This window comes from Mobula hypostoma, chromosome 21 (assembly GCF_963921235.1).
Source record: "Mobula hypostoma chromosome 21, sMobHyp1.1, whole genome shotgun sequence".
Classification (NCBI taxonomy): domain Eukaryota; kingdom Metazoa; phylum Chordata; class Chondrichthyes; order Myliobatiformes; family Myliobatidae; genus Mobula; species Mobula hypostoma.
The window spans coordinates 26,462,107-26,534,195 of record NC_086117.1 but is presented as its reverse complement, the minus strand read 5'-3'; the positions used below and the strand labels follow the sequence as shown (position 1 = coordinate 26,534,195).

Here is a 72,089-nt window from a genome sequence, read left to right as displayed (position 1 = left end):
TGTAAGGATTTGGATTCAAACAAACAGCAGAGTTTGTTTCTCTACCGCGTTTATCAAACTTTTCCTCAAAGCTGCGCGTCACAGAGTTCCTGCGGTTCAGGTAGAGAGTGTACCAACTCAACAGGCAGAGAGGATCGCTGAAATCAATCGTTAGGGTTGTTAGTGGCAACATTTGGAGCTCTAAGTTCTGGTGAGCTACACAAACGACCAAAGAGGAAGGGAGCAAGATAACACTACAGCTGAAGAAATTCCTGCCACACAGCATTTCAAGTCAAGCCAAGTCAAGTCACTTTTCATTGCCATTTCGACCATAACTGCTGGTACAGTACACAGTAAAAACGAGACAACGTTTTTCAGGACCATGGTGCTACATAATACAAAAACTACACTGAACTACGCAAAACAACACAAAAACTACACTAGACTACAGACCTACCCAGGACTGCATAAAGTGCACAAAACAGTGCAGGTATTACAATAAATAATAAACAAGACAATAGGCACAGTAGAGGGCAGTAGGTTGGTCTCAGTCCAGGCTCTGAGTATTGAGGAGTCTGATGCCTTGGGGGAAGAAACTGTTTTGCCAATTGCCAAACTTACGGGAGGCCTGAAAAACGTCAAGGCAACGAATGGGAAGAGAGGGGAAGGTAACGAGAGGGGAAGGTAAGAGTCTGCGTGCTGCAGAAACACCATCGGTGTGCCTGCAGTGTCCCCACTGTAAAACAACCCTGTTTACCAGCAGCATTGCTTTGTTCTGACCTGCACTCTCGCCTCACTCAGATTCACTCTTCTGGCCAGCTCCTCCCGGACAAATGCGTCAGGGTAATGCGTCCTCTCAAACACTCTCTCAAGCGCCTGTAGCTGTGAGCTGTTAAACGTGGTCCGGTTCCTCCTCTGTTTCTTCCGCTCTTTCTGGAGATCTGCGTTTAGGATGCGTCTCACCACTGCAGAGGGGGAGAGAGGAGGGAGGAGAAATTACGGACCAAATAGAATTAAATACAGGTTATCTGACAACAGTATGGACGAAAGAGGGTGAAAGGTCAGTGTGTGTGTGGGACCTGTCCCCAGTGAGGGTCAGTGTGTATGGGACCTGTCCCCAGTGAGGGTCAGTGTGTGTGGGACCCGTCTCCCAGTGAGGGTCAGTGTGTGTGGGACCTGTCCCCCAGTGAGGGTCAGTGTGTGTGGGTCCATCCTCCAGTGAGGGTCAGTGTGTTTGGGACCCGTCCCCCAGTGAGGGTCAGTGTGTGTGTGTGGGACCCGTCCCCCAGTGAGGGTCAGTGTGTGTGGGACCCGTCCCCAGTGAGGGTCAGTGTGTGTGGGACCCGTCTCCCAGTGAGGGTCAGTGTGTGTGTGTGGGACCCGTCTCCCAGTGAGGGTCAGTGTGTGTGTGGGACCCGTCTCCCAGTGAGGGTCAGTGTGTGTGGGACCCGTCTCCAGTGAGGGTCAGTGTGTGTGGGACCCCCCAGTGAGGGTCAGTGTGTGTGGGACCCGTCTCCCAGTGAGGGTCCGTGTGTGTGGGTCCATCCCCCAGTGAGGGTCAGTGTGTGTGGGACCCCCCAGTGAGGGTCAGTGTGTGTGGGACCCATCTCCCATTGAGGGTCAGTGTGTGTGGGACCCGTCCCCAGTGAGGGTCAGTGTGTGTGGGACCTGTCCCCCAGTGAGGGTCAGTGCGTGTGTGGGTCCCGTCTCCCAGTGAGGGTCAGTGTGTGTGTGACCCGTTCCCCCAGTGAGGGTCAGTGTGTGTGTGGGACCCGTCTCCCAGTGAGGGTCAGTGTGTGTGTGTGTGGGACCCATCCCCCCAGTGAGGGTCAGTGTGTGTGGGACCCGTCTCCCAGTGAGGGTCAGTGTGTGTGTGTGTGGGACCCATCCCCCCAGTGAGGGTCAGTGTGTGTGGGACCCGTCTCCCAGTGAGGGTCAGTGTGTGTGTGGGACCCGTCCCCCAGTGAGGGTCAGTGTGTGTGGGACCCGTCCCCCACTGAGGGTCAGTGTGTGTGTGTGGGACCCGTCCCCCCAGTGAGGGTCAGCGTGTGTGGGACCCGTCTCCAAGTGAGGGTCAGTGTGTGTGGGACCCCCCAGTGAGGGTCAGTGTGTGTGGGACCCATCTCCCATTGAGGGTCAGTGTGTGTGGGACCCGTCTCCCAGTGAGGGTCAGTGTGTGTGTGGGACCCGTCCCCCAGTGAGGGTCAGTGTGTGTGGGACCCGTCCCCCACTGAGGGTCAGTGTGTGTGTGTGGGACCCGTCCCCCCAGTGAGGGTCAGCGTGTGTGGGACCCGTCTCCAAGTGAGGGTCAGTGTGTGTGGGACCCCCCAGTGAGGGTCAGTGTGTGTGGGACCCATCTCCCATTGAGGGTCAGTGTGTGTGGGACCCGTCCCCAGTGAGGGTCAGTGTGTGTGGGACCTGTCCCCCAGTGAGGGTCAGTGTGTGTGTGGGTCCCGTCTCCCAGTGAGGGTCAGTGTGTGTGTGACCCGTTCCCCCAGTGAGGGTCAGTGTGTGTGTGGGACCCGTCTCCCAGTGAGGGTCAGTGTGTGTGTGGGACCCATCTCCCAGTGAGGGTCAGTGTGTGTGTGTGTGGGACCCATCCCCCCAGTGAGGGTCAGTGTGTGTGGGACCCGTCTCCCAGTGAGGGTCAGTGTGTGTGTGTGTGGGACCCGTCCCCCCAGTGAGGGTCAGCGTGTGTGGGACCCGTCTCCAAGTGAGGGTCAGTGTGTGTGGGACCCGTCCCCCAGTGAGGGTCAGTGTGTGTGGGACCCATCCCCCAGTGAGGGTCAGTGTGTGTGGGACCCATCCCCTTCTGATCGGTGTATCATCGATAAACAGGACCTGACACTCACGGACTTGGGCTATATTATATTTTTGTTTGTGACTGTAAATTTACTGCTATCCTATGTGTGCTAAAGTTGCTTTGTGCTGTGTATGAATTTTGATGCTGTGTTTTATATCTTGGCCCCTGAGGAGGACTGTTTTGTTTGGCTGTATTGATGAGTATTTATGTATGGTTGAATTACAATTAAACTTGAACTTCAGTACATATATTCCTCATGAAATCCCCACTGGATATTGACTATACTTGACAGGAAAATCCAAACTTAATGACCGTGAGCAGTGAATTCCTTTGCAGAGAGACCCTGGTCAATCCCAGGTGCTGGACGTCACTTGACATCACTGAGTCTGTGACTGGCCACCTCAGTGCAAGTTCTCCTCGCACCGTTTACCACATCAGGAGCTCAGAGGATGACACAGAGGAGCAGAATTAGGCCATTTGGCATCTGCACCACCATTCCATCATTCCATCGATCGAGGAACAACTGGGTAGGCGCCTGGATGTCAGCGAGTTAGACTGGCAGGAAGAGTCTTTTAAAAGTCTCCTGGATAGGTACATAGAAAAATAATGGGCTATGGGTAACCCTGGGTAATTTCTAAAGTAAGTACATGTTCGGCATGGCATTGTGGGCCAAAGGGCCTGTATTGTGCTGTAGGTTTTGTATGTTTCTATTTCTGATTTGTTATCCCTCTCAGCTCCATTCTCCTGCCGTCTCCCGTAACCTTTGATGGCCCGACTAATCAAGAACCAATCAACCTCCGGTTTGAATACACCCAATGACTTGACCTCCACAGCCATCAGTGGCAATGAATTTCACAGATTTACCACCCTCTAGTTAAAGAAATTGCTGCTCTTTTAAAGGGCCACCCTTGTACTCTGTGACCGTGCCCTCTGGTCTGAACTCCCACACTACTGGAAACACCATTGCTGGTTCAAAGCTCCTTTCTAAGCCCCGCAGGAGAACGCAGACCAAGTTAGCAACAATCACTGTCCGATATTTTCAAGGCAATGCTGGACTGGTTTCCTAGTCAGATGGTCCCCAGCCTTCTTTGATCCTTCTGACACCTCTACCCTGTTCACACCATCTTTCACTGACTCCATGCTAACCACTCATGTCTCCCCACCCCTTCAATTACCCACATCGCCCAGTAGATGCCCCAATCTGCCACTTAACCCATTATAACCCATGATGCAGAGACCACTTTCCAATCCTTGGCTGATGTCTCTCTTCCCTCCCTCTCCTTAAATCACAGCATTCTTTCATCCGTCCTTCTCATTGTCCTAAGCACAAGCCCCAATTCTTTTCCCACTTCTCATATTGCTGACCGTAGCCCAGACCTCAGCCCCAAAACCCTGCCTTGATCCCATTTCCAGATTAGTGAGAGGTTGCAGTGCCCAAATGGTTATGCTCAAGTTATTGGACCTTGGGTATGGCTTTAGTGCACAAGCAAGGCACACAAAGAACGACAGTCATCTGTACTCTGCTGGGATTCTGGTAGTAATTTGTCACAATTCTCCTGACGTTGGGTTTTCTTCCTGAGACTGTATGGGTTTCCTCCAGCTATTTCTGTTCCCTCTCACATCTCAAAGATCTGCAGATCATCAGGTTAATTGTGCTGTGCGGGGGTACAGGCAGGAAAGTCACAGGGTAGTTGATGGGCGTGTGCGAGAGAGAAGAGGTAACAGGGAAATGCCAGAGAATGGTACCAATGAGATTGCTTTGAGGGTTGTCTAAATAGGCTCCTTCTGTGATTTGAAAGTATAAAGAACGACTTTTCCCAGTTCAGGTAGTCACTAACAACTTCACCAGGGGAGTCAGTGAAACCTTCTTTACAACCATGCTCCTAATCTAACCAACTCCAGCATTTGAACGGAACCTGGCTGGATATTTTCTGAAAATTTTGAAAAATTCTGTTTTCATGAGGATACAACCCTTGGATTCCAAAGCTTAAGTTATGAGATTCGTTTTTAACAAACTGCAGCTACATTTCTGGGTATTTACAATGTTAAAGGAAGATCTGATTGAAGATTTTAAGATATTAAGTAGAACCACTGGGCTAGATAGTCAGTACCTATCTGCACTGCTTAGGGAATCTTGGACTGAAGCATACAAGCTGAAAATTAAAGCTAAATCCCTCAGGCTAAAGTTAGAAAACGTTCCACCAGGAAGAGGCTGCTGGATGTTTCTTATTCTTCTTAAGCCCATCTCCCCTACTGGGGCATTGGCTGCCAACAGCAACTTGCTCAAGTCTTTGGTCCTGGGCCAAAGATTGACCAGTCCCGTGGCTTCCGCTTTCACCACATGACTTCACAAGTCTTCTAGGTGAAGATCTTTCCTCTCCCAGGAATGGGGTCTTTGGCGTTTCGGTACCTCTGGAGTTTTACAGGATAGCCCCATGCCCAACCCTCCCCATTTCACAGGCGGGCTCAGGGCCGTCCATGGCTCAGGCGTGCTGGACGCATAGACATTTGCAAGTGGTAACTGATGCAAAGTTACTCAACCTCAGATCTCCTGCTGCACTTTGTCTCAATCTCAGCTTATACAAAGCCATGTCCATTTGGACTCACGCCAAGTCCCTTTCACTATTTATTGAATTGGCTCCTGGGCCTTCAGCAATCCAATTTTTTCAGACTCTCCCTGCCCCTATCCCGGCCTCTGGTAACCTCCTGCGCCCTTACAACTCTGAGCTAGGACCCTGGGACTTTTCAGTTCTGCCCCTTTTAATCGTTCGCCCTTGGCAATCTTCAGTTGCACAAGATCTGGAATTCATTCCTTAAACCTCTCCAACTCTCTCTCTCCACTTTTGAGATGCCCCTTCAGAAGTTTCTCTTTGACCAGACTTTTGACCTCCGAGAAACGTCCTTGTGTGGTGTACAATATTCAGCTTTCAGTTTTAAACCCGTTTTCAGAAGGGAGCAAGGATGCTGATTGGGACTTAGATTTTCTTGAAATAAGTATTTTTTTACCTTCTGGAGCAAATCTCTACTGAAGAGGTTTGCTGTTGTCGTAGGTGAGGCACTGACTCTCTCCGACAAGGAGAACCTTTCCTTCTTCGGCCTTACTTTCAAAAACCAAAGTGTTTTCAATTACAGATCGAGTGGTCTGCCAACATTTAATTCATCACACTTTCAGCTTTGTTTTCCAATTAAAATATCTTTGGCTGCCTTGTTCTCATTAGCTGGGTACACTTTCAATCGGGAGCTGACTACCTGGATTAACACATGTCGTGACGACTCCACCAAACTCCGCAGTTCGAGTTTGCTCTCCTACCTTGCTGGCCGTTCTCCCTGCAACCGCAGAGTTTTGATTTGAAATTAATCTTCGATTCACTTTCTTCCCTCCCTATTCCAGAAAGGGGGCAGAGATGTGTGGTACCCACCATCTCAGGGCGGAAGAAGAGTGTTGAGGGAAAGCCGTACTTACTGAGGGAGCTCGGCATTATCAGAGGGAGAGCACCAAAGCAAAGCAGCTCCGTGAGGGGCACTTAATGAGGGAGCTCTGCATTGTTACGGGAGGGGGAGAGTACTCAGCTAATGTGGTACTGTGGGCGGGGGGGGGGGACTGGCACAGCGCTGCACAGTTGGGGGTGGTAAGAAGAGGACACAATGAGTCAGTACTGATGCCAGACTCTTTTGGCAGAGGGGTCATTCCAACAGCTGGTGCAGAGGCATAGTGAGCTCACACTCCACTGGCAGAGGGGTGGTGCTGACCTCACCGTCCACTGGCAGAGGGGCGGTGCTGACCTCACCGTCCACTGGCAGAGGGGTGGTGCTGACCTCACACTCCACTGGCAGAGGGGCGGTGCTGACCTCACACTCCACTGGCAGAGGGGCGGTGCTGACCTCACACTCCACTGGCAGAGGGGTGGTGCTGAACTCACCGTCCACTGGCAGAGGGGCGGTGCTGACCTCACACTCCACTGGCAGAGGGGTGGTGCTGACCTCACCGTCCACTGGCAGAGGGGTGGTGCTGACCTCACCGTCCACTGGCAGAGGGGCGGTGCTGACCTCACCGTCCACTGGCAGAGGGGCGGTGCTTACATCACACTACACTGGCAGAGGGGCGGTGCTTACATCACACCCCACTGGCAGGGGGCGGTGCTTACATCACACTACACTGGCAGAGGGGCGGTGCTGACCTCTCACTCCACTGGCAGAGGGGCGGTGCTTACATCACACTACACTGGCAGAGGGGCGGTGCTGACCTTTCACTCCACTGGCAGAGGGGCGGTGCTTACATCACACTACACTGGCAGAGGGGCGGTGCTGACGTCACACTACACTGGCCGGCACTGGTGGTCAGTCACCACCTGGGTGGACCTCAGATACTCGTCTGTTTCAGAAAGAGTCAGGTAGGTTGGGCAGCTCTTGGCCTCGGACGCGAGGCGTTATTACCATTCAGCCAATGCTTTCAGATAATCCAGAGGTAACCACAATGTTACTTGTGGGACCCTGTTGCGGTCAAGTTAGATGCAGCAATCCCCATTTTATCAAATCACCTCTGGTCATAAACTGCATTGGAAGATCCAAAGGCGGGACAGGCGCTATAAATGCATAAACAAATATCAGAATTTTACCTCTATCCAAAACATTCTAAGAAGCGTGATAGGATTAAGACACCAGTAACCGCGTCCCGGCAGCCGAGCTGCGAGCGGGGTGGACGGGAGCAGCGCCGCGACCATCAGCTTTTGGAGCGAATCAGCGGGAACGGGCGGCGTCCCTCGCACACTTGGAGCTCCTCGGTGCCGGCGCCTGCCTCTCCCGCAGCTCCGGCAGCACCTCCCAGAGACTCCTCCACAGTCAGGGCGCCGCGCTCCGCTCACCCAACTCCCGCTGGCAGGCGACCCCGACCCTCTCTTTGCAGAGATAGCCCGCACCTCTGCGGCTGGTTCGGTGAAGCGGCGCCGGAGTAGTGTGATCCCCAGTAGCAATCACCGTCACCTCCAACGGAACGCGTTCTGCCCTGCGCTCGAAGCATTGCCGTGCTTCCACCAAACATTCCCGTGAACTATTAATCTTCTATCCTCAACATTCCTGAGCATCCTCCTAAATAACGCCCCCCAGTGAAGGCGAGACCCTTGGGGGGGGGGGGGGTTCACATCCCCCAGTGAAGGCGAGAACCTCACGTGTTCAGATCCCCCAGTGAAGGCGAGAACCTCACGTGTTCAGATCCCCCCAGTGAAGGCGAGACCCTGGGGGGGGGGGTTCACATCCCCCAGTGAAGGTGAGACCCTGGGGGGGAGGTTCACATCCCCCAGTGAAGGTGAGACCCTCACGTTTTTAGATCGCTCTCGCCTTCCTTCTGTAAAATGTTATCATGAATAGTTTGCATCTGTACAGGCAAATAACGAAGTAAAATCCTGAGCCATATTCACCAAGCTGGATCAATGGCACAAATTCAGATCAAGCCACCACTGACTTACTGAAGGGCAGAATGGCTCCTCCCAATGTGCTGAAAGTACTTAACTCGTTTGATGGGTCACTTCCCAGAGACAGTTGATAATCAAACACAAGGGTGCTAGATCCAAAGAGTAAGGGGCAGTTTTCTTTCCCTGAAGGAATTATTGTGTTTTTTAAACAGTGACGTGCAAGAGGACAGGTTTGGTATGAATGTGCTGTCGTTCTTTCTGTCAACAGAAAAGAAGGAACTGGGGGTCACTGAGGTTCAGTGAAAGCCATGCTGAGAGAACCTGGTCATCACCTTCCCTCCCATTCTCAACAATATCCTTTCACTGTCAGAATAAAGGAAGCAGCAACTACAAACCTTGGAATGCAATGTTTCCTCTGCTAATTATCAGTAGCATCTTCTCCTTCTGAGGCAATCTCTCAGGATGAATGATGATTTGCAGGTTCTGAGGGGGCTAATGAGGGGAATTTGGGAACTGGGAGGGTCCAGGTCTGAAATGTCAACTGTCCAATTCCCTCCACAGATGCTGCCTGGCTCACTGCCTTCCTCCTTCCATTCGATTTTTCACTTTTGCTCCAGATTCTAGCATCCTCACTCTCTGGCACACAATGAGGCCCAGTGTCCAGATAATGGTGATGGCCAAAGGATTAGGACACCAGGTACCATCCCTCTAAGCAGTTTTATAGATGCTGGACAGGGCAGACAGAGCCTCTGTCACATACTGCATCGAAAATCCAACAGTGTGTTAGTCCCTCGATACTACAGGAAATTAAATCAAACGCCAGGGGGATGAGGTAGTTTAGCATCCCATTTGGCATTTATATATTCAAAAAAATCTTTGGTTACATTAGATTTAAATGAGTTGGTGTTTCTGAAATGGCTTACATTCCTCAGAAACTTAATGACTCCTTTAATTTGGGGCCACGATGTTTCCATTACTGGATTATAAATGTGGGGAATGTGTTTTCTACTCCCACATTGCTACATTATGAGGATCTGAATTTAGCTTTTAAGAACCTGGAGTAAAGAAGTTGGATTGATGAACATAAAGAAAAAGATGTGTTAGTGTTAAAAACTCAATAATCAATACTCATCTGCCCTTCTTACCCTGCTTGGGTCTAAATACCTCTCCACCCACATGGTTCATTATCAGCTGAAGTCACCCACCAAACCAGTTTGTTAAGTACCCTCGGCACATAGCGAAAGGATTTGGTCTTCAAGGACAGTTCTACCATTTAGTTAGATCCTGCTTCCATTTAAAACAAAATTCTATCAAACTAAAGGAGTTTGGACTCTGAAGAAGGGCCTCGGCCTGAAACGTCAACTCATAGGTCAATTGGTGCATTTTTCCTCCAGCATTTTGTGCATGATGATTTTGGATTCCCAGCATCTGCAGACTGTCTTGTGTTTACCATCTAAGTCTGGAAATTTTCAACAAGACCCAAGTCTCAAAAGTTCATGAAGGAGAATGGTATTTCCAATTGTCACTTCCCGTTGCACGAAGAAATCCCTCCCAAGATCAGTAGTGACAAGCCCAATTCTAATTTGAGGATCATGGCCCCTTGTTATAAAGTGCCCCAACAGAGGAAATAGATCCCTTCTATTCTCTTCACAACAACAAACACCACATTAGATCACTTCTGAACTTCTATATTCAAATTAGACGGTGCAACCTGCTTTCTAACTTAATCCCTTATTCTTGCTCTGCTTGTCTGCGAGTGCAATATTTTGTCCTGAGATGCAGAGCCCAGAACTGACTGCAGGAACTCTAGAAGAAGCCCAAGCAGAGCTTTATATAACTGGATCCCAGCTTCTGCCTCTTCTGTATTCCAGCCCTCTGGAGATAAAGGCCAAACATTCCACGAGCCTTGAAATTATTTTTAATACCATCTATCAGCCCTCATCTCTCCGCTCACAGAAGTCTCATGGAGTTTTTGGTATTTGTAACACAGCGAGCTTTACATGTACGGATTTAATCGGAACAGTCTGCCAAAAGCAGACTAAAGTTTATTTCCACTCTGCAGTTTTGAAGTAAGCCCTTGGCTGAAAAAATTTCTTTGAGTAAAGTAATGAACTTATTCAATGCAATGATAGATTCGATCTATAGAGTAAGTTAAGTTGTCTCTCAAATGCTTTGATGATCTGATGTTCCCCCCGCCACCCACCTTTGTGTTACATTCAATCTGTGATTCCATGTGAACACTGTAACTAGCTGAAGAACAAGAAAGCAATCTCCTCAGTATTACTATCAGTGTTTGCCACTACAGTCAAAGTAAAAAGGCTGCGTAGAGAAGGAAAGGAGAAATAAGGAGACGGGCTGGGAAGAGAGAGAGAGAGAGAGAGAGAGAGACATTCAGAGAAGGACAAGGAAATGCAGGTGCAAACATCAGAAAGGAAAATAAAGCAGAGATTGAGAGATACAGACAAGGGAATGAGTCCAATGTGGATCGAGCAGGAGGTGAAGGAACAACCATCCAAGGAAGAATAGGGTACTAAAGGCCATCAGTAACAGAAATGGGTGAGGGTAGCAGGACAGACAGGGAGATCTTGATGGCCAGGAAGAATATCTGAGATGTTGGGGGACGACAAATTGGGACAGTGTGCTTAGTGACAGGTGGTGAGAGTGACAGACTTGGGCAGGCGGTGACAGAGGGGGGAATTTGGCGAGGGTGACAGGTTTGGGAGGAGTGACAGACATAGGGTTGAGGTGACAGACTGAAGTGTTACTGGGGGAGAGGAACAGTGTCAGACATGGGGGAGGTGGAGTGGTTTTGAGTAACAGACTGGAGGATGGGTGAAGAGATATAGAGTGGGGTACAGAGTGACAGACTAGTGCGGGGGAGAGCAATGTAATCATTATCCCATTTCTGTTTTGTGGAAGTTTAAAAGATTTTATGTTATTTTAAAAGTTTTAATAACTTTTAAAATCCAGTTTTGAAAATATTCCATTTGTTGACAAGTTCAAGTATCTGGGGTCAACTGTTTAGCAGGATGTAGACTTGGATGAGGAACTGATTCATCAAATAACATCAGTTGTGGGTTATGTGGAATTTGGCAGCAGAAATATTTTGCATTTGGACAGGATCAGTGAAACTCAAAAGAAAGCCTAAAACATATGTGCATCAAGCAACTTTGTGCAGAGATGCTGGATAAGGTATGAAAGAGAACGCTTCACTACAGAGTGTCAAGGAGTCATGGAACTATACAACGTGGAAAACAGGCCCTTTGGCCCATCTGTCCATGCTGACAAAGATGCCCCTTTCAATTAAGTCCCCTTTGCCAGCATTTCCCCAATATCATTCTCAACCTTTCCAATCTAAGTTCCTGTCCAGCTAACATAAAAATTGGTATTGTATTTGTCTCTGGTAGTTTGTTCCACACAGAAACCATCTTTTGTGTAAAAAAAAATTGTCTCTCAAATTTCTATTACATCTCCCCCTCTCACCTTAAACTATGTCCTGTTGTTCTTGGTTCCTCAACCCTGAGAAAAAGTCACCCCGTCTATTCCCCGCATGATTTTTTATACTTCTTGAAGATCACTTCTCAGCCTTCTACACTTCAAGGAATAAAATGCTACTCTGTCCAATCCCTCCTGATAACTCATTCCCTTAAATCCCATGCAAATTAAGGGAATGACATATTAAAGGTATCTTCAGAAAATACTTGAGTAAAGGCCAGCTTGTTATAGACAGTATGGGGGAACCAGAAACCTGTGCAAAAAGAAATAACCAAAATGGTACTCACAGGTAGAAGGAGAAGAAAAAAAGTGAAGAGAAGAAGATGTGGTGGTAAGAGACTCAAAAGAGGAATTGGAAGAAAATACACAAAGCTGAAGGCGGAACAGCAAACTTACAAGAGAGGGAAAAGTTTTAACATTTTAATGATGTGACTCTTCCAGAAACATTCCTGTCAATTATTGAAACTCTACCCTGTGTGTCAGGGCACAGACATTCCGTGAACTAGAATCTGTCCAAGTTTTGGCAATTTTAATCTTCAGACCACACAACCCAACATTTAGAATAACGAGAGTTGGAAATCATGGGTTAACATCATTGAATTATTCCAGCAAGTTAAATGTGTCTAACCAACTCCTTGTGTTTATCTTGCACCATTATTCACACCTTAATCCTAGTTTTATGAATGAAAAGGCTCTAAATGCCTCTGAATTATGTGATTTTCTGGTTTATTTCAAGGGACATAGTGTAGGTCTTGAGATTAGGGAAGGAAATTGTCAGAATTGCCCAAAGGCAACTGAGAACCAGATGGGGTTTCTAACCACAATTTGATAGGTTCACGACCACTTTCACTGAACCCAGCTTTAATGATAATCCGCCCGGTCTCTCAGCCTGTTCTACCACTTGATTATAGTGTGGCTGATCACACCGCATTCCTGTTTACCCACAGCCACCAACTCCCATATTAACTTTTAACTGCAGATTTTCTGAAGTTATTTAAAATTAAACACACAAATACAAATCCAAGTTTTGTGGCGTTGAGCCCGCATTCTTGTCTCTGAACCATGAACACTACCTCGCTATTCCTCTTCTGCATGAATTATTTATTATTTGTTGTAACTGAAGGTAATTTGTTTACAAATTTCATGAGATATGTCAGTGATGATAAACCTGATTCTGATTCTCCTCCATTACTAGTCAAGTGAAACAGCTACAATGCTACTGGATCCTTGGGGGGCAGGTACACGACAGGGGAACAGGGGAGGAAAAGGGCAAAGGAAAAGTCCTAATTCACGAATCTTCCCCAGTAATAAACAAATCAAAAATATTAAAATTACGAACGTGTCTGGACAGGGAAACCAATCAGAGAGAATACTGTATATTGGCCCGGCCAGATTACAGAGATTAGGTTGTATACTTATTTTAGGTTGTATTACTTTTGACTCTAAACATAATAACACGTGTAGCTGGAATTTGGATGCAGAAGAAGACCATTCGGCCCCTCAACTGCTCGCCCTTTGATAAGGTCACGGCTCATGAACTGCCACCTCTACTTCCCGTTCTCGTCTCCCCCGGTAACTCTACACCTCTGAATTTATTCCCCTACCTCTGATTTTAAACATTCAAAGACTCTGCTTCTCTTGGAGAGAGAGAGAGAGAGAGAGAGAGAGAGAGAGAGAGAGAGTTCCGAAGATGGATTTAGACGGAAGACTCGGATTCGTTTTCCCGGGGTAGAAATGTCAAACCCGAGAGAGCACAGTGTTGAGGGGAGAGGGGGCAAGTGTGAAGGAGATGCGTTGGATAAGTTTCATTTTGTTTTCTACGCAGAATGGTAGGTGTCTGATACGCACTTCTAGAGGGGAGTGATGGAAGCAGATACGATAGTGGCGCGTTAAGAGGCTTTTGAACAGATGGACGAACATGCTGGGGATAGAGAGAAATGGATCATGTGCAGGAAGATGGGATCAGTTTAATTTGGCACCACGTTCGTCTAAAACATAAAAGGCCGAAGGGTCTACTCCTGTCCATTTTCTATGCAACCCTCTGTATCAGATCTTTCCTGAAAGGGCAACCCCTTATCATTGAGAGTGACTCCTGCATCCCACTAGAGAAAACATACTCTCCACATCCACCCTCATCTTAGCAGCCCACAATATTTTTCCAGTGCAGACCTACAGTGGTGACTTTCAATTGCAATTGTGTTTATAGTAAGATTCCTTCACACGCCCCTCTAAAATATTGCAATCGTCCTACGACTTGTATGAGTGTGGAAATATAATTGTTACTGGACGGAGTAATTGATGGTGGTGGGTTTGGCGCCGACCGGTTCGGATCACCCCGAGCTCCCCCAGTACCATCACTCACCATCCTGCCGAGCAGTCTCCCCTCCTTCGCTGTCGCCGAGACCGGCCTGATCCTTCCCTCTCCTGCTGGCCTCTCTCGCTCCTCTGGCCGGCTCCATCTCACCGTTCATGTCGGCTGCCTCCTCCAGGTCGAGCAGATGACTGACGGAGAAACTCTTTCTGTTCTGAACGGCGTCCGGCGTGTCCAGCGCAGCCGAACGCGGAATGCGAGCCTTTTCCATGAGTTTAACAGTCCACTCTCCTCACCCCAACCATTCTCCCCCTCCTCCAGTCCCGTGGGCACCAGGGATCACCCCCACCCTCAAAACTTTTCACAACTTCTCACAACTTTTGTCTTGCTGTAAAACACACGCCGCTTCTTGCTGACGAATAGGAAAAGAAGCCTTTCAAGGTTTTGCCAGTTCCTGCCTCCCAGCCCACTCACTCCCCCCCCCCACCCCCCGGGACTCTTACACAACTCACAGAGAGAAAAAAAACGCATCGGGACAGCCGCCCACTTTAACCTCTGCCGTGACTCAGCCCGGGTCTAACCGTACAATCTCCACCTCCTCCCCCTCTCCAACACACCACCGCACTCCCTCTTGACTTTCAAATTCCGCCCAAAAGGCTCAAAAACATCATCTGAAAACATCCTAAAGCTGGGCGTCATCAAACCTCGAAAACAGCCTCCCCACCCCTACAGTGACCCGATGTGATGTGTCAGGGATTCGCTGGCCGCTGGCAGCTTCTTCCTCAGCGTCAATTTCAGCCTTTCCGACTGGCTCCCGAGATTTTGGTTTCGGTGGTTTATAAATAAAATAACGGACTGATCCGTGTAATTTTACAGAGGCTACGTCCGATGTATGTATCGAGCCCACATTAATAACCGTTAACCTAGCCAGTACTGAGAAGCACGATAAATTCAAATCGGGCGTTTTGGGTGCTTAAGAACCGGAATAACACGTACCTTGAATGAATTACTGGTTGGAATTTGTGTGGTCTGGAAATTAAAATAGTGAAAACTTTGGAGTGTGTTACAGGCTGAATCTATTCGGGGGATTAGAATGTTTACTTTACCAATAACAGAACAAAGTCAATTAAAGCGATTTACATTTTCAATAATAGATAATCGGCTGTGAGATATTGACTGGATTCTAACTAAGCGAGACTAACAAATGTTGGAATCCAGAGCGGCACAAAAGCCTGGAAGAACTCAGCCAGTCGGGCAGCATCTGTGGAAGGGCTGTCCATTCACCCCGTTGTTGCTGTCTGACCAGTTGACTACCTCCAGTTTTTTTTTTGTGTGTTGCTCTAAGCTGGGAAAGTTGGCCTGGGATGGAAGAGCTCAGGATTGGAAAAGACTACAGAAAGTGATGGATACCACCCAGCCCATCACAGGAAAAGCCCTCCCCACCAGTGAGCACATTTTACATGGAGTGCAGCCACAAGAAAGCAGCGTCTGTCCTCAGAGACCCCCCCCCCTCCCCCAATCCAGGCCAGGGTCTCTTCTCACTACTACCATCCAGCAGGCGGTACAGGGGCTTTAGGTCCCAGACCTCCAGCTTCAGGATCAGTTATTACCCTTCAACCATCAGTGTGGATAACTTCACACAACTCTGAACTGATTCTATGACTACAGACTCACTTTCAATGACTCTTAAATAACTCCAGTTCTTAGTGTCGTTGTGTTTTTATATGCACTGTTTGTCTTCTTGTGCACTCTGATTGTTTGTCAGACTTTATGTACAGATTTTCGTACATTCTATTGCATTTCTTTATTTTCTTGTAAACGCCTGCAAGAAAATGAATCTGGAGGTCGTGTGTGGTAACATACACAGACTTTGATAATACATTTACGTTGAACTTTGAAGTAATGCAGCATTTTGGGACAAAGGGTTGGCCTTTGTCTGAACTCCTCTAACCTGGGGAAGGGAACCCAAGATCCAGCAAGTGAACAATATTCCAGTCGTTTCGCACCGACATGGCCCACGCTTCTGAAACGTCCTGCTTGCTGGGCCCTCTCAAGCATAGCCAAGCAATGCTCAGCAACATATATTTCAGAATCAGAGATCATTTGCAGTACAGCAGACCTTTCAGCCCATCTAACCTTTTGCAAGAAGATTCCTTTAAGTCCCAACAACCAGTTAGAATAACTGTAGATTCCTTTTGTCCATGAATCTGCTTCCACACTCCTTACAGTGATTTCCAGATCACGACTAATTGGGTGGGGGGGGGGGATCATGGCTAATTGCTCTGAGTTGTATTTCTTCATTCCTCATCTATTAGCCACTGTAAACTATCACTTTATAACATTAAAATACAGCATGTCTTCTGCGTTATTTTTAAATTTTTTTACAGATACATCGCAGAACAGGTCCTTCCCGCCAACGTTGCGCCACCCAGCAACCCAACTATTTAACACTAGCTTAATCACAGGACAGTTTACAATGACCAATTAACTTACTAATCGATACACCTTTGAACTGTAGAAGGAAACCAGAGCATCTGGACGAAACCTACGTGGGTCACGGAATGAATCTACACACTGCTTATTGACGGCACTGGAACTGGACGCCGACGTCCCGAGCAGTAATGGCGTCTCGCTGACCTCGTTACCATGTTGGTGGCCGGCGGTAGTCCTTAACACTTCTTACAATGGGAGGAGTTCTCTTCTATCTATTGTGGTCCCGAGCCTTCAAGATTTTCAATGCTTCTATCAAATTACCTTTGACAGCAATCCAAATTTTCCCAAATTCTAATCATGATGAGCCTCATTTCCAGATGCAGTCCACTATTTTTTTTTCTCTCTGTAACCTCCCCTGTGACAAGAACTGGATGAGGCACTGTTTACAAAGAGAAGTTTTATAGAGGTTCCACAGAGTAACTCTTTGTTTTGCACTGTATGTCTCAAGCTTTTGAATCCCAGCAGAATTAATACTGTTTTACTTTTTCAACATTTCCATCATCAAGGCCTGTATACCAGGTTTCTCTTTGGAATTGCACACTTTTTATCATATTACCTTTCTTTGTTTATCACTTTGGAGGGCATCTTTGCCTTAACTTTCATTTGTCTGCTCATCCCAATAGCCCGTCTATTTCCACGTGAGGTCCATCACTGGTTTCTTCATTGTTTACTACTTTTCCAAGTTGAGTCATCTGCTGATTTTGAAACAGGGCCCAATGCATCAAAGTCCAAGTCATTAATAAGTATCAAAATAAAACAATGGCCCTGTTATCAGCCGGTGGGGAATAGCCTGAGAAACAACTCTTCACCACAACTCTCTCTTTCCAGTCCCCAAGACAGTTCTGCAGCAGACACTTTATGAAGGACTGAATTTGCTTACTAGTGTATAATGGAGCACTTTATCAAGCACCCTTTGAAGTCCATTTACACAAATTAAAATCTAATTTCTAACCATAACCCTAACCCTTCTATTACCTCTTTAAAAATTCACTTCAATTACTTGAGCAAATTTTGTTCTTTTAACAAGGCAAGCCCTGAAATTGAGGCTTTATTCATGTATTTCAAACTTGTTCACTACACCCCCAACTCCTGCCACTCTACTCTGATGGGGAACCTCATATTGTATATTTCAACTAGATTGAAACCCCGAAACTCCAAATCATATGTCTACTAAATGTCTCCTATAGGTACATATATATTTCCTAAGGTATGGAAACTGCACATACATTTTAGACATCTATACTTAACTAAGCCTGCAAAGTTGCTACCGTTAACCTTCACCCCCTGACATAAGAGGCCAACACACCACATGTTTCCCTAATTGCTTGCTTCTGGTTATCAATTTATTGTGATTTATTTACAAGAACATCCAAACCAATATTTAAGTTTCTTGACAAATAAAAACATTCTGCTTCCCTCTCTTCTACATTTCCCACCCCTTTTCTCTGTCTGATACCATTTTGCTAAGTTATTTGATCCCTTTGAAAGCACCTTGTGCATACCTCATTGTTACTCTTCTATCGGCTTTTCCCTCAATCAAATTATTAACATAACTTGTAATTACTTGAGGACCATGTCCTGTTCTTTTTGGCCTGTCACTAATAAAAATAGGCTATTCTGAAAATGATGCATTTACTCTTGGTCCCTGTTTCCTGTTCTTTAATTAATTATCTATCCATTTTTATATCTTGTTGCTAACATTGAGAGCCCTTAATTTGTGGAACAACTATTCACATGCCGCCTTATCAAATGGTTTAGGACAAATATTGGTCCAATACCAACCTCCCCCCGCCCACCTTACTGCTGGTTACATGGCCAAATACTCCTGGACGTATGCCAAACACAATTTCCCTTTCATAAAACATGTTGACTCTGCTTATTATATTATGATTTTCTAAATGCCTTACAATTTCCTTAATAGTGGATTCTAGTATTTTGCCAACAACTAAAATCAGGCTAACTGGCTTGTAACTCCTTAGAGAAACCTTCCCCCTGTAATGCTAAATTTGCCACTTTTAGTCCATTCCAGAATGCCTGAATTTTTTCAAGCTGTTGTGGATGCAGGGTAGTCACTCCCAATACATCCACCAACTTTGCAGCCAGCTCGTTAAAACACCAAGATGCAGGTTGTCAGATCCACAGTATTTGCTGGCTTTTGATCTCGTTCTCCAGCTTTTGAAAAACATAATTACTTTAAGATCCTTACTTCTCCACTGATTTGTATGTTACTTGTTGCTCCTACTGTGAAGATGTAAAACGAATTGCCGAGCAGACTGGATGAGCTGAACGGCTTAACTCTGTCAAATGGTCTAAATATTCATTAATGTTTATAATATCCATATTATAATTTCTCCAGTCTCTCATTTGTCACATTCACTACTCTCCTAGTTTTTTAAATATTTGTAATCTGTTTTAATATTAATTGCCAATTTATAATCTTAATATATTATCATTATTGTCAGTTTGTGGCCATCATACAGTATGTGGTTTCAAAATTTCTCCCAATCCTCAGATTTAATGTTTTTATTTTTCAGAATCTTGAGCCATTACTTAAAATGAAATAATCTCCTGTTCCTCTTTCATTAACTACAAATGGATGATTTTATTATTTTTCCATGGGATTTTGTTTCTTAATGGACTGTATATTCATCGAGAACTGTCACAGAATCAGAACCAAATATTTATTTTCTGTGTTTACTGTTTCCCATCTGGCATCAAAATACAGTTTCTTGATGAATCTTAGCAAACTTGGGCTTTTATATATACATATATATTTACTGGGTTTGTTTAATTCTTTGTTCTTAAGTAGATTACTTTTGATTAATGTAAAATTCTATTGTACTGTTGTCACTCTCAGGACATCTAGTTCTATCAGGTTACAAGTTTACACTGTGTTATTACATGACGAGATCTCAAATAACCTACAATGTATTGCTCTAGAAATTAATTATCTTAAATGCATTCAATGAATTGTTTTCCAAACTGCTTTTGCCAATTGATTTGTCATATCCACATGAAAATTAAAGTCTCTTTTAAGTTTTACAGGACGTTGATTACAGGCTCCTCTAATTTCCTGAATATTGTCCAACTGTATGACTATTGCCTAGAGACCTATAAACTAGATTCTTTTGTGCTTTGTTATTAAATTCTGTCAGAGGTTTGGTTAAAACAAGGACAGGACTGGCAATTCAACATTCCAGGTTAATGGATCTTCAAGTGTGTGTGTGTGTGTGTGTGTGCGCACGCGCTCGTGTGTGTGTGTGCATGCGTGTGTTTAATGTAAAAGTAGAGGTAGCATTATGATATTGACCAAGAGATCTACTACTGTGACAAAGGAGGATATCCTGAAGCTTCCTCAAATGAGAACGTATGGGTAGAGTCCTGATGAAGGCTCTTGACCTGAAGTATCCACTGTTTATCCCTCTCCATAGATGCTGCCTGACCTGCTGAGTTCCTCCAGCATTTTGTGTGTGTGTTACACGTGGGTAGAGGTTAGCTACAAAAAGGGGGTAATCATTTTACTGAAAGTAGATTATAGGCCTTATAAAAGGAAGCAATAGAGCAGCTACATTGTAGAGAGATGTAAAAGTAAAGGGGTTATAGTGCAGGGGATTTCTATTGCCCCAATATACAGTGGCATGCAAAAGTTTGGGCATCCCGGTCAAAATTTCTGTTACTTGTGAATAGCTAAGCAAGTAAAAGATGAACTGATCTCCAAAAGGCATAAAGTTAAAGATGACACATTTCTTTAATATTTTAAGCAAGAAAACTTTTTTATTTCCATCTTTTACAGTTTCAAAATAACAAAAAAAAGAAAAAGGGCCTGAAGCAAAAGTTTGGGCACCCTGCATGGTCAGTACTTAGTAACACCCCCTTTGGCAAGTATCACAGCTTGTAAACACTTTCTGTAGCCAGCTAAGAGTCTTTCAATTCTTGTTTGGGGGATTTTCGCCCATTCTTCCTTGGAAAAGGCTTCTAGTTCTGTGAGATTCTTGGGCCATCTTGCATGCATTGCTCTTTTGAGGTCTATCCACAGATACTCGTTGATGTTCAGGTCAGGGGACTGTGAGGGCCATGGCAAAACCTTCAGCTTGCGCCTCTTGAGGTAGTCCATTATGGATTTTGAGGTGTGTTTAGGATCATTATCCTGTTGTAAAAGCCATCCTCTTTTCATCTTCAGCTTTTTTACAGACGGTGTGATGTTTGCTTCCAGAATTTGCTGGTATTTAATTGAATTCTTTCTTCCCTCTACCAGTGAAATGTTCCCCATGGCACTGGCTGCAACACAAGCCCAAAGCATGATCGATCCACCCCCGTGCTTAACAGTTGGAGAGGTGTCCTTTTCATGAAATTCTGCACCCTTTTTTCTCCAAACATACCTTTGCTCATTGCGGCCAAAATGTTCTATTCAAAAGATTCAAAGGAACATCTAAACAAGCCTGATGCATCTTGGAAACAAGTCCTGTGGACTGATGAAGTTAAAATGGAACTTACCTCTTTTTCTCCAATTCATCTTTTTTTCTCCAGTCCTGCTGAAGGGTCTGGGCCCAAAACTTGGACTGTATTTTTTTCCATAGATGCTGCCTGGCCTGCAGAGTTACTCCAGCATTTTGTGTGTATTGCTTGGATTTCCAGCATCTGCAGAGTCTCTCTTCTTTGTGAAGTGTCAGTGGAGATCATTTAGGAGAAAGTGACTGTAAGTGTGTAAGTTCTTTTTACAGAAAGGGATAAGAAATGATTTTAATTTAAAGTTCAGAGCTGGGGAAAAGCCAGTTTCACATCATAAGACAGGACTTGGCAAAAGGAGACTGCCAGCAGTTACTCAGAGGTAGGTCTTCATAGCCAAATGGGAGTCAGGAGTCATTCAAAAGGGAAATAATTAGAGTTCAGGGCCACCATGTTCTCATAAAAGAGAAAGGTGTGGACAGCAAGTCCAAATAATCCTGGCTGTTAAATGATATCAAGGGAAGTATAAATCAAAACAAAAAGAAATATATGGCAAGTATAGAGAACCAAGGAGGAAGGCTCTTGAGGAGTACGGAAAAAACTAAATAAAAAAAACTCGGGAGGCAAAGCTGGGTACAAATATCACTGGCATTCAAAATGAAGGGAAATTCCAAAAGATGTTATGAATATTAAGAGCAAGAGGTAATCAGGGAGTGAGTGCATCCTTTTGTGGACTAAAGGGGAAATCTGGGCATGGAGAAAGAGGAGGTGGGTGAGATCTTAAAAGAATGCTTCTCACCTGTATTCAATAAAGACGAGGACACTGTAGCTGGAGAATTCAAAGAGGGCAGTGGGACGTTAGGACAATTACAAAGAAAGTAGTATTAGAGTCTTTAATGGGCTTTAATGTAGATTAATCTCCAAGGCCCAAAGGGATGTAACCCAGGTTACTATGGGAAGCAACGGAGAAGATTGCTGGGGCACTGAAAGAGATTTTTAAATTTTTGCTGGCCACACATTAGGTACAAAATGACAGGGGGCAGCAGATATGATATCCTCTTCAAGAAGGGCAGCAAGGGGATAAGCCAACTAATTGCAGACCTTTGAGTCTAACATCAGTGGTAGGGAAGTTACAATGAGACCATAAGACTTAAGAGCAAAATTAAGCCATTCGGCCCATCATGTCTGTTCTGCCATTCAATTATGGCTGATTTATTATCCCTCTCAACCCCATTCTCCTACCTACTCTCTATAAGCTTTGATGCCTTTACTAATCAAGAACCTATCAGCCTCCGCTTTGAAAATACCCAATGACTTGGCCTCCACAGCTATCTGTGGCAATGAATTCCACAGATTCACCACTGTTAGGCTAAAGAAAACCTTCCTCATCTCTGTTCTAAAAAGATATTCTTCTATTTTGACGCTGTGCCTGCTGATCCCAGACTCTCTCACTATTGGAAACAGCTCCACAATAGGGCAACAAAGCAAGGTTAGGGAGGGGAAAGTTACACAGAACCATAGAAACAATACAGCACAGGAACAGACCCTTTAGCACAAACCAAGATGACAGTTTAACTTAATCCCTTCTGCTTGCACATAGCCCAAATCCCAAACAGTTCACATGTCTGTCTGTCTAAATGCATCTTGAACATTGCTATCTTAACTTCCTCTACTGTGCAGTGACACACCATGGTAACAGACCCAGTGATACACCATGGTAACAGGCCCTATGGGTCAGTGATACACCATGGTAACAGGCCCTATGGGCCAGTGATACACCATGGTAACAGGCCCTATGGGCCAGTGATACACCATGGTAACAGGCCCTACGGCCCAGTGATACACCATGATAACAGGCCCTATGGCCCAGTGATACACCATGGTAACAGGCCGTATGGACCAGTGATACACCATGGTAACAGGCCCTATGGGCCAGTGATACACCATGGTAACAGGCCCTATGGGCCAACTCATCTTGTTGACCAGGATGCCCACTGACATTACTCCCATTTGCCTACCTTTTCCTCATTGGCTCAGGGGCAGAAAACAGTAAATAATTGAATTTCAGACCAGAGGGAAGTATACAAAGGCCTTTTCCAGAGGTCAGCGTTAGGACCACCGGTTTTTTGATGTATATTAATGGCCTAGACCTGGATATTCAGAACTTAATATCAAAGTTTACAGGTGACATTAAATCAGAAATGTGGCAGGCTATGCAGAGAATAGTAATAAAGTTAAAGGACGAAGATGGACTGGTGAAATGGGCAGGCACGTGGTCAATCCCTCTCAATATTTCCTATGCATACACTTATCCAAATGTTCTTAAAATACTGTTACTGTACCTGCTTCAGTTAAATTCTCTGGCAGCTCATTGCATATTTGTTTCACTCTCTACGTGAGGTGCCGCCCTGCAGGTTCCTTATAAATCTTTCCCTTCTCACCCCTGTCCTGCAGTTTTTGGTTCTTTACCTGGGAGGAAGATGGAGCATATTCACTCTATCTATACCCCTCATGATTTTATGCATCTTTACATTATAAATTCACGCCTCAATCTCCTATGTTCCAAAGAAGCAGTGGGAACTGCTCGCAGTTTCAAGCTCCTGGGAGCGCACATCTCACACAGCCTCTCGTGGTCCGTGAACACATTCAGCACGATCAGGAAATCTCACCAACACCTCTGCTTTCTGGACATCCATTCTCACATCATTGTACAGATGTGCAGCAGACAGCATCACTGTTTGATATGGAAACTACTCTGTGGCAGACAGGAGGGCTCTGCACCGGGTCATCAAAACAGCCTACCTGCTAATCAAGGACAACTCTACAAAAAGGTACCGGAAAAGGGCCAGTAACATCACAAAGGATCCCACCCACCCTGGTCACGGACTGTTTGTCCCACTCCCGTCAGGGGGGAGGCTATGCCACCAGACTGAAAGACAGTTATTTTCCCCAAGCAGTAAGGCTGACCAATATCTCCACTAACTCCACCAATACTTTATCATTTCCTGTCAGTCTCCTTACGTACAGACACTCCTGTGCCTAGCGACACTTACAATAACAATCTCTGTATGTAAGCTATCTTGCGTGTTATATTTATTGTGTTGTGTTCTTAATCTAATTGTATTTTCTTGTGCTGGGTTGGATCTGGAGTTACAATGATTTCGTTCTCCTTTACACTTGTGTACTGGAAATGACGCTAAGTGATCTTGAGTCTTGGGTACAGTCCTGGCTTGTCGAACCTCTCCCTAAAACTGAACATAACGTACAGCTCAGCCGGAGTACTACACGTAGTCTGGACTATCGTGCCAAAGGAAGGCAATGATTGCGATGAAGAGGTAATTCACCAGGATGTTCCCTGGGATGGAGAGTTTCATTCTGGAGGAAAGACGGGACAGGCCTTGCAGCAGAGGAGGCTGGGCAGCAAATCAATAGAAATTCTGGAACATGAAGGCATTTTATTTACGTCTACCTGGACTGGAAAGCTCCAACAAAGATTAATGCAATCTTGTCCAGATCATTGGTTTAGCTACTGTGCATTGGTTAACTTTGAAACATTTCCAACTTTAGATTCCATCCCCCCCTCCCCCCACCCCGAGAGGGGGACCTGGCAGATCTTTACAACATTATGAGAGGCAAAGATGGGGAAGATAGGAGGAAGTTTATGAAATAGATTCGGAGCAAGGGGTTAAGAAGTCGGGGTGGGTTCTCAGGAGGTTGGAATCTGAAACGTGCTACCTTAACGGGTGGTGGGTGTCCCAGTAGTCGAACAGTGTCCAGGTCAGTACCTGACCTGTCCATAGATGGAAGCCAGGGACCGTGCACTGGTAAATGGACGAGTCCAGGCAGGTGCCTCACGGTCAGCCGAAGAGCTTGTCCCCATTTTCTCTGACTCTGTGCTCCATCCTCTGATCCAAGATTATTTACTGCTGCTTTAATGTCACCTTTTACCATTAGACGTTACTCTGCTCCTTCTCGATTGAGTCTGTGGTGTCAAAATATTAAATATCCTAGAATATTCAGCTCGCAAGCAAAGTCATCATACAATCATATTACTATAATGGCTATTGTATTGAACTAATTCATCTCTGTTTCCACCATTATGAAGTGTCAGAGATGCTTGATAGGAGTAGATTAATATTTTACACAAGTATTTATTTCATAGGGACATGAAACAGTATTAGATGCCACTTTATTAGGTACAGGAGTGGAGTCTGGTGTGGTTTTCTCCAGCTGTGGCCCACCATTTCGAGGTTCAACGTGTTGTGCATTCAGAGATGTCCTTTCTCATACCGCTGTAACGCATGGTTACTTGAGGTACTGTTGCCTTCCCGTCAGCTTGAACCTGCCTGGCCATTCTCCTCTGACCTCTCTCACTAAAAATCTGCTGCTCACTGGATATTTTCGTACCATTCTCTGTACAGTCTTGAGACCATTGTGTGTGAAAATCCCAGGAGTTCAGCAGTTTCTGAGATACTCAAACCACCTCATCTGGCACCAACAATCGTTCCACAGCCAAAGTTACTTAGATCACATTTCTTCCCCCATTTTGATGTTTGGTCTGAACAACAACTGAACCCCTTGACCATGTCTGCATGCTTTTATGCATTGAGTTGCTGCCACATGATTGGCTGATTTTATATTTAAAATTAACAGGCAGGTGCATCTAATGAGTGTAGGTACAGAGAAATGAAAGCCATTTAAAGAGAGAATGACAAGATGGATACAAAATTGGCTCAGGGGCAGAAAACAGTAAACAATTGAATTTCAGACCAGAGGGAAGTATACAAAGGCCTTTTCTAGAGGTCAGCGTTAGGACCACTGGTTTTTTGATGTATATTAATGGCCTAGACCTGGATATTCAGAACTTAATATCAAAGTTTACAGGTGACATTAAATCAGAAATGTGGCAGGCTACGCAGAGAATAGTAATAAAGTTAAAGGACAAAGATGGACTGGTGAAACGGGCAGACACGTGGTCAATGACATTTAAAGCACAGGAGTGTAAAGTGATGCATTTTGTTAGGAATGTGGCGGCGGAGGGCGGGGGGGTGCAGGGAGGTAAAATAGATTAAATGTTACAGGTTTAAGAAGGGGTGGGGAAATCCAGTGCTGAAACCAGCATGTCTGTGTGTGCAGCCTGGAGATGGCTGGACGTGTTGGGCAGTGCAGGTAAAACCAGCAATCAGGGCTTTGCGAATTCGTTACTGGAGGCTCAGATCTCAGCTGGAGCAGAGTGGGATGAAAAGCTGTCAAGCCTTAGAGAGGAGCGATAGTAGAACGATACTGGAGAGAGAGGTGTTAAACCTCATGTTAAATAGGCTTAATAAGGAGATTTTCTGGTGGGAGAAAATTGATACCAGAAGACATCAGTTTAAGGCCATGGACCAATACCATTAAGCAAGGGGTTTGGACTCCAGGTTGGGAACATCTGTTTAAGTTTGTTGATGAAAGAATCAGAACGATACGAGGATTTTTGCCCTTTAAATTCGTGATTTGTTATGATTTAGAATGTACCCCCTTAAGTGGAAGCAAATTTGCTAATACCCTCCAAAGGAATTAGGTAAAAACTGGAAGGGAATAAAATGGTAAGATTATAACAGGAGGAGGAGATGTGAAACTGATTGAAGAGCTCATTCATTTCGCCAGCTTTGGGCCCACTATCTAAGAAAGGATGTGCTGGCATTGGAGAGAGTCCAGAGGAGGTTCATGGGAAAGAAAGGAGCATATTATGAAATGATGATCCTAGGCCTGTACTCGCTGGAGTTTAGAAGAATGGCGGTGGGGGGGGGAATCTCATTGAAATCTGTCAATTACTGAAAGGCCTGAAAGAGTGGACGTGCAGAGGATGTTTCCTACAGTGGGGGAGTCTAGGACCAGAGGGCACAGCCTCAGAATAGAGGGAAGTCCATTTCGAACACAGATGAGGTATCATTTCTTTAGCCAGAGGGTGGTGAATCTGTGGATTTCATTGTTACAGATGGTGTGGAAGCCAAGTCATTAGGAATATTTAAAGCGGTTGATAGGTTCTTAATTAATCAGTGTCAAAGGTTACAGGGAGAAGGCAGGAGAATGGGGATGAGAGGGATAATAAATCAGCCATGATGGAATGGCATGGCTGCTGACGGGCCGAATAGCCTCATTCTGCTCCTGTGTCTTATGGTCTGTATATACCTTCTGGATAAAATAACTATTTTCTTTCTACTGTATCATTCTACATTCGATAACTGATACTCAGGAGTAAGTTACAGAGCTGTCTAGTTCAGGGATTTGGATGCAGGGTATCAACTATAGAAAAATAGACATCAGGATGGGTTAGAGCCTGATATATAATTGAGGGACTGACTGTGGGTCCGAAATAGAGAACAACCGATCATCAGTAGGGAACATGTTGAACTCAGCACTGATCTTAGATACGAAAGTTACCAATCACAGTTTAGCATGCATTTTGCCTGCTCCTACACCAGAGAAATCTGCAGGAACTAACAAAACCAAACTCTCTGTGGAGGTATTAATTTAAATACTACCCATTGTTTGCAGTTGACATCTTGCTGACTGAAATTTTAGATCCCACTTATGAAAATGTGGATGGGACAGATATGGAATCAATTAATTCGCAGGGTAACTCTAATTAAGGAAATATTTTTGATTCTCTCCAGTACCTGGACCACAGAGATCTGAACAAAATTAATCAGTGACAATGCTGTAATTATAGAAATTGATTCCTAAGAATCCAATGCCCTTTCCTCCTCTCCTGTATCACATATCTCAGTGCCTTTGAATACAGACATTCTGGTGAAATATAACCTTCTAAATGATCAAAGCAATCAGGGATACTGGAGTTGGAAACAAAATACACAATTTGCTCTACAAATGCACTTCCCAAACGAGAATGCCCCACAAAACACATGCTGAGGGCAGCACAGAGACCTGGTCGCTTTGCTTATTCATCTCGCAATCAACAAGCATTCTTGGTTATTAAACCAGCAATCAACAATCTCTGTTCAACAGGATGCAAATATAAACAAGACCCTCAAGCACTGTAGCTCGGCAGTGCTGCAGTCTGAACACCATCAAGGCCTTTGCTGTCCAAAGGGGCTTTAAAAACTTAATCTTAAAAACTCCCTGTGTATTACAGAACCAGTGTCCTGACTTCTGGATCATCTGATATGGTCACGTGGGTTTGAATCACAGCAGTCAGACTTTAAATTCAACCACATGCTTTAGTAATTAAAAGCTTCATATTTAGCTGCACTGCACTATTTCAGCATATTTATACTTTATTCAGCATTTATATTGTTTTTCCTTATTCTAGCTCAATGCTCTATGTAAAGATTTGATCTGTATGAATAATATGCAAGACAAGTCTTTCACCATGTCTTGGTACATATAACAATAATGAAGTTCAAAAGTTTAAAGTAAATTTATTATCCAGGTATGTATACGTCATCATATATAGTCATACTGTATTGATCCCGAGGGAAATTGGGTTTCGTTACAGTTGCACCAACCAACCAACCCTGAGATTAATTTTCTTGCAGGTCTTCACAGTACAACAAAGAAATACAACAGAATCAGTGAAAAGCTAAACAAACACTGACAACCGACGTGCAAAAGACGACAAGTTGTGCAAATATAATTGTAATAATAAATAAATAAACAATATTGAGAACATGAGTTGTAGAGTCCTTGACAGTCAGTCTATATGTTGTGGAATCAGTTCAGTGTTGAGGAGGGTGAGGTTATCCGTGCTGATGGTTGAAGGGTAATAACTGTGTCCGAATCTGGTGGTGTGGAGGCTCTTCTACCTGTCTCCCGGTGGCAGCAGTGAGAAGAGAGCATGGCCTGGACAGAGAGGTCCTCGATGATGGATGCTTTCCTGTGGTGGTGCTCCTTGCAGATGAGCTCAATAGCGGGGAGGGCTTTGCCTGTGAGGGACCGGGCCACACCCACTACTTTTTGTGGGCTTCCCCATCTCAGTCACTGGTTGACTCACAGCCTGGTGTGGAAACACCAGTCAGAAAACTCTCCACTGCGCATTTACAGAAGTTTGTCAAAGTTTTAGATAATATACCGAATCTGCGTAAATTTCTAAGAAAGTAGAGGCACTGCAACGCCTTCTTTGTAATGGCCTTTACGTAAACCAGTAACAATAACAGGAGTCCTGAAATTACTGGATTGTTGTATGATCCCCCCTGATTCCCAGATGTCCTCTGGAGAAAGGAAACCCCACCTTCTTCACCCGCTTGTCACTCCACATCCTCCAGGGTGCTTGGCTCTCAGGACCCTCAGTTCAGGGACAATCACAAACAGGCAACAAAATGCCAAAGGCTCACGTTGTAGAAAGCAGACTGTTTTTCATTCACACACAGTCCTGTCTGCAACACCCTTCTGATGGAGGAAGATAAACAAGTATATGGATAACACATACCCTCCCTCATAAATGTGTGCATTTATTTGCATGCAATCCTACACCCATGCAATACGTTGTTATTTATCATGTTGGAACACATCATCATCACACACCCCACCACTTCCTAGTCTCATGCTCCTTGTCTCAGTAGTTTTGTGGCAGATCAAAGCAATCTTTTATAGTCTGTACCTATTGCTGGAGATGTGCGTGCCTGTGAACCCGCTTGCAGCCGGGTGATACAGGGAGATGGATTGCAGCTAACAACTAGTTAAATGGGGAAGAAATTCCGAGGCCTAAATGAACTAAATATACTGAAGGGCCACAGCTCCCAAATGCCATGAGATAGGAAAGAGGGAAGGCATCAAAGTCACACATATTGAAGCCATGTGTGTGTGTGCTCTACCAGTACGGCACAAATTTAATTAAATCTCCCAGACAGCCAGGAACTTTCTTGAAATATAATGATCACATTTCGCTGGCTCACACTCTATCCCTGCCCTTGTTCCTGTTGTATATTCACTGACATCCTTCCAACAGTTGCACTGCTCAGAATTTAAAGGAAAACTTCAGAAAACTGTTTAGTTCTGGTCTTAAAACACACATGGCTGGAGAGGCGCTAGTGAAGACACGGGTTCACAATGATGTCACAACTTCCAGGACAGATTTTAAAAAATGCTTGGGCTCCATTCTGTAGTGGAGAGGATAAATGGTGGCCCAAAGGACATTTTTAGAAAACATTTGGTAGAATGAACATAGAGAAGTGGTTTCCATTCCAGGAGGAATCTAGAAGCACACAACAACAGCATAGTCCTGTTGCCAGGTGCGCGGCCATCTCACAGCTCTGGTGACCCCAGTCTGACTGAGATTTCCAGGGCAGTCTGTGTGGAGTTTACATGTTCTTCCAATGCCTCTGGGTGCTCTGGTTTCCTCCCACAACCTAAAGAAACACTGTTCTAGACTACCAAACTACTTCAAATTTCCCCGAGCATCAGTGGCTGGTTGGAGAGTTGGGGCTTGCTGCGGGTGGGTGTGGTTCGAAGGGAATGTGGGAGGGAACGGTTTACCCGGGAAATTAGTTGGGAAATAGGATTAATAGAACTGCTCCAAGAGCTGACAGAGACTGAGTGGCCCAAATGGCTTCCTTCTACATCGCAGAGAACATAACAGTATCAACAATAAATCCAGCAGGGGACTGGGGGGCATTTCTTTAATGTAAAGAACGGTGAGAATCTGCAAATTTCTTGGTCAGAGAGTGATTAAAGCAAATAGTATGGATGGGTCTGACAATATGGTCAGAGGAAAGAATGAAAGGATAGCAAGATGAAGGGGGATGGGAGGAGAGGTGCAAGGATCAAAAGCCCAGTGCTGTCAACAGACTATTCTGAAAGCTAAAATTCTGTACAATTCATAGTTCCATCCTCTTAATTAATTCTTTTGTGTCGAAGAGCTGAATAAACTCATAATGCAATCTTTCTTTTCTACCCCTCACTTTTGATATAAAACATTCAAAATCCATTAAACTAAAACTAATTCAAATCACTTATGAAAATCCTGACAGTTTTGCCTTCACAGTTCTTGTCTTTAATGGGTGATTAATGAATAGGTACAGCAATTCACATTTGCTCCTTTTTACCATGCGCGTTAACAGACCATTGAAGAATCAGTTCATATGCCATATTAGCACATACATTTTTCAAGCAGGCAATGGAGAATCTATTCAGTTCCCACTGCCAACATCTTACCAACTCATAAGTGCTAAGGCAAATTGCAGCAACCCATCTTCTCATTTCTGGAATCGGTTAACTCAGCACAGATTGAGATTGGATCTACCAGTCTCTCCCTGTACCGGGGAACCGTGCTCTGAAAAGTAAAAGGAGGATATACCACGGTCACAAGGAGACCCCTATGAAGTCTCAGTAGTTATCGGAAGACCATTAACAGAAGAGGTGGAAAAATATTGGCATAGGGATCACTACCACAACTGACTTGTGTCAGCAGTTTACCGGTTTAAGATCTATTCCTTAATCTATGTGATGATTCCCATGCTGTACTGAGGGAGTGCTGTTGTGTCAGAAGTGTCAACTTTGCATTAAGTAGCTGTATGAACTCTAGTCCCCAGATATAGAAACTAGCAGTTCTAATAAGCATTCAGAGAGGCACGTTTACCCAGAGAGCAGAGAATGTGCAACTTGCTTTCAAGTGGTACTGTTGAGGAGAACAGAGGAAGCATTGACACAAATGATGCATTTTGGTGCATGTTTCAATGTTCTGATCTAGATGTCACAAATAAAGCTAGTCTTTAAAAGAAGCATTTCAGATCAAGCTACATAGAATGAGAGAAGGGGGAGACTTACATTGTGCATGATCACCAGTGTAGACATTACCTGTCTCTATGAGGTGCTTTTTGTACGATGATCAGCCTGGAATATGATCCCTTACAAGGTGGAAGGAGTCTGCTGACACTGCTTTGGCTTTGTCCATCAGGAAGGGCAACAGAGGGCATTTTGCATCCTCTTATTCTCTCACATTTCATTCAGGGTTCTGGGTCAGAATAGCAATCAGTGCAGGAATAAAACCGGTAATCAGCAGCAGACTCCCACTGGAACCTCTCAGTGGCTGAACACAAGCAGAAGCAAGGACCACAGAGGCACCTTGATTTACCGAGCAGGCAGGGAGATTGGAGCAGTGATTAGTAAAAGCACATTTACTTTACACAGATGCCTGAGACACACTGTGTGAAGGAACAGTAGAAACAAACAGTAGAAATTAGACATTAGATACCTTGCATCTAGTAATCACAAAATGCCATTAGTTTCAAGGTAATTATGGGAAAAGGATAGGTCTGATCCTGAGGCTGAGATTCCAAATGGGAGAAAGTCCAACTTGGATGGTATCTGGCAAGTTTGGATTGGGACAGGCTGGTTCTGGCAAAAGGATGTTTGGTAAGTGGGAGGCCTACACAAAATGAAAATTGGAGAATACAGAATCTGTATGTTCCTATTAGAAGAAAAGGCCTACTGGTATAGTCAGCAAGGAACAAATGAGGCACTCGAGAGGTAGAAGAAATGCAAGAAAACACTTGAGGGAAATCAGAGAGCTAAAAGGCATATGAATGCTCTGGCAGACAAGGTGAAGGAGTATCCCAAGGGCTTCTACAGATATATTAAGAGCAAAATGATAACAAATAACAAAATTCTCCTCTTGAAGATCATCGACGCATGAAGCCAAAATAGCTGGAGATGTTAAATGGATTTTTTTACATCTGTATTTACTCAAAATCTATAGAACTGAGACAAAACAGTGGTGAGGTCATTAACCGTATACAGATTACAGAAGAAAAATGCTTGCTATCCTGAAGCACATCAGGGAGGACAAGTCCCCAGGGGCTGACAAAGTGTCCCCTCCCACCTGGTGGGAGGCTAGTGCTGAAATTGTAGGGGCACTGGCAGAGGTAAGTAAAATATCCTTAACCACGGATGAGGTGCCAGAGGACAGGCATTGTTGTTCTGTTGTTTAAGAAAGGTTCTAAGAATAAGCCTGGAAATTATAGGCTGGTGAGCCTGACGTCAGTGGTGGGTAAATTATTGGAAAGTATTCTAAGGGACCATTACAAACAAGAAAATTTGCAGATGCTGGAAATCCATGCAACACACACACACAATGCTGGAGGAACTCAGCAGGCCAGGCAGCATCTATGGAAAAAAAAACAGTCGACGTTTCGGGCCGAGACCCTTCAGCAGGACATATACATTACATACTTAGATAGGCAGGGTCTGATTGGTAAGTCATATGTAATCAATGTTATGGAGCTTTTTGAGGACCTTACCAGGAAAGCTCAGGAAGAAAAGGCAGTGGACATTGTCTGCGTGGACTTTAGAAAGGCTTTTGACAAAGTCCAGTAGGTTCAATTGTTTGGCATTCAGAATGATGTAGTAATTGGGTTCACCATGGCCCTTGTGGGAGAGCCAGAGAGCGGTAGTAAATACTTGCCTCTCTGACTGGAGGCCTGTGACTAGTGGTGTGCCACAGCGATCGTTGCCCAGTCCCTCGTTTGTCAGTGACATCAACAGTGTGGTAAACTTCATCAGGAAGTCTTGGCTCAAAATGTCCACTGTTTATTCTCTTCCATACATGCAGCCTGACCTGCTGAGTTCTTCCAGCACTGTCTGTGTTGCTCTGGATTTCCAACTTCTGCAGAATTCCATTTCATTTTTAAAATTTACAAGAATGTTGTCCGGACTTAAGGACTAGAGTTGCAGGGAAAGGTTGAATAGGTTAGAACATTTTTCCTCATGAGGGGACATTTGATAGGAGGTACACAAAATTACAAGAGGCATTGTCAGGGTAAATGAAAGCAGGCTTTCTCCATTGAAGTTGGGCAAGACTAGAACTCATAGGTTGAAGGTGAAAGGTGAAATATTTCAGGGGAACTTCCTCACGCAGGTGGTGAGAGTGTGGAACAAGCCAGTGGAAGTGGTGGATGCGAAAATTCAATTGCCACATTTAAGAGAAGTTTGGCTAAGTACGTGAATGGGAGGGGTATGAAGAGCTATGGTCCAGGTGTGGGTCAATGGGACCAAGCAGAATTACAGCTCAGCATGGATGAGATGGGCCAAAGAGTCTGGTTCCGTGTTGTAGTGCTCCATACGTGCTTAAAGTGAGAGAAATCGAAGCCTCTGGGGAAGAGCAAACAGGATAAATTCAATATCCCTTCAATGCTGATTCAATGACCTTCAGAAAAATGCAGTGTGATGCTTCAGGGCTGGTCGTGATAAAGACATCACTCAAAACTAAAGCCGGAGATCGAAAGAGATCCAAGCTCTTCCTCTGTCCCAGTGTGGGTCTCACCTCTTCCCTCTGCTGTACAGTAGAGCTGAGCTCTTTACCCGGAGTCGCCAAGTGGACTTTGAAGCTTTAACTGCACAGAGCAGTATCGTAATTCAGTTCTTCATGAACACTTTGACCTACGACAACTGATGGTACGCCCAGATTGCTCCCAGGCTTGAGGGGAGTGAATAAAGAGATGGCTTACATTGTGGCTGTGAAAGGGTTAAGTGCAAAAGGCTGAGATCTCTTCACCCATCCCCCAACCCATTCCCATCAAGTTTTATTGGCACCGACAGTCAAACCATATCTAGTACCTGCAAAACATTAAGACCTTGAGCACAGAGACTAGGAAACAGTCCAAATGCCCTGAGGTGCGGATATTGATAGTCTGATGCAGCCACCAGTCCCTACCACATGAAAGACCTTCAGCCTTGGATTAACTGAGGCAGCTATTAAATCCAACTGAAGCCCCCAAATCATTGTTCATTGAGAGGAGACAGGAATTTGGCAACTGATAGACTTCAGTTTCCCCTGATCTTTCCACAATTTTCTCTCAAGGATGGGAGAAAGTGGGAGTTGAGGAATAGTCTGCACAGCTGATGGGATCCAAATCTTCAAGCAGATCCAAACATTTCACCAGTTGGATCATCATACATTTTAAATGTTCCACTCACTTCCACGATTCTGATCTCAACATAATGCAGTGATGTCAGAGATCTGTTGGGGTGGCCCCTCATATTCAATACAGTTCCTTGGGGCAGAGGTTGGGTGCAAACAAAGTGCAGGAGGAACTCAGTACGTCAATAAGCATCTGCGGAGGCAAGAAGGACAGTAGGTGTTTTGAGGTTGAGACCCTGCATGAGTGTAGAGAGCTGAAAGCCGGAATAAAGAGGCAAGAGGGAGGGCTGAGACGGGGCTGGTAGATGAAAGGTGGAACCAGTGAGGATATGATAATGAGCAAGCAGATCCAGGTGGGGAGAGGCGAGATTTGAGACAGAAGCTGATGGATGATAGGTGGAAATCTCTGGTTCTTGTCTTGCATCTCAAACTGCTTTTCTGGTGGCCTTTGCCCTGATGGTGGTGAGTCACCATCCTGAACTGTTTGGGTAGTGAGAGGGTTCTGGTGATGATGAAAGTCATGCTTACAGCAGAATCTTGTCTGCCTGGTCTGGAAGATATAAACATACTCTTCAGATATGCTTTGTTGATAAACGGCGGAAATGTTGATACTAGCCAACTGACCTCTACATTACTTTTGCTTATTTATCGATAAGTCTTCTTTGCTGCTGACATAGCCACATAGTCAGTGTTAGAGTGATTTTTTTGGGTAGATGATTCATTTACACTTAAATGACTCTGGCCACCATTCTTCTGTTTGACAAAGTACCGTGCCAGGCCTGACCAAATGTTGAGGCGTGGATGAAATCACCAGAGAGACAGAGTTACCGATAGATACAAAGCAGCTTAACATCACACCTTCTGACTTCGTCCTTTCCTCCCGACGCCAGCGTGTCTGAGTTGGTACTCACAGCCTTTAGGAGTGCAAGTCAAATCCACAATATCTGTTGAATTTCAACCATTTCCTCGAGCTTGTGTGTAGCCCACACTGCTGGGAACTGCTGACAAGGTAACCCAGACACACCCTAAAGATATTGTGGATTTGACTTGCACTCCTAAAGGCTGTGGATACCAACCCAGAAATGTTGGCGTCGGGAGGAAAGGATGAAGTCAGGTGTGATGTTTTGTACGTAGCTTCAAAAGGAAGCATTGACTATAACTTTGTAAGTAGCGATTGCCTTTGTGTTTAGCATATAAATATCAAGCCCACATTGGGCTAGCAGACCTTTCCACCGAAAGCGTCTCCATCCGTATGATGCCTGCTGTACCTGGTTGTGTCAAATAAAGAAGCTGCTTTGTATCTACCAGTGACTCTGTCTGTCCGGTGATATCATCCACGTTACATTTGGTGTCAGGAATGGGATACTTCGTGACCCATCGTGTGGCCAGTGTTCCTCGCAGTCTAAGTTGGTGAGTATTTTTCTAAAATAACACTCACACTTGGATCTGTTCGGTCGGTGGTACACAGAAACACGAGGTTATCACGAACGCAGAGAGCTGAACTGGTAGACATAAAAGTAGTGTGTGCCTGTGCATGTGTGTTTAAGTAAGTGAGGAAACTTTGCATGTTAACTTGGTGAGCTTGGTGAGACGAAGCCACCAGTTGCAAAAGATGGTAACCAACGGTACGGTTCGCGACGCCAGAGTAGGGGCGTGTATACTCGTTCGGTCCTTCAACACTTTAAGTTGGTTACAAAGGTCTTTCACAGTCAGGACCAAGGAATAGCATTCTTTCACTATAAATTGGAAGGTTATAGAACTGCAACACTCTCTAGAAACCTATAATCCAGACTGACGTTCCAAATGTAGTGCCACATAGGTAGAGGTGCCATGCTTGAAATTAGGTTTTAAACTCAAGTTCTGCTAATCCCATAAATTTTAAACAACAAGAGAAATCTTCTTGGCAAGTCATATATCTATCTCTCTCTCTCTCTCTCTCTCTAATGATCAATAACAAGCAGGTTATTTAGTCATTGTAATCTGCGGGATGCTGCTGTGAGAAAAACAATACTTCCTATATTCCAACTGTGCCTCCATTTCAAACAGTACCACATTAGCACTTTCGGAAGTCCTGAGGTGGTGAATTATACTTTGCAACAGAAAGACTCTTTCTCATACACCCTATTTTTAGTCAAGATCTACTCCTGTAAGTTTGCAACACACACAAAATGCTGGTGGAACGCAGCAGACCAGGCAGCATCTATAGGAAGAAGTATAGTCGACGTTTCAGGCCGAGACCCTTCGTCAGGACTAACTGAAAGAAGAGATAGTAAGAGATTTGAAAGTGGGAGGGGGAGGGGGAGATCCGAAATGATAGGAGAAGACAGGAGGGGTAGGGATGGATCCAAGAGCTGGACAGGTGATTGGCAAAAGGGATATGAGAGGATCATGGGACAGGAGGCCCAGGGAGCAAGAAAGGGGGAGGGGAGCCCAGAGGAAGATGGAGAGCAAGAAGGGATTGATTGTGAGAGGGACAGAGAGAGGGGAAAAAAAGGGGGGGGGGGATAAAAATAAGTAAGGGATAGGGTAAGAAGGGGAGAAGGGGCATTAATGGATGTTAGAGAAATCAATGTTCATGCCATCAGGTTGGAGGCTACCCAGATGGAATATAAGGTGTTGTTCCTCCAACCTGAGTGTGGCTTCACCTTGACAGTAGAGGAGGCCAAGAATTGACATATGCGCCTGTAAGTTTGCAACCCGTTTTTAATGTTACCTCCAAGCCCACTCCAACAGCGATCCTCCTTACTTTCAATTACAGTGTGTTGTCCCTGTCAGCTAAGGCTATTAGTCACTCTGAACGTGCACACTAGAAATTCCTTTGCTATTCTTCTCACCTGAAAGTCCCCTCCTCAATGAGCTTTCTGATGGAATGCTCAGCCACACTCTCATCCCTGCTCTCTCTATACCATACTCTAAAACGGAGTGGAACAACACACTGCCGTCTTTATGCATTTCTCAATTAGAATGAGACAGATCAGACAACTTACCGGTCAATCTTGTTTGAAAACTTCTCAGCTTTAAGTGACAAGGGTTGACTTCACACACACGATTTGTTAACATTCAATGATATAAATGTTCTGCTGGAAAAATTTAACGAAACATTCAATTTGAATAGAAAAAGCCTCACCTGAGCAGAAGAGATACAGCACAGAAACAGGCCCTTTGGCCCATTGAATTGATGCTGTACATTAAGAACATTTTATTTAAATTCTATTCTATCCCATTTAATTCTCCTTACCACCCCATATTCTACCTTTCACCCACACAATAGGGGAGTAGTTTATAGCAACAAATTAGCCTATCATCCCACATCTTTGGCATGCGAGATGAAAGCAGACCCATACAGTCAGAAAGAATGTCCGAACTCCAATGGAGGTCAGAAATGAGCTGCACCCGCCTGCTGCCTAGAAAGTTGGATAAGTGAGCAGAACATTTATTATAGTTGTGCTGGTTGAGAATTCCCCTGCTCCTGTTACATAATACCATAGAAACTTCCACATCACTTGAGAAAATAGGTAACACACATCAAAGTTGCTGGTGAACGCAGCAGGCCAGGCAGCATCTCTAGGAAGAGGTACAGTTGACGTTTCGGGCTGAGACCCTTCGTCAGGTGATGCTTTTGTTTAATATTTTATCTGAGAAACACTGCTAACCTACAGTGCAGCATTTTGTCAGTACCATTACGTTACTTCAGCAGTGCATGGGAAGTGTCAAGCTGGATGAAAGCTCTCAAATCCCTGGCAACGCATTTGTCCCATAACCTTCTGACTCAGGGAAGAATATTAGTCTCTGAATGAGGTTCAACGCCACTGCATGTGTGAAATGAGTGGTTAAATCTGGAAGGATTCAAACACACTGGTTTAACAGTTATTTTGTGTTAGGGATTCTTGACGTATCCGTAAAGAATGAGTTGAAATCAGATAGCTTGAGGGCTGTAATGGGTTCAGCATGTGGCACAAGTGGAGCCAGAGACGAGAGACTCAGTCCGGGTGGCTTAAGCTAATCACAGAACAAGCAGTTAAATTGTTTTAAAGATTCAAATTCACTTCCAGTTCATAAGGGGCACTAATACAAGAAACACTTTCCACTAGCAGGTAGATCAATAAAACTAATTTAAGGGAAAACATCAGTCAGAACTTTAGGAAAAGGTCTTACTGATGTCAGAAATTTTGAAGTGATGGTGATGGCAGCGGTGGGGTGATTGGTGGAGTATGGAGCTATTCCCCCCCCCCCGCCATATTAAGTTATATTCTAGAATACATTGCTGGAGTGGGTGGTAAAAGCTGATCCAATACTGATTGAAAGAATAATAAAGCAGAAGGCCAAAAGACAAAAGGATGTAGACTAATTGGTTCTTTCAAAGAAATGCCACAGAAATGATATACTGAAAAGCTTCTTTCTCTGCCATTTGATGTTTTGATCCTATTTAGTACACTTCAAGATTAAACTATCCCAGTCACAGACTCTGATTAATTAGTGTGAGCAAATCCTTAATCTGTGAATTTGAAAAACCAGAAACTGCTCACTTCACGGGTTCAATGTTAAATGTATCTTAAGAAGAACCTATATTGTCTGGACTGTCATTTGAAGTAGCTCAGTAAGTTAAGCAGCTAAATGAAACAGAGAACATCATTTACTGTAATTGACCTAACGGGTTGTAAGAAAAAGTCTCACACACAGTTACATATAAACAAGTCCGCACACTCATTCACTTTCCTGGTAGCACTTTAGCCTTTGAACTAGAAGGTCTAGTACTGGACCCATACGATGCATACACTCAATGCAATACCGATGTTCCATTGTTATTCACATGAGCTATGGCATCTTCTACTTCTCACTTATCCCATGCCATCATTTCAGAGTAGAGAAACTTACCTTGAGGTTCTGACCAAAGTTTATCACTAAATCAGCATTACTGGCAGATTATCTGGTTGTTGCTGTTTGTGGGAATTTGTTGCACGTAAAGTGACGGCCATATTCCCAATTACTTCAGAAGTACCTGACCACAAAGCCTAAAATCACAAAAGATGCTCAAATTTCAATCTTCCTTAAATCATGCATGTTGCATTCTTTTTAATTTTGAGGGAAGCTTTGAATAAATATTTGTACCTGTCACTGCAATCTAATAGTAGAACATCCATGTGCAAGGGAGAAAGAACAATAAGCATTATCACAGAGGAAGAGTACCAGTGAACTAATGAAACTAAATTATTTGCCAAGTTCTCTGAACTAGATGATCTGTATCCTAGGATCTAACATGAAATGGCTGCATCGATTATTTCAAAACTTCTCAGAATCTGGAAAGGTTTAGATAATTGGAAAACTGCAAAGAAAAACAGCCCAATTCTAGGGTGGGAGGTAAGAGTGCAGAAGCTGTAGGCCAGTTAATCTGACATCTGTCATTGGGAAAACAGGGGGAAATCTGAGAATCAATTCTAAAAAAAGAATTTAGAAAATCATAATTTAATCGAGTCTGTTGCTTTTGGGAAGGGAAAATATATTTGACAACTTTCTTATAGCACATTGAGTTTATAAAGAGTAGATAAACAGGAACCAATGGGAATTCCAGGATTTAATTTTTAAAAGACCTCATTAAATAGGATTAATATATCAGTGTAGTTAGTGGGTTGGCTAACGAACGTGGAGTTGGCCTTAGTGGTTCATTTTCAGGTTGGTAATATCTAACTAGTCTCAGGTCAGGGCTGGGACTTCATCTATTTATAATCTAGACTATTGACTAACATAAAAAGATAAAGTGTATTACAATCAAACTGATATGTGGAAAACAAATTTTTTCAGGAAGAGGCAAAGGGAAGTACAATGTACACACACAAAAAATTGCTGGTGAACGCAGCTGGCCGGGCAGCATCTCTATGAAGAAGTACAGTCGACGTTTCAGGCTGAGACCCTTCGTCAGGACTAACTGAAAGAAGAGATAGTAAGAGATTTGAAAGTGGGAGGGGGAGGGGGAGATCCGAAATGATAGAAGACAGGAGAGGGAGGGATGGAGCCAAGAGCTGGACAGTTGATTGGCAAAAGGGATATGAGAGGATCATGGGACAGGAGGCCAAGGGAGAAAGAAAGGGGGGAGGGAACCTAGAGGATGGGCAAGGAGTTATAGTGAGAGGGACAGAGGGAGAAAAAAGAGAGAGAATAAATAAATAAGGGATGGGGTATGAAGGGGAGGAGGGGCATTAACAGAAGTTAGAAAAGTCAATGTTCATGCCATCAGGTTGGAGGCTACCCAGACGGAATATAAGGTATTGTTCCTCCAACCTGAGTGTGGCTTCATCTTGACAGTAGATGCGGCCTTCTATATATTGGCGAGACCCGACGCAGGCTGGGAGACCATTTCACTGAACACCTATGCTCAGTCCGCCAGAGAAAGCAGGACCTCCCAGTGGCCACACATTTTAATTCTACTTCCCATTCCCATTCTGATATGCCTATCCACAGCCTCCTCTGCTGTCAAGATGAAGTCACACTCAGGTTGGAGGAACAACACCTTATATTCCGTCTGGGTAGCCTCCAACCTGATGGCATGAACATTGACTTCTCTAACTTCCGTTAATGCCCCACCTCCCCTTCGTACCCCATTCCTTATTTATTTATTTTCTCCCTCTCTTCCTCTCACTATACCCCTTGTCCATCCTCTGGGCTTCCCCCCGCCGCCTTTCTTTCTCCCTAGGCCTCCTGTCCCATGGTCTTCTCCCTCCTCCAGCCTCATATCCCTTTTGCCAATCAGCTTTCTAGCTCTTGGCTCCATCCCTCCCCCTCCTGTCTTCTCCTATCATTTCGGATCTCCCCCTCCCACTCCCAAATCTCTTACTATCTTTTCTTTCAGTTAGTCCTGACGAAGGGTCTCGGCCCGAAATGTTAACTGTACCTCTTCCTATAGATGCTGCCTGACCTGCTGAGTTCACCAGCATTTTTTGTGTGTGTTGCTTGAATTTCCAGCATCTGCACATTTTTGTGTTTGCAGAAGTACAATGTAAGTGGGCAAAAACTTGGCAAATATAGTACAATGTGACAAAATATGAAGTTATCCACTTTGTTGGAAGATTAGAAAATCAGATTATTATTTAATGGTGAGAGGTGCTATGATACAGATCAACATATAAAAGCAGTCATGCTACAACTGGAAATAAAAGCATTGGCAAGACTACGTCTACAATCTGACCTCCTTATTTAAGGAGGGAGAGATTTGCACTGGAGGCAGTTCAGAGAAGGGTTACTGGGTTAACTCTGGGGTGAAGGAGTTGCCATGAGGAAAGTTTGAGAAGGTTGGGCCTATACACATTGGAATTTAGAAGAATGAGAGGCGTTGCTATGAAAACATCTACAATTCTGAGGGAGCTTGCCAAGGTAAATGATGAAAGGATGTATTCCTTCATGGACAAATCTAGAAATGGCAAATTTAAAAACAAATAAAGATTTTGCTCAATTAAGGTAAAATGATGAGGAGTTTCTTCTTTTTGTATTTCATAAATCTTTCAATTCTCCACCACAAGAAGAGGTGGAGGCTTATTCATTAAATAAAATGAAGTCTAAATTGAACTGAAGTTTTTGGTCTACAGGAGATCAAGGCTATGACAAACATGCAGGGTAGTAGAGAACTGAGACAAGCAATTATGTTAATGAATTGCATAGCAGTCTTAAGGGGACTCATAGCCTATCCGTGCTTCCCTTGCTTATGTTACTGCTGTGTAAAGGGCCTCCCGCGGAGTCAGAACTATTTGACCAGCTCACCTTGAGAACTGGTTCAGGGACACTGAGGTGATTACTGCCCTCTTGTGGTAACACAAGTGGGCTGCTGGAATTATGCGAATGATGCAGCAGAATTAGACACTGGTTGGAATCAGATTATACATGCAGAATTTCAGTCAGGTTGAGGAACAGAATAATCTGTTTATTTGGAGGGTTAAGAAGTGGGCCCTGGGATTTCATGTGATGAGATCTCTGATTATGCATCATACTACAAGTATGCTCATATTATGCATACAGCTGCTTATAACAGGTTGGAGGATGTCACCTCAGATATTCAGGAATAGGAGAAAAGATTAGCTTTGTTACATGTACATTGAAAAATATAGTAAAATGCATAATTTGCATCAAATCAAATCAGCAAGGATTGTGCTGGTCAGCTTGCAAATTTCACCACGCTCCCAGAACCAAAGTAGCATGCTGACAACTCACAAATCCTAACTGCAAGCCTTTAGGAAGTGAGAGAAAAATCAGAGTACCCAGAGGAAAACCACGTGGCCATGAAAGGCCCAGATAGCTCCAACAACTGGACCATAGCTGATACAGACCTCAATTCTATTGAGCTGCCTTAGCTTTATACCTTAGGTTGCTCTACAAGCCTATCAAGTCTTGATGTTAATTTTCCTTCAAAACTAATTTTGCAGGGGAAGGGACAGGGACATGGACATGGTGGTTAGCAGAAAGAATCCAAATTGTCACTATCCTTTGTTTAGAAATATTATGTGTTTTCATGCCACAAAACCCATCTACAGCTAAGGGTAAAGCCCTGCCCACCATTGAGCACATCTACACAGAGCAATGTCACAGGAAAGCAGCATCCATGATCAGGGACCCCCATGCTCTCTTCTCACTGCTCCTATTGGGACAGTGGTACAGAAGCCTCAGGGCTCACACCACCAGGTTCAGGAACAGTTATTACCCCCTCAGCCATCACTCTTGAACCAGCGGGGATAACTTCACTCACTCCATCACTGTTCCCACAACCAATGGACTCACTTTCAAGACTCATTTAATCTTCTTGATATTTATTGTTTATTTATTATTTTTTTTTCCTTTTGTATATCAGTTGTCTTTTGCACATTAGTTGTTGGTCTGCCCTATTGGGTGTGATCTTTCATTGATTCTTTTATGGCTCTTAGATTTATTGAGCATGCCCTCAAGAAAACGTATCTCACGGTGTCGTGGTGAAATATTTACTTTGAACAGGTCAAGATTATGCCATCTGGACCCACAATCTCAGGTGGTGCTAAACTGCTTCATATTAGTTTCAATTACTGCAAAGTTAGAAATACGCCAGCCAATTTGGTTTCATGATATTGCAGCTATTTTACATGACAGCACAATGTTGATTGGAATAAAAATATGAGATCATTCATAAAGTCTATCCAGTCATTCTGCAAAGTCATTCAAATGTTTGGATTGAATTTTTTAAAAAATCAAATTTTGATTTTTTTATATTGGTAGCATTTACTCATAGCCACTGATGTTGAGCTGTCTTAACCGCTAGTGCCCAAACTACAAATGTGATCCTACACAGCCATCAGATATGGGAGGTGGGTATTTCCATAATTCTGACCTAGCCATAATGAAGGACTGGCAAGAATAGATCCTATTCAGGATAACTTACACAAGTTGGAGAGGAGCCAAGGAGTGATGGTGGTTGAAATCTGCATGAACAAACTTCCAATTCTAGATTCAGCTCACCAGGCTTTTACACTGGTATTTGTCTTATTCGAATAGAGTCACTAGTTACAGCCAAATGCAAAGAACGCACTACACAATGCCAAATTGAGATGGCATTGTGTAATACATGCTATGCAGCTGTTTCCAACTAGAATTGTGCCCGTTCCCATTCTCCATAAACCTAGGACCTCTCCCTCAACACCAGGAGTTTCCAACCTGAAGCCTGCAGACCCCTTGCTTAATGGCATTAAAAAAAAACTTGGGAATGCCTGCCCAAGTTCTTTTTCCAAGTCTCCAACATGAGCAGCTGATTAAAATCCCTTTACACCTACAGAGAAAATGACTTTTAACCACTTTCTCAATAATCTGGATGGCATTAGGGAAAATCAGATGAAACTGTAGAGATGATTCACTTTAATTGCTTCAACTTCAACAAAAACAAAATCCAAATATGTACTGTTGTTCTTAATATAAACTTTGGTACAGATCTGTCTTGATCCTCAAAACTATTGACAGTGCAAGATCTTAATTGAAAAAGATTTTAAGACAAACCTCAAGCTTTTAAAACTAGGCTTTTCTTCAATCAACTTGTAATTGAAAGAAAGACACAACCAGTGAAATATGTTTTCTGCTTTCCTCAGACTTCAAAATTTTCAGAAAGACAAATATAAAACTGAGCCTGGTTACACAAGTGATGGAAATCCAGAGCAACATACAAAATGCTTGAGGACCTGATGGTCTCAACCCAAAACATTACCCATATGTTTCCATCCACAGATGCTGCATGACCCACTTGAGTTCCTCCAATATTTTGGTCTCTGGAGCCTGGCTATATACTCTGAAGGAGCTACCAATTATGGGGCGGGAGCATCAAAGCAGTTAATTTCCATGATGCTTCTGAACAATAACTTTTTTCAAGGTGTTCCATAGGAGCATTGTCTTGCAATATTTGAAAAGACACAAAGAAGTTAGATCAGGTACCACTGAGTCAAAACATGAATGCCATACATGTAGAAGGGGTTAGGAATGGGATTCTAGAGTTGCCAGCAAGAGTCACCACCAAAATGTAAGAAACATACAAGAACCCAGCAGAAGAGAACTATTTGTGATTATATAGATAGGAAAGGGTGTGTTAACAGGGGTATTTAAACACATAGGTATGACTATTGAATATATTTCAAGAGCATGAGCCTGTTTAAGTCAGTCAGTACATTAGGAGTTCTGGATGAGCTTATTTTTTGTTCTTTACCCTTTTTTATTGTGACTTCAATCACAAAGAATCATTCCTCCAGTTACCCTGTTGCCAAACTGGTGGAGCAATGGTGTGAAACTAACATTAATCCTAAGTCACACACTGACCTGATTTAGACATACCTTCAACACTGGGCCAATACTGCTGAATTTCTAGGCAGAATATGCTGAGAGTACCGGCACAATGGAAGATAATCATATATAGGAACAAATAGAGCATTCATCCATTCAAGTTTCTTCAGTTAATTTATTAGCTCATGATTGAATTTGTACCTCAGCTTTTGTTGCTCCATATTTCTTGATGCAGCTTTGCCAACATCGCTGCACCAGTTTAGCAGCGGTGTCAGAGTGGGAGATGTCATTTTGGTGATTGAAAAAAAATTGTAAAATTCAGGATGCGGCATAATCAGATTTATTATCAATTTCTTCTGTGAAATTTATTTCTGTACAGTGCAAGACATTACATTACTGTAAGTTACAAAAATAAGTAGTGCAAAATACAAATAATGAGGTAAAGAACAAGATTAAGCTCATCCAAAAATCCTAATACACCAACTGACTTAAACTAGCTCATAGGGGTGAATAGTATTACTTGTATGTTTCCAGCACAGTTTGGGGTACTCTTTGACCAGGGTGTCTCTAGAGTTGATGTGGCAATTCTTCTATGTTTTAAGATGGTCTTTGAAACATTCTCAGACACAGCATTGAAGGCATTTTTATAACAGATTAATTTGCTTAAGTACATTATGCATATCTGAGAGTGGAGATTACCTCACCATGGTAAACTATGATTTTCATGGTGGGTTTGCAGTTTTGATCTTCAGACACTTTTTCTAAGGACTCTGCGAGGGTGTTAGAAGCAATGGCTGACTTCACCATAAGTGGGTGCCCTCAAAAATATGGGAAGTGTTCCATGACTGACTGGAGCTGTCTACTGTCACTTGGGAGCTTCATTTCTACATATCCTGTAATTTTAACTGAGTTACCACTTCAAAATGCTGTTTCTTACTTCAACACTGTCAGATAAAGAGTTCTCAAATTCATCAACTGCTTAAAATGGATTTCTAGGACTTTCAACACTCCATAATAGACATTCTACAATGAGAACCCGATTAACTTACCTGAATCACCCAATATGAAGAATTAAATATTAGCCAGCCAATATTTAACCAAGACCTTAGTTAGACCCCACTTGGAGTGCCACGTTCAGTTCTGCTCACCTCACCTCCTTACAGGAAGGATGTGGATGCTAGAGAGAGTGCAGGGATGTTGCCTGGATTGGATAGCATGCCTTATGAGAATTGGTTCAGTGAACTTGGCCTTTTCTGTTTGGAGCGACGGAGGATGAGCAGTGACCTGATAGAGGTGCATAAGATGGTGAGAAGCATTGATCATATTGTTAGCCAGCAGCTTTTTCCCAGGGCTGAAATGGCTAAAACAAGGGGGCATAGTCTTAAGGTGCTTGGAAGCAGGAACAAGGGGGGATGTCAAAGGTATGTTTTTCCGCCAGAGTGTGGTGGGTGTGTGGAATGTACTGCCAGCAAGGGTGGTAGAGGGGAATACAATAGGGTCCTTTAAGAGACTCTTAGATAGCGACATGGAGCTTAGAAAAATAGAGGGCTACATTCTAGAGTAGGTTACATGGTTGGCACAACATTGTGGGCCGAAGAGCCTGTAACATGCTGTAGATTTTTTAACGTTCTAATTACTGCAGGATTTTTGTGCTTCAGTTTAAAATCACCTGTTTCATTTTAGTCTGAGAGTAGATGTGTGAGAAAGGGGGCTCAATGTTGACTCCATAGAAAGAGATGTAAGGAATGAGATAAATCTCTAGTCCAAGTATGTGGGTAGTATATACACAGCTTACAACAAAAGAGGCAAAGCTTGAATGGCCAAATTGTAGTCTCAGCTAAATGTGTAAATAGGCATAGACAACAGTTACAGTGGCATGCAAAAGTTTGGGCAGCCCTGGTCAAAATTTCTGTTACTGTGAATAGCTGAGTAAGTAAAAGATGACCTGATTTCCAAAAGACAAAGTTAAAGATGACACATTTCTTTAATATTTTAAGCAAGAAAACTTTTTTAATATTCATCTTCTACACTTTCAAAATAACAAAAAAGGAAAAGGGCTCGAAGCAAAAGTTTGGGCACCCTGCATGGCAGTACTTAGTAACACCCCCTTTGGCAAGTATCACAGCTTGTAAACGCTTTTTGTAGCCAGCTAAGAGTCTTTCAATTCTTATTTGGGGGATTTTCGCCCATTTTTCCTTGCAAAGTTCTATTCAAAAGGTTCAAAGGAACATCTAAACAAGCTGGATGCATTTTGGAAACAAGTCCTGTGGACTGATGAAGTTAAAATAAAACTTTTTGGCCGCAATGAGCAAAGGTATGTTTGGAGAAAAAAGGGTGCAGAATTTCATGAAAAGAACCCCCCTCCAACTGTTAAGCATGGGGGTGGATCGATCATGCTTTGGACTTGTGTTGCAGCCAGTGGCATGGGGAACATTTACTGGTAGAGGGAAGAATGAATTCAATTAAATACCAGCAAATTCTGGAAGCAAACACCATACCGTCTGTAAAAAAGCTGAAGATGAAAACAGGATGGCTTTTACAACAGGATATTGAACCTAAACACACCTCAAAATCTACAATGGACTACCTCAAGAGGCGCAAGCTGAAGGTTTTGCCATGGCCCTCAGTCCCCTGACCTAAACATCATCGAGAATCTGTGGATAGAACTCAAAAGAGCAGTGCATGCAAGACGGCCCAAGAATCTCACAGAACTAGAAGCCTTTTGCAAGGAAGAATGGGTGAAAATCCCCCAAACAAGAATTGAAAGACTCTTAGCTGGCTATAAAAAGTGTTTACAAGCTGTGATACTTGCCAAAGGAGGTGTTACTAAGTACTGTCATGCAGGGTGCCCAAAGTTTTGCTTCAGGCCCTTTTCCTTTTTTGTTATTTTGAAACTGTAAAAGATGGAAATAAAAAAGCTTTCTTGCTTAAAATATTAAAGAAATGTGTCACCTTTAACTTTATAACTTTTGAAAATCAGTTCATCTTTTACTTGCTTAGCTATTCACAGTAACAGAAATTTTGACCAGGGGTGCCCAAACATTTGCATGCCACTGTATATTTTGTCTCCTTTAATTTAGCTTACTTTGCAGGTTAGAACAGCGTGACCAAACAGAAGTCTTGGAGATGGCTCACTCTGACTTGTTATTCCAAAAGCAAAAAAATGTTCAAAGGTATTTGGAATCAAGGAGTGAATTATTATGTGTATTCATATAATTGACATTTAAATGACTCACTAATAAATCTTACTATAAAATTACATCTGTGAATCATATTTAGAGTTTTTGTTGCCAGACTAAAAGACCATTAATGTGTCAGTAATCACCAAGGAATCCTCTAACAGTGCCCAAATGACAGGACAAACAGACCCTTGGAAACAATATATGCCTAACAAAGCAATAAACCATTAGCATTGCTTTGGCAGTGTCATCCTTAATTAAAGCTTCAAGCCTCTGGCTCAGATCCTCCTCAGCCTCTGGCCAGAGATGAGACAAATAGTTTATGTTTAATACTTAGTGACTTACTGAGGAGACTAAAAACAAACAAGATGTGTATTGGAGAAAATGAAACATGTGACTGAAGGAGGATTCCTGTAATACTGTCACTAACAGCCCTGTATCAAAGAAACAGCTCTTCTGAATGACAAAATACACACAGTTCACACAAAAATAATTTATTTCATAAATTATGAGATCTGATGAATTGCATTTATGAAAATGAAAGGTGGTTTCTTGCATCTCAGAATGAGGTTAGTATGCCTTTCCTAACATGAAATACCACAGTCAAATGCAGAGGGCAGAAAAAGGCAAAAAAAAAGGGCCAGTTAGGGGCAATGAAAGGAGTAAGTGAGAGCAGGTGAGAAAGAATTAATTACTTTGAGGGTTAGCCTCAGTTATATGGGCAAATGCAGAAGCCCAATTATAGGCTCTAGACCTGGAGTAGACTGTTCTAACCTCAGAAAAAGCAGACAAGGTTTTCCTGCTGATTCCCACTCTTACTAGGTGCCAAACTGAATTCAAATATTTAAAACATACTCATTCTTTCAGTTCTGGAAACTATTCTGAAAAAACATCATCTTTCATTAGCTGCAGCTAATCAGATTCTAGCTAAGGTAATTAATCTTCCAAAGCTGCGACTCAGCATCCTGCAGTTAAGTACTTGCTCCAAGTTTATTGATCATCAGATTCATTCACTTGGATGATGGTGGAGGCTGCCTTTCAGGAATAAAGTCAAATTCAGTTTGCTGTATCCTCACTGTGCTTTATTTCAATTAAACCCAAAACCCCAGAGCTGTACCACCTTGATTTTTTTTTTCAGTTCCCTCCTCTGAGATACGGTACCCCTTCACCAACCCATCCCTGCGCCCGTGGATAGGGTCACTTCACCTCAAAGCCAGACTGTACACCTGATAAATTTCATCAGGGAAGTTATCCTGCTTCTCCTCTGCCAACACCTGGAGTCCTGCCAGTTGCACAATGGTGTGCAGGGAGTCCAAGTCTCGGCAGACACTACTGTCCACTTCGTCCTCAATCACACCCTCCTGGCTCACGTTATCCTTCACACAGATGATTCCATTTGGCCGAAGACCTTTCTGACACCTTTTCAGGAACTGGATGAGGTGGTCATCAGTCAGGTGCCCTGCAACAAGCCCGAGAGAGACTGGAAGTTACAAAAAATTGTCAAAATGGTTCATATGCTGACTGAAATTCATACAATTGTAATCACAGCACAAAAGGAGGCCATTTTCCCCTTCCTCATGCTCTTCACTGTTAAGATGGCAGTACTGAAGAAGGATGACAGCTTACTGATGGATCATAAAGAAATACAACTAAATATTTTATTAACACTTTTTCAGTGAAAAATTGTGGTAAACTATCACTGCAAACAATGAAGAGGCGAGTGAAGGTGAGGTTGGCTTGAGAGTTGAGGAGTACGGGTGCGAAGCAAATTTAGAGCGAGGTTGAAGCACGTTCGAGACAGTTGGAGCAAGCAAAGTGGAGTAGATTCAGAGTCTTGTCAATCTAAACTGAGAGCAAGGCTGAATCGATCTAAGGGCTGGGCTGATTTGGAAAAGTCGGATACGGGCCAGAATGTGGCAGCGGGGGTGACCCGGTGTTTGGACAACTTACACACTGGCACAGATGGACTTAAAAGGTAGAGTGTCGGGACCGGAGGCAGAGCAGAGGTCAGGGCACTCATTACTCTGTGATGTTTACTCCACTGTCCACAAACCATGGCTCTGAAGCCGAGGCCTAGGCTGTGGGCCTGCTCTGTCTGCTCCAGGCTTCCAGGCTATGGCCTCACTTTCGTTCTGAATGCGGTTGCTTTTATTATTTGCAATATTGTGCCCCCCACCCCCCCTCCCCATTGGCTGTTGGTCTTTTTTAAAAAATGCAGTTATTTCAGGTTTCTTGTTTTGTGGCTGCCTGTAGCAGACGAGTCTCAGGGTTGTATAATTTAAACATATTTTGATAACAAATGTACTTTGAACTTTTTCCACAGGCCTGTAATATTTACACCACATTAAATATATTCAATTCTATTTTCAAAGTTACTAAATCTGTTTATTCAGACACTGCGTCCATAAAAAAGCAGCTTGCTGTGTAGAAGCTGTTACTTTGTGGCCCATTAAGATGTTCTAGTTTAAGATGGCGCTACCGAAGATGTGTAACAGCTTGCTGGTAGCTTGAAAGCAAAGGAATTTGATTAAAACCATTAAGAATAACACTTTCTTTGAAGTAAATTGTGGTAAACTATCACTGTAAGCAATGAAGAAGTGAGCAAGGTCAAAATGAATTAACGGGACGTGCCTGCTGGTGCGCTACAAAATCAACACACTTGGGGTTGGAACCATGCTGGTTGGAGTGGACAATATGGAGGGGAGAAGTCAGGACAGAGGAGTTCTGATGCCCATCCAACTCACCTGAGTATGAGGGTGGATCACTCTAAACGCCGAGCTGAATTGGAGAGGTTGAGAATAGCTTGTTCAGCAGTAAAATCCAGGCCCAAAGCAAATCAATAGACAGTGTGTGCAAGGCCAGGAGTGACTCACCACGGTGAGGCCCAGGTCCCGATGCAAAGTACAATCTGCTGTTTGGACAATCTAAATGCTGGCCCATGTAAACAGGAAAGGCAGGGTGTTGGAGTCAGACGAGGTTGGTTGGCTGGCTCTGGACGCTGAGCCAATTTGGAGAGGTTGAGAATGGCTCTTTTGGCAGTGAAACCTAGGCCTGGAACAACTCACTGGCAGCCAAGCCCGGGTTCTAACGAGAGGTTCGGATTATTTAAACGCTGGCCAAGATAGTCTGGGGGCTTCTCTCCCTGCAACAGTAAGGCTGTGAGGCTGCCCCTGGCTGATGTGTTTCATGTCTGTGAACTTTGCGGTAACATGTTCCACTAATATGATGAACTGAAATCCGAGGATTTGAGCCTACTCTGTGGATTTGAATCTAAGGACTTAATTTGGTTCAGAATACTGTTGTTGTTCACTTGTATTGTTGTTCCCCCCACCTTTCTCTGAGGGCACTGAGGGGTTGGTCTTACTTTTTTTAAAAAAATTAGGTTCTTTTGGATTCCTTGTTTTGCGACTGGTTGTAGGTGAACAAGTCTGAAGGATGTATAATTTATACATTCTTTGATAATAAATGCACTTTGAAACTTTGATTACAGACACTGCTGTGACAGAATCCTCTTAAATTTTGCAAATTTACCTTTTAAATCTCATCTTATCCTTTGCCAACCATGGAAAAGTCATACAAATTAAACTGTTTGTTCCTGATGTCATTTCAGCAAACCTTTTCCCCTCCCCTCTTCTATTCTCCCCTCTGGCCTCTTACCTCTTCTCACCTATCAACTGCCCTGGAGCCCCTCCTCCTTCCCTTTCTCCCGTGATCCACTATCCCCTCGTCAGATTTCTTCCTCTCCTGCCCTTTACCTTTCCCACGCAACTGGCTTGACCTATCACCTCTTCTACACCCCCCCCCCCGCTTTTCATTCTGGCATCTTCCCCATTCCTTTCCATTCCTGGTCTTGGACCAAAACATCAACCTATTTTACATCTCCATAGAAGATGCCTGACCTGCTGAGCTCCTCCAGCATTTTGTGTGTTGCTTTGGGTGTTTCATTGCTGGATTTGCACCAGGCTCCTGGCACAGCAGAAGACATTCAAAGATTTGCATCAGGTTCCTAACATAACAGCATTTATAATCCCATCATGACCCTGTTAAGCACTGATTCCATTAACACTTTGTTCTTGGTAAAGGAGTCCAAATCCTAAGCAAGATACCAGTGTACTCAAGGTCTACTTAATGCTTTATTTGTAAAGATTTGACATTATCTAATTGCAATCTCTAGTTTTTTTTTAAAAACACAAGCTATTGCCTGATTGAACTAACAGTTGAAAGATTAGAAGCAGCCTGTTGTTTCCATACTGTCTAGACTGAGTACATCAATTGATCTTTTTTTCCCCAACATGTTACTGAGGTAGAAACATTAATATCATCCCAGTTTTGAGTTCAGTTAGCCAAACTCAGCTTGGGAGGGGCAATAAGGATTAACAACCGCCCCCCCCCCCAACTCGCCTTCACTAAATCTTGCCATGTCTCCATTCAAAATAACTTTTTTGCCATCTAGTGATCTTTACAGGGAGACACCAAGCACCAAGTGGGAAGAGAAGTGAGTCTGGACAATAAAATGGTACACTCAGTGTTCAGGGTCATGGCTGGGAGGTTGCTCATATCAAGCACTATTCTATAATACTGAAAATAAGGTTGGGTGTAGCAGTATTATTTATTTCTGCAGTCTGCACCATTCATTCGAGGCATGATTTACCAATTTACTTCTACAAATATAACCCCAAACTGAAGAGACCAGAAAAAATTAAGGTTATTGGTTCTTAATGGTGCTATTATGATTGTCCTTACTGAGCTGCACTTTAACTGCAAGCTAGTTAGTAAATACAGCATATCCTGGTAATATGAAATAAAAGCAAACTGCTGCAAATACAGTTTCTGCATGAAATAAAGCACAAATTTCAAATTGTTTACAGAAACATCTAACAGCATTCAATGTTCGGATATTATAAATGACCTGTTGTTTTAAATATGGATGCTTTAAATGCCAAGAACACTACAACACTGAGCTCAGACAATAAACATCCAGGGTAGTGATGCAGCAGTACCCAGGAACTATGTAGTGAAAGCTGCTGCCTTGTGCCCAGCTCTTAAACCTCTGGCTCAGAGGCAGGAGTGCTGCAGTCCATGATGCCATATTCATAAGAGAAAAGTAGCTTGCCATGCTGAACATGTTTCATAGCTGTTAGCTCAATTTATATTGCACATATTCTCCTATTACAACCATTTATCTGCTTCCCAAACTGCCCTCTGTGGGACATGCTTTCATTAATGAAGATGTCATTATCACAACTGACAGGAAAGCATAATTATAGCATAACAGCTTTACAAGTAGTTTCCAATCTTAATGTGGATATGGAATGTTAAAAAAAAAGCCAAGTTAAAAATATGGCTTTCTAACTAGACTAGAAGACCAGATAAAGGAAAGGAAAACAAAACTTTGGAAACATTCAATCGGTAGTAAGCTCAGAAAAATTTCAGAATTTCTCTGCAATATGATTAAGGACCTTTTAGCCACAAGCTCAAAGAGCCCATTGGTCTACATCTGCTTTTGCTTTCAAAGTCTCCACGTTTGTTTAAAGTGGGGTTTGTTGTCCAGGTTCAATTTTCCTCCCTTGTGTAACCCCACCCCTAACAGTTTTGGTCAATGACATACCAATCACCCACTGGATCCAGATGACATCGTATCGCTGGGGTTGGGGGATGAAGTCTTGCAGGCCACAGCAGAAGTAGTTGCCCACGCGGCTGCCCTCTTCCCCCAGGTGGGTCTTGGCCTTGGCCAGGAAACCCTCTGTTACATCCACCATGTCAACAACTTTAAACAAGGGTAGCAGCAATCGCTTTGTAATTCTGCCAATTCCAGCACCGCAGTCCAGCGCACAGTTTGACCCTGCCTTTCCAGTTCCTTCCTGTCGAGAATGGAAAACAGCTTGAACACCTTGCGTTCCAGTAGCGTGATAGACGATAATTCACTACCTGCTTTGGGGTTGTATCAAACATCATTTGTGGTAGGAAAACAGAAAATGCTGGAAGCACACAACAGAACAAGCAAGGCATGCATGTTCCATATAATTAAATTTCTAAAGTAAGTTCCTGCTGCAATTCAGCAAACCAGGCAACATTTATGCAAATAACAAATTTACCAAATGGATTACCTTTCTTTAAAAAGAATTGGTTAAAGGACAATAATTGGAAGTTGACAATGCTGTCTCCTCTACATTGGAGAAAGCAAATATGTACTGGGTGATCATCTACACTCAGTTCGCAGGATTGGTCCCAAGCTTACTGTTAACATGCCACTTTAATTCCCAATCACACTCCAATTCTCATTCCAACCCGCCTATCTACAGGCTCCTCCACTATTGTAGAGAGGATCAAAGTAAACTAGTAAAACATTTTATCTTCAGTCCGGGGATTTTGCAGCTGTCTGGAATAAACACTGATATTTCCAAATTCAGGTAAACTGCTCTTATCTTTTCCCATTATTATACTTACTCCTTTTTTTCTCAGTTTCTTTTAAATGTCTTGCTAATGGTCAGTACTCATGCTCTATCTTATCTATCCTAATCTATCTTAACCTATCACATATAGGCTTTTATTTTAAATTTCACTCCTCGCCACCGGACTGTTTATAATCTGTAGACCTGTCATTCTCCTCCACTGCCTCCCCCCCACCCCCCCAACCAATATCCCCATTTATGAGGAAGCATCGCAGACCCGAAAAATTGACTGGATTTTCTTTCCACAGATGCTGCTTGACTGGCTGAGTTCTTCCAGTATTTCTGTTTTTAATAATGATATTAGGGGATAAATACACTGATTCATAGAGGATACTACAGTATAACTGAGCATAGGAATTATCACAAAATTGGGAAGTAGCCTAAGCAGCAGGACTGCAAATTCTGAGGCTCTTTCTTGTTCCATATCCAAAGTGAAAGCTCTATTCATTTCCAATTACCTGACTCTCATTATATCTTATTTGACCAGGGGCAATTTAAATCTATCATTAAGTTAGCCTTCCCTCCGTGGACACTCTACACATGGTGACGTGCAGCCAGCAAGTCAAAGACCCCACTCACCCCGGACATTCTCTCTTCTCCTCGCCTCGTCAGGCAGGAGATAGAAAAGCTTGAAAGCACTTCCCACCAGACTGAAGGAAAGCTTCTAACTTGCTGGTATAAGACTACTCAATGGTTCCCTGGTATGATACGTTGGATTCCTGACATCACAATCTACCTTGTCACGATCTTGCACCTTATAATCTACCTCCACTACACTTCCTGCGTAGCTGTTGCACTCTATTCTGCATACTATTGTTTACCTTGCGCTACCTCAGTGCACTATGCAACAATTTAATATATATGAACTTACAAGTCAAACTTTGCACTTTACCTCAGTACATGTGACAATAATAAACCAATTCCAAATGAGACAAAGGCTTGTTTGCAGACATGAAAGTCAAAAGGTTCACACAACTTTTGTTTGTGCGTGGGGAGGGGTAGTAGTGGAATAGGGGGAAGGGTGGGAGAAAGTGGTCAATAGACTCATAGACTTTCAAGAACATGCAAAACCCATTAACACAGATGATCATGAAGACTCACCCCAATGAACCGCTGCAGAAATTTCTTGGAGGAATTGATGTCAATGCTAGAGATGTGTCCATAACCTCCCAACATACCATCCACTGTTGGAGGTATATTCTTCCAGTATTTCTCAGCTCTGGAGTAGAATCTGTCCTCATCGCCAATGACCTCAGCAGTCATAATGCAGACTTCAAATTCAATCAGGTGAAAATGGATGTAAAACTAGAAGGCTGATAATTGGGAAGAGGGGAGGTAAAACAGAAATGAAAATTAAAAAAGAGAAAACATTAACAGTACAGCACAGGAACATGCTCTCTGGTCCATAATACCTGTGATGACCATTATATATTATCTATATACTACTAAAACTCTCACGCTCTGTCTGTCTGTTTGTGACCTCCAATTAGCGCAAATGGTGCATTACAGCGGCACTTTTTTTTTGGCTAAATCGAATTAAAATGCGCTAACTTACAGAATGCAGGCAAAGTGCAGGGTTATATGTTTGTATAAAATTGCTCATTCAAAAAGTTCACACAACTTTTGTTTGTGCGTGGGGAGGGGCTGTAGTGGAATAGGGGGAAATCAACAGGCTGCCTTTCAACCAAGACCCGATCGGCCATCATGGAAATTGCGATGCCACAGCCCGACACCTGCGCACGGCCAGCTTCAGCAGCTCCTTACGATGCTCACACAGCCGCTTCAACCTTCCATGGAGACTGCGATGCCACACCATGACGCATGCGCACAGCCAGCCTCAGCAGTTTGGAGGCTTTGCTGTTACTGCTTCCTATCTTCTATCAAGCATTAGGACAAAAATATATGGATAGCCTAATTATGCTGCGTGGAAAGAGAAGGAGGTCATTATGGTCAAGAGATGATGCCAAATGTCATCGGGAAGCGGCAAGGAGAAGGAGAGAACAACAATCGGATGAGGCCAGGGCCGCACGACTCCAGGATCACAGAGTCAGGACAAAAAAGATGAGAGAAGATGAGGCATGCACGTCTCCAAAATGACAACAATAGGCACAGACGGAGGACAGAACAAGAATCCGATCAGGCCAGGGCTGCACGACTCTAGGATGAGAGAGAATAAATGGTAGAAGGGATGAAGGATGAAAGGGCTGTGCATCTCCGGAATGACAAAAACAGGCAGAGAAGGAGGAGAGAGGAAGAGACAGAGGAGAAAAGGAAAGATCAACTCGAGAATATGCGGCACAGAGTAATTATTGCGAGAGTTGCTGAAGACGACAATGGTCGCTTTCGACGACAATACCTCGACAGAGAAAGAGCAAGGCAAAATGCACAACTGGCATGCCGTCACATTTCTGCTTATGTTGGTTCGATGACAAGAGTATGCCCTCACTGTCGTGCCTTCCTATTCACTGGAGAAACCGCACAGTTCTGCTGTATGAAGGGAAAGGTCAGGATAGGCAACCTGCAGCCTCTACCTAATGAACTCCTCAATTTGTACAGCAATGATGAACCTATTGCAAACGAGTTCAGGAAGAACATCAGACAATACAATTGCCTCTTCCAAATAACATCCATTGGTGCCACAGAAGTCATTCCAACCAGGAATCGATGGAATCCTTCTGTGATTATTCAAGGCCAAACCCATCATTACATCGGACATTTAATTCCGGACCCAACCCAGCAAGCCCGATTCCTTCAAATTTACTTTATTTTGTCTTGCTATGCGTCTTTCTTCTTTAATAAGCTGAGTTTTTCTTCTTTAATTTCCAAATCAAAGAGATAGCAATAGCATTCAGGAAAATTTAATGTTCATTTTGGTCACATCAGACTGCACTACCCTTCTCTCAAAGGGTGCCCCAACGGGTCACCCTGTTGTCTAGTTAATTGTATAAATACAAGCTATAATAACACAGATTTAAAGTGTAGGATTCCTTTACTGAGAAACTCAAAACGACTCAGTTCAGTATAATAAGCAGAAAAAACAGGATAATTGTGCAACACACACTACTGCCAGTACATTGAGAAATAAATCAAAGGATACAGGAATAGGACAGCAAAGTTACATCGATATAGAAGATCAGCCACAACAACCTTACTCAATGACAACACAATTCAAGAGGGCATGAATGACTTAAGGCAAATCAACAAAACTAAAACAGTGGATAAAATTGCAAAAGATAGTTCAGATTTTGACAATTCATAAAGAACATCAAAAAATTACAACAGACTGCATGAGTTACAAAAATGAAACATAAAAATTGCACAAATCAACAATTAAAAAAGCCACCAAGTGTTATGTGCTTCTATTAAAAACTGATATTTATAATAAAAAACAGACAAGAGATTTTGCAGATGCTGTAAATCTAGAGCAATACACACAAAATTCTGGAGGAACTGAGCAGGTTAGGCTGCATCTATGGAGGGAAATGAAGAGTTGATATTTCAGGCCAAGATCAGTCCTAATAAAGGGTCCTGGCCTGAAATGTTGACTGTTCATTTATTTCCCTCCATAGGTCATGCCTGACCTGCAGAGTTCCTCCAGCATTGTGTGTGTTACTTATAAGGAAATATTAACACGATGAATAATTGCCAGAATTTGCAACAGAGAATTGCAGGCATGCTAACTCACCAATGTTATTCGAAGCAAAACAGAATAGAAGAAATTAAATGCACAAAAGATAACTGATTTCGGAGACCAGATGATTTCTTTTACAGAATTTTCAGAGTAGACAGGAATAATTGGAAGTTATGGTGAGGGAACCAGCAAAGTTCTCTCAAACATTCTTAAATTTAAAAAGAAACACAGACCACTATGCATTTTAAAAATGTTGAGAGTTAAGACACTAGGCATTGACCAAACATCTTTCAGAAAATTTCAAGAGTCCAGAGTTAAGGACAGAGTTAAAATTTCAAGATAAACTTACCAAAAATGTACAATTGCAAGAAAAAGCTTGTGAACCCATTGCAATTACCTGGTTTTCTGCACTAATTTCTCAAAATGTAGCATGATCTTCATCTACGTCACAATAACAGACAAACACAATATGCCTAAACTAATAACACACAAGAGAAAATCTGCAGGTGCTGGAAATCCAAGCAACACTCAAAATGCTGGAGGAACTCAGCAGGCCAGGCAGCATCTATGGAAAAGAGCAAACAATCAACACTTAGAGCCGAGACCCTCAGCAGGTCCTGATAAAGGGTCTTGGCCCGAAACATTTTGACTGCACTCTTTTCCATAGATGCTGCCTGACCTGCTGAGTTCCTCCAGCATCTTTCTGTGTGTTGCACAAACAATTATACTACTTCTCATCACTACTGAATACACCATTTAAACAATCACAGTCTAGGTTCAAAAGTATGTAAACTTCTGGGGTAATGCCTTCTACAAAAGCTATTTGGAGTCAGGTGATCCAATCAATGAGATGAGATTAGAGGCATGGGTTGTAAAGGTGCCCTGCCCTATAAAAAGGCACACAAAGTGAGGTTACTGACAGAGCCTGCTCTTCTCAAGAAAGACCTGCTTATGTGCACACCTTGATTAAAACAACTTTCAAAGGACCTTAGAACAAGAACTGTAGAGATGTATGAAATTGGAAAAGGCAGCAAAAGCATTTTTAAAGAGCTGAGTGCTCATAAGTACACAATACGAGAAAAGCCTGCAGAAATCTCTAGAACTTGCTAAAGTCTCTGTTCATGTGCCCACTAAGAAAAACACCAAACAAGAATGGTGTTCACGGAAGGACAATACAGAAAAAAACTTTGCTGCATGACTCAAGTTTGCAGAAGACCACCTGGATGTTCCAGAACCCTTCTGGGACAATGTTCTATGGACTTAAGAGACAACAGTTGAACTTTTTGGCAGAAATGCACACCACTGTTTGGAGGAAAAAGGGCACTGCACACCAACACCAAAACCTCATCCCAACTGTGAAGCATGGTGGAAGGAGCATCACCATGATGATATAACCATATAACAATTACAGCACGGAAACAGGCTATTTCGGTCCTTCTAGTTCGTGCCGAACTCTTACCCTATCCTAGTCCCACCGACCTGCACTCAGCCCATAACCCTCCACTAGCTTCCTCTGCATTCTCGCGACAAAAGGGGCAGGAGGGGCCAAGGTGACCATCTGGTACCACAACATGGAGGCCACCAGCTGGTTTATGACCCTGGGAGTGTGTGATGGGATGGTGTAGAGGGAGTTTCACTCTGTGTCTGACCCCGGGAGTGTGTGATGGGATGGTGTAGAGGGAGTTTCACTCTGTGTCTGACCCTGGGAGTGTGTGATGGGACGATGTAGAGGGAGCTTCACTCTGCGTCTGACCCCAGGAGTGTGTGATGGGATAGTGTAGAGGGAGCTTCACTCTGTGTCTGACCACGGGAGTGTGTGATGGGATGGTGTGGAGGGAATTTCACTCTGTGTCTGACCACGGGAGTGTGTGATGGGACAGTGTAGACAGACTGAGCACATCTCCAAACGACCCGCGTACCTTTTGTGTTGGTCTAACAGGTCCTTGTCAGTGATGAGCACTTTCAGATCCTTGAGGTCCTTCAGGAATTCCCTATCCAGGTCCACATCCATGTCATCAACATTGGAGTCTACGGCCCCCAGGGGCTGATTTACTGCCTCAGGGCCTGGACAGCTTACAATAGTTGAGGAAACAATTAATTCAAAATTGTATCAAGACATTTTACAGAAGAATGTCAGAGTAGCAGTCCTTCACCTGAAACTTAATAGAAATTAGATGATGCAACAAGACATTGATCCACAATGTGAGAGTAAATCAACAAAAGAATGGTTTAAAAAGAAGAAAATTTGTGTCTCAGAATGGCCAAGTCACAGTCCAGACCTTAACCCAATTGAGATGCTGTGGCATGACCTGAAGAGGGCTGTTCACGCAAGGTATCCCAGAAATATTGATAAACTAAAACAGTTTTATATGGAGGAATGGTCTAAAATTCCTCTTTGTCATTGTGTAAGTCTGATCAGCAGCTACAGGAAACATCTGGTGGTGGTGACTGCTGCTAAGTGAGGTTCTACCAGTTATTAAATCCAAGGGTTCATATACTTTTTCCAGTCTGGACTGTTAATGATTAAACAATAGGTAGATACTTTATTGATCCTGAAGGAAATTAGTGTTACAGTAGCATTACAAGTGAACAGATATAAATAATAGAGAAATAGAAAGAATAAAAAAGTTACCTTAAAAATAAGATGTACAAGTTCACATTGATAAGATGGTAATGCAAGGATTACCGCAATGGGTGCACATCCACACCATCCAGATATCAAGTGATGGAAGTATTGCACAGGGTGTCCATGATAGCAGGGTGTGGTAAACAGAGCTAAAACAGAGCTCTGCCAACAATTTTGGGCCCCATATCTCAGAAAGAATGTGTTGTCATTGGAGGGAGTCCAGAGGATGTTCACAAAGATGATTCTCAGAATGAAAGGGTTAACTTACGAGGAGCATTTGGCAGCTTTGGGCCTGTACTCACTGGAATTTAGAAGAATACAAGGGGATCTCATTGAAACCAATCAGATGTTGAAAGGACTAGATAGGGTGGATGTGGAGAGGATGTTTCCTATGGTGGGGGTATCCAGAACTAGAGGGCACAGCCTCAACATTGAGGGTTGACCTTTCAGAACGGAGCAAGGAGAAATTTTTTTGGCCAGACAGCAGTGAATCTATGGAATGCTCTGCCACAGACTGTGGTGGAGGTCAAGTCCGTGGGTATATTTAAGGTGGAAGTTGATCATTTCCTGATTGGTCAGGGCATCAAAGGATATGGCAAGAAGGCAGGTGTATGGGGTTGAGTGGGATCTGGGATCAGCCATGATGGAGTGGCTGAACTCGATGGGATGAATGGCCTAATTCTGCTCCTATATCATGGTAAATAGAGATTAATAACAGAACAAAGTGTTCAATAAAGACATGAAAAGTACATTGTGCGTTAATAGTTTAGGCAGATTGTGTTTGTCTATTGTTGTAACTTAGATGAAGATCAGACCACATTTTATGAGTAATTAATGCAGAAAACCAGGTAACTGCAAAGGGTTCACAAACTTTTTCTTGGAACTGTACATGCTAATATGCAGTGCTACAAGTTCATTGATCTTATTCCATATACTGTGCACATTCAAATATAACACCTTCGGTCCTGTATTCATCATTTTCAACTTTGTCAGCTCACCGTTGACTGCAATTTTGCCCTATTAACAGCCTCTCCTCACTACACATTGCCTCTGTATGTAAACCAGCTACTTAATCTTCAGCATTCACCCACCTTTCCTTGCGTTGAAATACACACAGCTCAGGACACCAGTCACACCATGCCCACTTTTTGATTCCTAACTTTGTCTTATAAGACCATAAGACACAGGAACAGAATTAGGCCATTTGGTCCATTGAGACTGCTCTGTCATTTTGTCAATGCTGATCCATTTCCCCCCATTCCAATCTCCTGCCTTCTCCCCATAACCATTCATGCCCAAACAAATTAAGAATCCACCTACCTCTGCCTTAAATAAACCCATAGCCACCTGTGGCAACAAATTCCACAGATTCGCCAGCCTCTAGCTAAAGAAATTACTCATCTCCGTCCTAAATGGATGTCCCGTTCCCCCCCCCCCCGGCCTTTTGAAGCCTTGCCCTCAGGTTCTACACTCATAGGAAACATCCTCTCCAAATCCAGTCTATCAAGGGCTTTAAACATTTAAGAGGTTTCAATGAGATACACCCCCCACCCCACCATTCTTCTGAATTCCAATAACAGGCCCAGAGCCATCAATTAGTCCTCATATGGTAACTCTTTCATTCCCAGAACTCCTCTTAGCCCTCTCCAATGTCATCACATCCTTTCTTAGGCAAGGGGCCCAAAACTACTCTCAATGCTCCAGCGAGGCCTTACTGGTGCCTTATAAAGCATCAACATTACATCCCTGCCTTTATATTCTAATTCTCTCAGAATAAACGCTTACATTGTATTTGCGTTCCTCACCTTCAACTCCACCTGCAAATTAACATTCAGAGAATTCTGTATGAGGATTCCCTTTGCACCTTGGATTCTTGAATTTTCTCTCCATTTAAAAAATAATCTACATTTTATTTTTTTCTACCCAAAGTGCATGGCAATACAATTCGCAACACTGTATTCCATCTTAATAATTACGAGTTATTTTAATTGTGTCTCAACCTCCAGCATCATTTTAAAATTTGTGCTGGCACTGAAGTCCAAAGGATTATGATACAAAGTTCAGATCAACGTCAGAATGCCACTGCAAATTCTGCTGCTGCACCAAAAACAATGGGTGTCTACTCACATCTATTGAATGTGACTACAGCTGTCTTACATGATCTGTAATCAAAAAAGCAGTTGCTTAGAATCTGAAATAAGATCAAGAATGATAGAAGTACTCAGCAAATGAGGGAACACCACCAACAATGTTATAGAGGAACCAACCCAAAATAGGAAAAAATGATTATTCAAACTATTGAATTCAATTTTGAGTCCTAAGGGCTGTTCCCTTGCCTAGGTTGAGGAAGGAGTGCTGTTACTCAAGCTGAAGATGGACATTAGCAGAACAGTGTAGAGGACAAAGACAGGTCAAAATGAGAGGGGAACATAAAGCGATGGTGTGGTGGAATTGCAAGGGCAGTTTGGGCACGTGGTGAGGAAGGAACAAAGCAGACAGGCAGTTTCTGATGCAAGATCATCCACCAGTAACATTAACTCATTTTTGCTCTCTCCACGGTTGCTGGCTGATCTGTACCTCAGAGCTCCAGTGCATTACTCTCTCTTCTACCGTCATTCATCTGCTGTTAATTGTTATGATTAACGAGAATGAATTTCTATTTCTTAGGCAGTACCGAAAGCAATTATGTCACCTGGACAACCTCTGTCTGTACCATATCACAGAATCACACATTCCCTTTTGTTTGCTTCAATGTTCCCCGTCTCTGGAACTTAAAAACATACTCTCTTTCTCATTTTTCCAATTATGATGGACCCAAAACATTAACTGTTTCATTCTTTACAAATGCTGCCTGACTCGATGAGTACTCCCAGTATTTCCCATTCTGTTTCCCTTTACTTCCAAGTTGGAACTGAAAATAAAGATTGCAGGTGCAAATACAGCTTGGCAATCCTAATGCCAAGGCGCCATTCTAACAGCTAACAAGCTTTTAATTATCAATCCATCTGATTTTTTGCAAAATATGGTTTTGTACCCAACCTAAAGAAGGCAGAGATGAAGAGGGGTGTAAGATAGGTAAAGACAGACCCTCGAGGGGAGAGATGGCAATAATTGACATAAGCAACAGAATATTGTTCAAACATGTGAATATTTTACCAGAACAAACTATATGACAGAGGAGAATTAGGCTATTTGGCCCATCAAGTCTACTCCGCTATTCGATCATGGCTGTTTTATTTTCCCTGTCAATCCCATTCTCCTGCCTTCTCCCTGTAAGGATGTGAAAGGTTACTAATCAAGAACCTATCAATCCCCACTTTAAATATACCCAATGTCATGGCCTCCACAGCTGTCTGTGGCAATGAATTCCACAAACTTTACCATCCTCGGGCTAAAGAAATTACTCATCTCTGTTCCAAAGGACACCCTTCTGTATCCCACTATTGAAAACATCCTCTCCATATTCACTCTATCCAGTACTTTCAATATTTGGTATGTTTCAATGAAAGCCCCCCTTCATTCTTCAGCAAGTACAGACCCAGAGCCAGCAAACACTCCTTATATGTTAACCATTTCATTCCCAGAATCATTCTTGCAAAACCTCCACTAGACCCTCTCTGATGCCAGTACATCCATCCAAAACTACGCACAATACTCTAAATGCAGTCCCAAAAAATGCTTTCTGCTCACTATATTCCAAGTGAGGTCTGACCAACAACTTATAAGCCTCAGCATTATATTCTTGTCCTCTCAAACTAAATGTACTTTTCCTTACTGCCGATTCAACATGCAAATTAAGGAATCCTGCACTGGGGCTCTCAACTCCCTTTGCACCTCCGATTCCTGAATTCCCCCCCCCCATTTAGAAAAGTGTACATATTTATTCCTTCTAAAAAAGTGCATGGCCATACACTTCCCTATACCATCAATAGCTTCTTTGCCCATTCTCCTAATCTGTCCAAGTCTTTCTGCAGAATCCCTGCTTCATCAACACCACCTTTTTTTAAAAATCATCAGAAAACTTGGCCACAAAGCCATCATTTCTGTCATCCAAGTTATCAACATATAGCGTGAAAAGCACAACACCGACCCCACAAGTCAACCGCAGCCAGTCAGAAAAGGGCCTCTTTATTCCCATCTTTTATCCATGCTAGTATCTTTCTTGCAATAACATGGGCTCCTAGCTTGCTTGGCAGCCTCATGCAAGGCACCTTTTCAAAGGCCTTCTGAAAATCCAAAACACAAGAGATTGTGCAGATGCTGGAAATCTTGAGCAACACACATGAAATGCTGGAGGAACTCAGCAGGTCAAGCAACATCTATGGAGAAGAATAAACAGGCCATGTTTAGGGCCAAGATCCTTCATTAGGACTTGTAACAATTAGGACAATCTTATATAATGGATCTTCTAATCAAAGTGTCCAATGTGCAACTGGTACCAGGATTTAATTGGATTTATGGTCATCCAATGCGATCATAAACAGTTAAAAACCACAAGAGAACGAACATTCACAAAAATGTTTTATGCTAAATTCTCAGTTTAAATTCTCTGCCAGAAATTGTTGCCAGAGCAGTGTTTATTATTTTTAAAGGAGTTGCTACAGGGAGAAAACACACGTGAAGTAAAAATATCCACCATCCATTCAGTTATTTGATTCTATTTTCAGCATAAGGCATGAAGGAAATCAAACCAAAACCAAATCTGTGCATTGCAGGGCCGCTGCATGTCCATCAGACAGTAAACGACTTCCCTGTGGGGCGTTAGGAAGGTTAATCAGAGATTGTAAAATTATAACCTCAACTGGAACACGATAAAGCGAATGCAGTTTTTTTTGTATCGCCAGAAATAATTCACAGGATGATGGGTTAAACAGAATCTGCAGTCACCAGTGAATCTGGACACGTCAATTCCCAGAATAGTCTGCGTGCTTCAACAAATGTGGGTCGACACAAATGGCGAAACTGGAGCCCAGTAAATTCCACGGCTATATTGGGAGAGCCCTCACCTCGGCAGTGTGACCCGCTTCTCACAGGGAAGGGTGCTGAGACTCAAGGTCTGTCACTCTCCCCGAGTGATCGTGAGAGAGTCACCGATCTGGTCACGTTAAAGAGAAGCAAAGGCCCGCAGCAGGGACGGGAGAAGGACAAGGTGTACCAGCATGGGTGGGGAGACCGCGGGCGTTCCGCTGGGGAGACGAGAGGCCCGTGTGGCAAGAGCCAGGGATCGGGGTGGGAGGGAAGGGACAGCCTACCCCGCTCCACGGCTGCTTCCAGAACCTTCTGGCTTCCAGCCTCTGACAGTCGGGACCCCGCGACGCTCTCGCACCGACAGCTCGCCGCCGGCCCCGCCAGACCCAGTGCCGAGGCGCCGCCGAAGGCCGCAGGCTCCCGAGTCCTTCACTCTGAGCTAACAGCCGCTCCACGCGGACCGGAGCGCCGTTCTCACCGCCCCGTGACGCAATCGCGTACCCGCCTCAGTTGCTAATGGCGACGCGTCCATATGATGTCACTGCTGGTTGAGGAGACATACAGTAACCAAGTTCTGTACGAGTTGAGGCCATTCCTGAAGTTTAAAGTGACACACACTAGATTTGGTTAGCACCTTGCAATGCGCTTATACTAGCCAATAATGTGTTTCTCGGCCCGAAACGTCGACCGTACTTTTTTCCATAGATGCTGCCTGGCCTGCTGAGTTCCTCCAGCATTGTGTGTGTGTGTGTGTGTGTGTGTTGCTTGGATTTCCAGCAACTGCAGATATTCTCTTGTTTGTGGTCAAATTACAAAGGGCAGGACATTTACAAAGACAGCTGTGTAGGAGGGGTCCGAAGGATCACTGGGGACCTGAGTCACCCCAACCACAAAGCGTTCCAGCTGCTACCATCCGGGAAACGGTACCGCAGCATAAAAACCAGGAGCAACAGGAACCGGGACAGCTTCTTCCACCAGGCCATCAGACTGACTAATTCATGCTGATACAATTGTATTTCTGTGTTACATTGACTGTCCTGTTGTACATGCTATTTATAACAAATTACTATAAATTGCACATTTAGACGAAGACGTAACGTAAATATTTTTTACTCCTCATGTATATGAAGTATATAAGTAATAAAGTCAATTCAACTCAATTCAATTCACAAACATTGTTTTGTGTGGTATTTGAGAATGGACATTGGTCAAGAACCTCGGGAGAAATAGTGGTGTTGAGAACTTGTACACCGGGAAGAATTTGGCAGGAAGACTTCTAGTTTAAATCTCATCTTTGGCCTCTCTTTCAGCCGAATTGGAATGTTGGCCTGGATTTTATTAATGCATTCCTAGTAAATGGAAACCTCTGATTTTCAAAGGCCTGTGGTCACACCAGCAATAGGTCAGTGGATTAAGACAAATGTCCTGGCTGAGAGGGGAAACCTACCTCAGAGAGGCCTTATCTCAATACTTCCCTCGCATTCATTCTTCTTTCTAATCTATTTTCCTTCCCTTCAAAAACTCCACCCCTCCTCCTTTTACAGGATCCTGCTTCCCTCCTGGGCACGATGACCTGAATTGAACATTCATAGTCCCTCCTGTGGAATGGTTAGAATACTCAACATAAAGCAATTCTTTAAAGCTTTCAAAAATATCGGGCCGGCGAAACTCAGCTCCGATTGGATGAAAGTCCTGTTATGTGAACGTACTCCCCGCTCTTTGAGAAGTGTGTCAGGGAGCTTAACCAACATAACTTTGGAATTGCAGAGGACTCTTCCTTGCTCATCTCCGGGCCGCAGCTGAGAAACTGTCAGACTATTCCAGTTGACAAGTTCCAGTTCACTGGTGGCTACAGATTCCGTCTGATGCTTTGCTTTAACAATCCCGTTTGAAAACTGCTTCATTTCTTTCACCATTACTTCTCCACTTGTTAGCTTCCGACCTTTCACTGATCTCACCAGGGCCGGCTTCATTATTATTTGTTATTGGATTTCAATGTCAGGTTTTCATTTATTTTCGGGCTCCACGGGGGTACAGCTGACAGAGCTGCTCGCTGCTGGCTCCAACCACCCAGGTTTCATCCTGACCTCTGGAGATGTGTGTGGAGTTTACAAGTTCTTCTACGTCCCTGGCATATATCAGGGTTAAATGGACACTGTAAATCGCCTCTGGTGAGTGAGTGAGTGGAATGAGTCGAGGGGATGTGGAATTAATTTAGGATTATTTTGAGAGATCACTTGGTGATAACTGAAGACTCGGAAGGTTTATTAGACTATAGACATTGGAGCAGAATTCGGCCATTTGGTCCATTGCATCTGCTCCGCCATTCCATCCTGGCCGATTTATTACCCTCTCAACCCCACTCTAACTCGGCCATGGACCGGTCCCAAGCCAGACTGTGAAAGGAGGAGGGCAGGGCAGGGCACGGGGCTAGCAACCCCATCCTGTCAAAGCCGACCCTACAGCAATGCCCAGGAAAGACCTTATTCCAGGGAGAGGAAGGGTCTTCAAAGACGGGCTACACCTCGGGTCAATTTGAAAGACTGGCCCAGGACCAAGGCTCTGGTGAGCTGCCATCGGCAGCCTATGCCCTAGTAGGGCTGATGGGCTTAAGTAAGGGGCAACCCCATTCTCCTACCTTTTCCCCACAATCTTTGCTGTCTTAATAATCAAGAACCTTCCAACCTATACTTTAAACGCGACTTGGCCTCAATAACTGTGTGTGGCAATGAATTCCACTTTTTGGCTGAAGAAATTCCTCCTCATCATCTCTGTTCTAAATGGACGTCCTTCTGTTCTGAGGCTGTGCCACCAGAGGAAACCGGATCACACGGAAGAAACCCATGTGGTCAAGGGGAGAACGTACACACTCCTTACAGACGGAATTGAACTCTGACAACTTGAGCTGTAAACACATCGCGCTAACCGCCGCGCTCTTCTACTTATTCCTCGAGTGTCTGTGGCCGCCCAGACTCTCCCGCTTACTGTCATCTAACACAGGGCACTGTGTGAAACTGTGCAGACTGAAGCACTTCTGTCACACAGACCACCACAGAAGGAACAGCATATCCTCAGTATGTCCCTCTGCAAGGATGCTACTGAACTGTCCTCTTCCTTAAGGCCGTGGATCAGAGCACCCTCTGTGAACTTTTTGGATGTATCATGTATCATGTATCATCCTGCCCTTCACCCCCGGTACCTGGGCCCTGTCTGTTTGATGGCTCCTAACTAGATCAATTTGTATCTCCATTTTCTGCGCACTTCATATCCTTTGCCCCACCAATGACAACCACACCTTCAGGTGCCTCGGATCATATAATCATATAACAAATACAGCACGGAAACAGGCCATCTCGGCCCTTCTTGTCCGTGCCGAACACTTACTCTCACCTTCTCTCATCTACCTGCACTCAGCCCATAACCCTCCATTCCTTTCCTGTCCATATACCAATCCAATTTTTTTTTAAATGACAAAATCGAACTTGCCTCTACCACTTCTACTGGAAGCTCGTTCCACACAGTTACCATTCTCTGAGTAAAGAAGTAAAGTAAAAAACTTTTGCCCCTTAACTCTTAACTCATGTCCTCTTGTTTGAATCTCCCCTACTCTCAATGGAAAAAGCCTATCCATGTCAACTCTATCAATCCCCCTCATAATTTTAAATACCTCTATCAAGTCCCCCCTCAACCTTCTACACTCCAAGGAATAAAGACCTAACTTGTTCAACCTTTCTCTATAACTTAGGAGATGAAACCCAGGTAACATTCTGGTATATATCCTTTGTACTCTCTCTATTTTGTTGACATCTTTCCTATAATTTGGTGACCAGAACTGTACACAATACTCCAAATTTGGCTTTACCAATGCCTTGTACAATTTTAACATTACATCCCAACTCCTGAACTCAATGTTCTGATTTATAAAGGCCAGCATACTAAAAGCTTTCTTCACCATCCTATCCACGTGAGATTTCACCTTCAGGGAACTATGCACCATTATTCCTAGATCCTCTGTTCTACTGCATTCCTCAATGCCCTACCATTTACCATGTATGTCCTATTTTGATTAGTCCTACCAAAATGTAGTACTTCACACTTACCAGTATTAAACTCCATCTGCCATCTTTCAGCCCACTCTTCTAACTGGCTCAAATCTCTGCAAGCTTTGAAAAACTACTTCATTATCCACAATGCCACCTATCTTAGTATCATCTGGATCTTAAGGTCCGACACCTTCATTTCAAACCTCTGTCTCTTACCTTAAAGATGCATCTCTAAAACCTCTTCAGCAAACTCGAGTAACTTTGGATACCTGTCTTAGCTTTCCATTCAGCAGTTCAGGTGTTAACTTTTGCAGGAAAACAAGCTCGAGATGCGTGAGTTGGTAAAAGTCCCATATGAAGGTTGCTGGTCCATGTCCAGATGCTTGGATAAACTCCAGAAGGTAGCTAATGTGTACTGATAAATTATCAACCGAAGCTCTTTGGCTTCTTTCCCCACAAATACAAGCTTCCAAATCCAGATTTCTTGAGGCACATCTTCAATGCTCTTCCTCCTTGATGTATCGTACTTTACGCACTTAGATTGAAGTTTACCTGTGGAGTAATCCTGTATTATTTATTTACACGTCACAGCACATTGAGTTTGAGTTGCTCATTCCTCATCACCCCGCCCCCCACTTCTCCACCACTCTTAACTCAGAGAGTAAACCCTTTGGTTCTACCTCCATTACATTAACCAAGCCAAGACTGTACACCATGATTGTAGATACAAGTAGTGACAATGACAGGTTTTACTCAAAAGTCAGGGATACCAGAATAACATTCTCACTAATTAACAGCATGTTTTCTGTGGTTGCATCTTCAGTATCAAAACTTATGTTTCTGCAAAGATTCACTCAGGTTAATTTGACGAAATAGAAGGATTCTGACCCTGAAAACTTATTTCCACATTGGATAGGTAGATCCTGACCTATCACTCTTCAAAAAAAAAAGACATCTGAAATTGGAACCCTTGTTGCTTTCTCCTTTTTTGTTTGCCTCTGACAATGTTCGCACACTTATAACTCGGTGTGTTCCAAACTTGATCGCCCACTACAAGTCACTAATTGTGGCACTGGTTCAGCTTAGTACCCATTGCTTGGTATTAGATAACATGAAAGAAAACATACCCCTCATCAGATTAGATACTTGCATGCCCAGTTATAGACCAAACAAATGGAACTAACAGGGCATGGTAGCGTAGTGGTCAAGTTACAAGTAGCCATTAGACAAAAATTAATACCAAGCCACATACTAGGTCATATTAAACATACAAGTGACCAAACAGCAAGGTTTTAGGACCATTTTGTGTGAGAGAGATTTTAAGAAATGACTATTGATAATGGTGCAATGCAATCTGATATTACATAGCCCCGGAAATACAGAGGGAGAGAAATATAGTCAATTGCCGGGCTCAAGAAGGTACTGATAGGCAGGAAGATGTTAGATAGATAGATAGATAGATACTTCATTTATCCCAAAGGAAATTAGTGTCACAGTAGCATTACGAGTGCACAGATATAAATATTAGAAGAGAAGTAGAAAGAATAAAAAATATGTTGCCACAAACAGTCTAACAGGAGGGGTGGGTGTCATCACTTCCCCAGCCTGACATTAACTCATCATGGAGCCT

General features: G+C 43.4%; 2 protein-coding genes across 3 annotated transcripts in view; both read right to left on the bottom strand.

Annotated features, from left to right (window-relative positions):
• Positions 1 to 14,520, bottom strand: part of LOC134359644 (paired mesoderm homeobox protein 2-like) — a 23,058-nt gene extending 8,538 nt beyond the window's left edge. The window contains exons 1-2 of the mRNA XM_063073139.1: positions 14,048 to 14,520; positions 760 to 944 (exon numbers count right to left, since the gene is read on the bottom strand). Coding sequence (XP_062929209.1) covers positions 760 to 944; positions 14,048 to 14,267 — 405 coding nt within the window. The 5' untranslated portion in view covers positions 14,268 to 14,520. The remainder of the gene's footprint in view (positions 1 to 759; positions 945 to 14,047) is intronic.
• A 34,576-nt stretch (positions 14,521 to 49,096) lies between these two features.
• On the bottom strand, positions 49,097 to 66,888 carry ntmt1 (N-terminal Xaa-Pro-Lys N-methyltransferase 1). Of its 2 annotated transcripts, XM_063073138.1 has the most exons (5): positions 66,701 to 66,888; positions 60,742 to 60,894; positions 56,293 to 56,504; positions 54,348 to 54,600; positions 49,097 to 50,198 (listed from the first exon to the last, which is right to left on the bottom strand). In XM_063073138.1, the coding sequence occupies exons 3-5, from the start codon at positions 56,452 to 56,454 to the stop codon at positions 49,942 to 49,944; spliced, it is 672 nt and encodes a 223-aa protein (XP_062929208.1). In that variant the 5' UTR covers positions 56,455 to 56,504; positions 60,742 to 60,894; positions 66,701 to 66,888; the 3' UTR covers positions 49,097 to 49,941. The 2 variants fall into 2 exon arrangements, with proteins under 2 accessions (XP_062929208.1, XP_062929207.1); XM_063073137.1 differs by lacking the exon at positions 60,742 to 60,894 and having other exon boundaries at positions 49,102 to 50,198.
• Positions 66,889 to 72,089: the final 5,201 nt, after the last annotated feature.

Coding starts and splice junctions, on each gene's coding strand:
- ntmt1 (XM_063073138.1), bottom strand. CDS start 56,454: ATGACTGCTGAGGTCATTGGCGATGAGGACAGATTCTACTCCAGAGCT. Junction 54,601..56,292: donor TTCTGCAGCGGTTCATTGGG/GTGAGTCTTCAT, acceptor CATTCTCGACAG/GAAGGAACTGGAAAGGCAGG. Junction 50,199..54,347: donor CTGGATCCAGTGGGTGATTG/GTATGTCATTGA, acceptor GGCTTGTTGCAG/GGCACCTGACTGATGACCAC.